The sequence below is a fragment of the Cajanus cajan genome, chromosome 9 (assembly GCF_000230855.2).
Source record: "Cajanus cajan strain Asha chromosome 9, NIPB_CcT2T_4, whole genome shotgun sequence".
NCBI classification, from domain to species: Eukaryota; Viridiplantae; Streptophyta; class Magnoliopsida; order Fabales; family Fabaceae; genus Cajanus; species Cajanus cajan.
Window position 1 is genome coordinate 17,604,380 of NC_138525.1, and position 72,089 is coordinate 17,676,468.

The 72,089-nt window shown below is 32.5% G+C and overlaps 5 protein-coding genes across 10 annotated transcripts in view; 1 reads left to right on the top strand and 4 right to left on the bottom strand.

Moving 5' to 3' along the window:
• Positions 1 to 14,223: 14,223 nt before the first annotated feature.
• On the top strand, positions 14,224 to 18,925 carry LOC109817484 (uncharacterized). 2 transcript variants are annotated; one of them, XM_020382739.3, is made up of 5 exons: positions 14,224 to 14,735; positions 14,849 to 14,989; positions 15,974 to 16,093; positions 17,909 to 18,004; positions 18,112 to 18,925. In XM_020382739.3, the coding sequence occupies exons 1-5, from the start codon at positions 14,514 to 14,516 to the stop codon at positions 18,265 to 18,267; spliced, it is 735 nt and encodes a 244-aa protein (XP_020238328.1). In that variant the 5' UTR covers positions 14,224 to 14,513; the 3' UTR covers positions 18,268 to 18,925. The 2 variants fall into 2 exon arrangements, with proteins under 2 accessions (XP_020238328.1, XP_020238329.1); XM_020382740.3 differs by having other exon boundaries at positions 14,598 to 14,735; positions 14,807 to 14,989.
• LOC109817477 (26S proteasome regulatory subunit 10B homolog A) lies at positions 18,783 to 22,054 on the bottom strand. Its single transcript, XM_020382722.3, has 10 exons — positions 21,846 to 22,054; positions 21,537 to 21,656; positions 21,129 to 21,265; positions 20,814 to 20,975; positions 20,562 to 20,648; positions 20,389 to 20,475; positions 20,168 to 20,305; positions 19,389 to 19,580; positions 19,216 to 19,314; positions 18,783 to 19,109 (listed from the first exon to the last, which is right to left on the bottom strand). Exons 1-10 carry the CDS (start codon positions 21,943 to 21,945, stop codon positions 19,035 to 19,037), a joined length of 1,197 nt encoding a protein of 398 aa, XP_020238311.1. The 5' UTR covers positions 21,946 to 22,054; the 3' UTR covers positions 18,783 to 19,034.
• A 1,594-nt stretch (positions 22,055 to 23,648) lies between these two features.
• On the bottom strand, positions 23,649 to 26,315 carry LOC109817473 (Peroxidase superfamily protein). Its single transcript, XM_020382720.3, has 4 exons — positions 25,968 to 26,315; positions 25,307 to 25,498; positions 24,599 to 24,764; positions 23,649 to 24,298 (listed from the first exon to the last, which is right to left on the bottom strand). Exons 1-4 carry the CDS (start codon positions 26,298 to 26,300, stop codon positions 23,886 to 23,888), a joined length of 1,104 nt encoding a protein of 367 aa, XP_020238309.2. The 5' UTR covers positions 26,301 to 26,315; the 3' UTR covers positions 23,649 to 23,885.
• Positions 26,316 to 30,993: 4,678 nt separating this feature from the next.
• On the bottom strand, positions 30,994 to 46,631 carry LOC109817472 (GTP-binding protein, HflX). The gene is made up of 13 exons (XM_020382719.3): positions 46,165 to 46,631; positions 45,942 to 46,081; positions 45,358 to 45,474; positions 35,745 to 35,859; positions 35,096 to 35,233; positions 34,774 to 34,869; positions 34,540 to 34,653; positions 33,919 to 33,987; positions 33,669 to 33,739; positions 33,461 to 33,554; positions 31,783 to 31,911; positions 31,603 to 31,692; positions 30,994 to 31,438 (listed from the first exon to the last, which is right to left on the bottom strand). The coding sequence occupies exons 1-13, from the start codon at positions 46,537 to 46,539 to the stop codon at positions 31,340 to 31,342; spliced, it is 1,647 nt and encodes a 548-aa protein (XP_020238308.2). The 5' UTR covers positions 46,540 to 46,631; the 3' UTR covers positions 30,994 to 31,339.
• Positions 46,632 to 70,252: 23,621 nt separating this feature from the next.
• Positions 70,253 to 72,089, bottom strand: part of LOC109817478 (BEL1-like homeodomain protein 7) — a 4,608-nt gene continuing 2,771 nt past the window's right edge. For all 5 annotated transcript variants that reach the window (XM_020382724.3, XM_020382726.3, XM_020382728.2 and 2 more), the window contains 3 exons: positions 71,769 to 72,089; positions 71,622 to 71,682; positions 70,253 to 71,191 (listed from right to left, as the gene is read on the bottom strand). The exon at positions 71,769 to 72,089 is cut by the window's right edge and continues 32 nt beyond it. In XM_020382724.3, coding sequence (XP_020238313.1) covers positions 70,583 to 71,191; positions 71,622 to 71,682; positions 71,769 to 72,089 — 991 coding nt within the window. In that variant the 3' untranslated portion in view covers positions 70,253 to 70,582. The remainder of the gene's footprint in view (positions 71,192 to 71,621; positions 71,683 to 71,768) is intronic.

The window sequence follows — 72,089 nt, forward strand, 5'->3', positions numbered from 1 at the left end:
AAGTCTCGCTTGGCGTCACCACCTTGACACCTAGAAAAATCCAAATAGAAAGCATTGGCTTGGCCATGCTGGGCGCCATTCAACTTTGGACCCAATGTCACCAAGTCAAAGAGTTCTCAAGGTTTTCACATCTAACATCATTCAACCACGTCCGGTGTCGTTCCAACCCAAGACAAGTCTTTCTACTCACGTTTGACACCACCAATCCTACGCTCAACGTGATTGAGACAAAGACCCTCAAGTTATAACAACATCCAACGCCTTGAAAGTGCGCCTAACACGGCATCAGAATTCTGCATATGCAAAACCTGATTTTGAACCACAACCTAAAGTAACAAGTTTCCAATGTGTAATGCCCTGAACCTTCTTTCTTTTTTCCCCTCTACTCTTGCATTTCTTAAACTTCTCCTTTTTATTCTCAACTAAACATTAGTAGAGGAAGGAAGACTCAAGCTCCGGGGCTGGGATTGTATCACTTTTTTCTCCTTCTTCTCTGTACTTCTCTTATTCCTCGAAACTTTGAATAAATGTTAGGGAAGCTTCACATTTATGTTTGTTTGGATTAAACTATTGTTAGTAGAAGCATGAAAGGTGGATGGTATGAACCATTTAAGAAGTTGTTCTATTTTGGAGTTTTCGGGCCAAATGGGGAATTTATGGGTTTTGATCTCGTTTTGGTTTGCATGTTGATGTTTTAGGTTGTTTTTGTTGCTTTACATTGTTGTAAATGCTTAGAGATGGTTGCATGTGTTTGGGTTTGCTGAAATTGTAGGTTTTGGTTTGAATTTTCAAACTTGAAGTGCCCATTTTTGAATTCACGTCAAACATGCCTTCATGGCGTCAGATTGGCCTTCATCAGAGGCCCAAGTATCACTATAACCTCGGGTGTGAGGTTGGTCGCGCCAAGCGTGAAGAGGGATTAAGGTCTCTAAATGAATGGCGTCGGGCATGCAAGATGTGACGTCGGACGCAATATTAGAATTGGGGATGGTTTGGCCTCTATTGACATAAGGCTGGGCACAAGGTAATCACACCAAGCGTGATTTACCATGAGTGCTCTCTGCTAGGCCTTAAAGTCAGGGGAGACACCCTATGTTGGGGGTGAGAAGGGCCTTGGTGCCCTCAGGGTATATTCTTCATGCGTGGAACTTACCACGCCAAGCAAAATTAAAGTTAAAGGTCTCTACCAGACCAATGCTCGGTGTGACACTTCCCACATCGGGCGAGATTCAAGAAAATCTCGACCAGACTGATGCCGGGTGTGACTTTCCCATGTCGGGCGTGAGAAAGCTTTAGAGTTCTCTGGTTGAGCTTAGCGTTGGGTGAAATAAGAATTTCGTCGGGCACGACCCTATTGCCTTAGAGACTAAATTGTTAAATTCTTAATGATGAGGTTGAGTTGTATAGTTGTTGGTTAAAGTTGTTTATATGTTGTGTATTGTTAATGACGTTATAATGATGTTGAGACGTATGAGTTGGAAGTAGTTTATGTTGTGAATTTGATTAAAGTTGCTAAGTTTCCTTAAACTTGTAAAAGATGTTTATGTAAGTTGTTTTGTTGTTAAAGTTGTTTAAAAGTTGTTAAGTTGCATGAAAATTGACTATAGTTGCTAAAGTTGTTTGTTGAAGTTGTATTATGATGCCTATTGTTGTAAAGTTGAATAAGATGTCTATTGTTGTAAAGTTGTTAAGTTGGGGACATATGGTGAAGATATATTTCCTATGTTGAGATATATAATACTAAGGTGATAAGTTAAAAGTTTTTTTTTAAAGTTGAATCCCTTAGTACTGTGTGGGCAACATGGAAGTAGTCAATCCATGTTATGGTTGAATGACCAAATGAGTAAGGTATCTAGTTAAAAATGTAGTATTTGACTAGGTACTGGAGGGTGCGTGGTATTTGGAGGGTAGTGGGTGGGCTAACTTCACATGTGGATTGGTGATGCAAGCCAAGGTCGTGGTAGACTTTTACCCAAACCCTTCTACCCTGATAGTAGTACTGGACCTTCGAGTCTAAGTGGCACACATAACCAATCAACTATTGTTGTTTATACCTGGTTCTTTTTGGAGTTCCTAATGTTGTCCTATACGTGACCTGACTGAGATAGGTCTAAAGTTGGATTTGGTAGGATTTATGTCACCTAGATTGTTCAACCTCAGTTGTTGGAGATCTTCTAAGTTGTATATGCGTGATGACGCATCAATTGTAGTTGTGTGTTGTGTATGTATATATATATATATATATATATATATATATATATATATATATATATATATATATATATATGATGTTGTTTAAAGTCAAAAGTTGAAAGATGAAATATTGTATTCCTTGGTTGCTTATTATATGATGTTGATGTTGTATGATGGTTGTTTCTATGAGCTTACCTTGACTATTTTCCTTGTGGTTGGAACTATGATGACCATACTTTGGTATACAAGTAGATCAGGAGTAGATGCTTGGTAGTGAGGGACAGGCAGGCTTTTAGCTGAGACTTAACCAAGGAGTTAATCCTTTTATTGTTCTTTTGAGATTGACTGCCTAGTTGTTTTGTATAGGATATTATATCATACTTTCAGTGGTATATATGTATATGGGATTTTTAGTTGTTTATTCTCATTATGAATATAGCTGTCTAGGTGTGATATTTTATTTTATGTATGTATATGGTATGGAATGTGTTATTGATACATTATTCGCTGACCCTATAGACTATGTGAGACCTACTGGGTCGTTACACTTTTATGGTATTAGAGCCAAGTCGGGCCATTAGGGACACTCTATGGGGGTGGACCTAATGTGCTTTTGTTGTGAAGTTGTTTGTTGTGATGAGATGTATATTGTACATTGTTATTAGCTTTAATTGCTATATGTTGAAAGTTGTGGGAGTTTTGGTGGATGGTTTGTCTGTGGTAGATATTCTAAGAAAATGTTTGCTTTGTGTAGAATGGTTAGACCACAGTACAATTAGATTTTTAGGGCCATGGAGATGATGGCCATTGCTATGCAGTAGTAGATTGCACATTTTGCTAGGGTGGATGCTGAGAGAGTTGTAGCTGGTGCAGTAAGATTGACTGGGTCACAGGAGAGTAAATATTTAGCTAAGTTCAAGAAGTGCAGTCCTCTTCAGTTCAAAGGTGATGCAGATTTAGAGGTGGTTGACCACTAGGTCTATGAGTTGGAGAAAATCTTCACGGTCTTGGGTTGTTTAGAGGAGCGGAGTCTCGCTTATGTTGTGTACATGTTGGCTGGAAAGGTTGAGTATTGGTAGAGGGGTACCGGTAAGATGTTGATAGACCCAGGGGTTGTTGTGGATTGAGCGTTCTTCAAGAGGGCATTCCTTGAGAAGTACTTCCCTAAGAGTATGAGGCATGCTCGAGAGACAGAATTTATGTGATTGTAGCATGGTGGATTATTTGTGACGGAGTACGCCATGAGATTTGAGCATTTGGCATGCTTCTACACCTAGGCCATTTCTGAGGCTTGGAAGTGTAGGAAGTTTGTTGAAGGCTTGAGATACAAGTTGAGGAGAATGGTGGTGTCTATGGCCATCACGGAGTTTCCTATCTTGGTGGAAAAGGTGAAGGTCGCTGAGCGACTTGAGAGCGTTGGCAAGTTGGCAAAGACTATTAGTGGGCCAACTAGGTCCAAGACTGGTGGTGGTTCTTAAAGGAAGCCTTATGACAGACCCCAACAACAAGTGGGTTCTATCACAAGGAAGTCTACTAAGGGAGCTAGAGACGGAGCTTAGGCTGTCAAATTCTATAGACGTGGTGGGCCACATGTTATCAAAGACTGCATTACTACAAAGTCCAGGTGTTTTAGATGCAGCAAGTTTGACCATTTGGCCAAGGGTTGCCTAGATGGGGCAGATCATCCTAGGAGTGCTCAAAGGGTGGAGCGACCGATGGCAATTGGGCAAGTATTTGCATGATCAAAAGCCGAGGCTTCCACTTCACTAGACTTGGTGAAAGGGAAGGGCAAAGTTGTAGGAACAAAGGTTTCTATCTTGTTTGATTTGGGTGCTACACACTCCTTTATTTCTTTGGACTCCATTTGTAGGTTGAGATTAGTTGTGGATCAATTAGGTGTTTGTTTGGTAGTGTCTACTCTGACATCGACTTTTATGACGACATTAGAGTGTTGTTTGAATTGCCCAATTGAGGTGTTTGGGCGGAGGTACCAGGTGACTCTCATTTGTTTGCTATTGGTGGGCCTGGATATGATTCTTGGTATGGATTGGCTGTTGGCTAATTGGGTTTTGATAAATTGTGCTCGAAAGGAGCTTATATTTTTTGACAAGGTTGATGATGGGTTGATATTTACAAGGCAAGTAGAGAGGTTGTTGTTAGATGCGGCAGAGCGTTTTCTTCTTTTGTCCTCTCTGAGTTTGAAGTCTAAACAGTTGTTTGATGTTATAGATGTGGTGAGAGATTTTTCGAAAGTGTTTCCGGATGAGGTGCCTAGATTACCTCCTTCTAGGGAGATAGAGTTCGATATTGATTTGATTCCGGGTGTAGGACCTATAGCTATTGCTCCCTATAGGATGACTCCAACTAAGCTAGTTGAGTTGAAGAAGCAATTGGAAGAGTTTTTGGAAAGGCAGATGGTGAGGCCAAGTGTGTCTCTGTGGGGTGCTCTTGTATTGGTTAAAAAAAAAGATGGAGGTAGCCGACTGTGTGTAGATTACAGACAGTTGAACAAGTTGACTATCAAGAACAAATATTCACTTCTTGGGATAGATGACTTGATGGATCAACTTAAAGGAGCATCGATGTTCTCTAAGATTGACTTGAGGTCAAGCTATCACCAGACCAGGTGAGAGATAGTAACATACCTAAGACCGCCTTCAAGACTGCGTATGGTCACTACGAGTATATTGTGATGCCATTTGGAGTGACCAATGCCCCAGCGGTGTTAATGAATTTGATGAACAGGATTTTCTAGTCGTTCTTGGATAAATTTGTGGTGGTATTTATTAACGATATCTTGATTTATTCAAGGACCTCAAAGTAACATGGAGAGCACTTGAGATTGGTGTTGGAGGTTTTGAAGGAGAAACAGTTGTTTGCTAAGTTTTCAAAGTGTGAATTTTGGTTGAAGGAGGTGAAGTTCTTAGGTCATGTTATTTCAGTAAAGGGAATTGCAGTGGATCCGACTAAGAAGGAGTCAGTGCTTCAGTGGGAACACCTAAGAACTGTCACGAATATTAGGAGTTTTGTGGGTTTAGTGAGTTACTATAGAAGGTTCATTGAGGAATTTTCTTAAATAGCAATGCCCGTAACCCAATTGAGGGGGAATCTAACTTTTGAGAGGTTGCTAGCATTTATTGTAGACCGCAAGGAGAAGTAGTTGAGAGGTAAGACCATCAACCTTGTAATATGATGCCTATTGTTGTAAAGTTGAATAAGATGTATATTGTAACGACCTGCCATGGTCGTCACACTACAGAACAACAACTGAAACTACTATAATATATACCAAATAGTATATCAAAAGAATATGTATATATATCTATAAGAAAATATATACATTTATCCAACCATAAAGGCTCAATATGCCAAATAAACATATACAATGCCAACAAAATGCTACTCCAAGGTAGCCTACAAAAAGATCATCTACTCTAACTCCTACCACCAAGTGGCCTCCAATTGCTCACAATAGCCTATCCTTGCCCTGCTCCCATACATAGTATGATCATCGCAGTCTACACCACATGGAAACATGCAAGGGTAAGCTAGTGAAAAGAATCAACATATATGTAAGCAACTTACAACACAACAACATTATCATCATCCTCAACAGTTCAACATACAACACATAACAACACACAACTCAACCACAAATTCACAACACAACAACATATATACAACTTACATCAACACAAAATCAACTCATCAACAACTTATGCATCTTCACGCATTACAACTCAGAGATCTTCTACAACATAAGTGAGCAGTCTAAGTGGCTAGATCCTACCGAACCGACAACACAGAACCTTTTTGGGCTTGCTAGGTAAACAACAAATTTGGATAAAAATCCACAACACGATAATGGTTTCTCAGACTTTGCCACTTAAATAAGGAAGTATAGTACTATGTCAGGATATGACAGTTGAGTTTAGGCCTACCACGACATTAGCTAACTTAACTAAGCCACCTATGAGATTAGCCTACTGACTATCCTCCAAATACTACAACCCTCCAATACTCGGTTAGGAACTAAGTTTCCGACTTCGTACTTTACTCGAATTGACCGCTTGTAATCGATATAGCTCGATCTGGCCCCTATATCGTGGTCACTTTATACACGTGTGCCTAGACCTTGCCCATACACGGGATCAACTAAGTCCTAGAGGAGAACAAAACATCACCCACTCCAAGGGACAACTTCCCAAGGAGGGTTTTTCAACAAATTGGGCTCTTAGAGCACCATAACTATCTCAATCCACATAATGGGATGAACAATTTCGAAAATATCTCCTATAGTCCTAGTGATCAACAACTCATCATCATAGCACGATCAACACAGTTTTCAACTCATCATCTCAATCAAATTTCAACTTGAACAACACAGTCAACTCACAACTTTAACAACACAATTTATTAGCACAACAACTCATCAACACAATTTAACAACACAACTCATTTCAACTTTAAACAACACAATTATCATCTCATCAGCTCAACTATCAGCTCATTTCAACTTTAAACAACACAGTCAACTCAACATCTCAATAGTTTAATTCACAATTTATAACTCAACCATCACAAATTAATATCTTTTCAACACATAATACAACATACAACTCTCATCTAACAACTTAGTAACACAGTCTACTAATAATTTTTGTATCGTCTCAACACCTCTACACACTTCACATCATACTTCCCACAACTCACAACATTATCATCATGTACTTCACAACTCTCAACTATATCATCTCATCATATTTCACAAAATATCAACAGTCAATACATAAAAAACAATTTTAACAACTTAATTTTAACATGCTTCAACAATATCATTTGTTCAACATATAATAGATCAACATACAACTCATAAACAACTTCACAACATATAACACATTCAACATATAATACAACTCGCCCATCATGTTTACCGCTCATCTATCTTGCCAACTTACACAACATATACAACATGAATTAACCTAAGCACCCAAAGAACTTTCAACTTAACCAAATCACTCCTTGTGAAATGACAACCTTCACATAAAACAACGTATCGGGAGTTATACTACTCTTATCATGCTCACCCTTATCTTGTATGAAATATAAGAAGATCTCCTACAACTCTTATGAAGACATAAAGTCCTAATTCCATTATCTACGTTGTTAAAAATTATAAAAACCGCAACAACTATAACTAGTGTTGATAGCTTAACCCCTGTTTACTAAAATAGCTATATTTGGAGTTATAGACCTCCTTTTTGGGTGATTTGAACGCCATTGGAAAGCTAAGATCCAAGGCTACAACTTTCATGAAGACCAAAAATTCAAATTATGAAAGAACAAAAGTGGTCAGCACTTCTCAAGCGCTTAGCCCTTTACCTCCAAGAACTCTCTCCTGGCACACTACCCCCAAAGAGCTCAGCCATTTCCCAAAGTGCTCAGCCGTTTCCAACGGCTCAGCCTTTTACCTCTAGGGAGTGCTCCCCTTGCACGTTGCCCCCAAAGGGTTGAGCCCTTTTATGAAAGAACCCATCTGTTCTTCACCATTTTCACCCAAAACCAGACATGCAAGCTTACCCAATTCATGTAAAACACCAATACAAGAAGTTCCAGCACAAGAAATCATCAATTTTCAACAAACAACACAACATGCAACTCATAAATCATCAAAAACACCACATGCAAATTGATTCACTAGCTTCCCTTACCTCAAAGAAGAAAAATCTAAGCTTCGGGGAAGAAAAGATGAAGAAGAAGAAAAAGATCTGTGTTTCCAGTCAGCAACTTAATGCTCTACTCATCACCTTCAGCAACAACAACACAAGGAGCTTAGCAAAATTGGGAACAAGAGAATGGAGAGTGAGAAGAAAGTGAAAATGGTGAGGAAAAGGGAAAGGAGAAGAATGAATTCCTGTGCAGGTCTTACATATATTATTGTAAAGTTGTAAAGTTAGGGACATATGGTGCATATATATGTCCTATGTTGAGATACATGGTACTAAGGTGATAAGTTGAAAGTTATTTTTTTAAAATTGAATCCCTTAGTACCATGTGGGCAACATGGAAGTAGTCAATTCATGTTATGGTTGAATGACCAAATGAGTAAGGTATCTAGTTAAAGATATAGTCTTTGATTAGGTACTGGAGGGTGCGTGGTACTTGGAGTGCAGTGGGTAGACTAACTCAACATGTGGATTGGTGGCAAGCCAAGGCCATGGTAGACTCATATCCAAACCTTTCTACCCTGATAGTAGTACTGGACTTCCAAGTCTAAGTGGCACACGTAAGCAATCAACTATTGTTGTCTATACCTGGTTCTCTTTGAAGTTCCTAACATTGTACTATACATGACTTAACTAAGATAGGTCTAAAGCTGGATTTGGTAGGGTTTATGTCACTTAGACTGCTCAACCTCAATTGTTGAAGATCTCTTAAGATGTATATGCATGACGACACATCAATTGTAGTTGTGTGTTGTGTATGTCTATATATATATATGATGTTGTTTAAAGTTGAAAGTTGAAAGATGAAATATTGTATTCCTTGGTTGCTTATTATATGATGTTGATGTTGTATAATGGTTGTTTCTGTGAGCTTACCCTGGTTGTTTTCCTTGTGGTTGGAACTGCGATGACCATACTTTGGTATGCGAGCAGATTAGGAGTTGATGCTTGGTAGTGAGGGACAAACATGCTTTTAGCTGAGACTCAACTGAGGAGTTGATCCTTTTGTTGTTCTTTTGAGATTGGTTACCTAGTTGTTTTGTATAGGATATTATATCATACTTGCAGTGGTATATATGTATATGGGATTTTTAGTTGTTTATTCTCATTATGTATAGAGTTGTCTAGATGTGATATTTTATTTTATGCATGTATTCGTATGGTATGAACTGTGTTACTGATACACTGTCCGTTGACGTTATAGATTGTATGAGACCTGTCAGGTCGTTACACAATACATGCAACACAAAACAACAACCATAAACATCACAATCAACTCAAAAATGCACACAAATTCAACATGCAAACAAGATTTATAAAAGAATCAATGATTATGGCCAACAACTCAAAAAAATCCCTTTTCAACTTGTTTCCCCCTCATAATTCATCAACACAACCCCAAATAATGTGATTCCACACTACACAAAACTTAGAAATGGTTTTCCGACCCTCAAATCATACATCACACTTAAATTTTCTAACTTCCCTTACCTTGCGTAACTCAGGTCTGAGGTAGAATAGAAAGGAAGATTGAGGCTTCGCAACAAAATCAATGGGTTGATTTGAGGTTTCCACTACTTGAATCATAAACAATACAACTTATAAAGGATTGAAACAAGAAGAGAAGAATATCGAAAGAAAAAGAACTCATGAACCTTATACACTCTTCCCTCAGATCTTTTTCTAAAGTAAGCAAGAGTTTGTTGAGGTTGTGTGGAACGACAAAGAAATAAATCATGGGAAGTAGTGTGTTGGTCCATGTTTAAGGCAATGTGTTAATCTATGTTTTGAGGAAAGGGTGAGGGTAAAGGATGATTAGAAATGATAGGCTTTGGAAGCACTATGGTAGGAAAGGGATCAAAAGATGATGAAGTAGAGGTGGTGTGATGAAAAGGAAAAACAGTCTCATGGAATTAGACATCATGAGAGATGAAAAATAAAGGAATACGATTACAAAACATAAATTATTAAAATTAAGGAGTCACTTATATATAGAAGAAATACTTAATAGAAAACATTTGAAAAGTTATATTAGGTAACTAATTACAAAACATAAATTATTAATGTAACGACCTGCCATGGTCCTACACTCCGTGGAATCACACTAAATACATTAATGAACTAAGAGGAGATATTAGCTGGATAACCAAAATACATACATATATATAAATAAAAATAATAATAATCTACGCTTCTATGTACAAAACATAATACTATATATATATATATATAGTAATCCAAAAGATATCAATACTCTCCTAGTGTCGGTCAAGTACAACAAACAATTACCCAAAATGGTAACTCTGATACTAGAACAAAACTCCACATCTCGGAGCGGTCACAACAACCAGCTCCAACCTAACCCTGACCTACTTCCATACACAGTATGATCATCGTAGTCCATCCACATGGAAACAGAAGGGTAAATTAGAGTTCAATAAACAACCATAATAGTATAGAACAATAATCTATATTACATATTCATCCAATCATATCCCAAGGGACTTTCATCTCACTCAATCATCAACTCACCAACCATGATGTCAAACATCATACACTTCATCATAATGGAAATCATGCAATAATAGCAAGTTATGATAGATATCAATGCATATCAATCATCTAATGCATCGTCACGCATTCACCTAGGAGATCTCCCTAATAACAAATCAATATAAGTGACATCCCATCCTACCGAAACCACCCCAACCATTTTTACGCCCAATGCGCCCGCTCGGTCATAACTAACCGAGATATAAATCTCCAGGTTTACTCGGATGATGTCACTTACACACTTTGAAGTCTGGTTCCACCGTTAAGTATAATACAGCTGGGTACAAGCTTACCACGACCTTGACATACATTATTAAGTCACTTGTGGAGTTCGTCCACCGACTATCCACAAGGAACCACGCACCTTCCCCAGTACTTGGTTAAAGGAATAACCCTCGACCTCATACCCCGCTCCACACTAGCTAAGGACTTAGAGGAGACTCACCCAAATCAGTGGCCTATCCAAACACCACTCTCACCCAAAACCAGTGGCCTATCTAAGCACCACTTTCATATAAATCAGTGACCTATCCAAGCACCACTCTCAAGAGACTCCATGTGAGCTCTTCTAGTTCGAAAACATTTTCCCTCTCCTCAAGTCCTAGGCTAGATACATGCCATAAGGCATCACATGCAATAATGCATCATACATCATACATGGTCAATCCACCATCATGATCAATATCATTCTCATATGAAAATACATACCAAATCATGTTAAACATTCATATATATCATTACCAAGCATACATATGAATCAATCATCACCATACATCATATATCATACATACATGATCCAACTTCAACTTTAAACATGCGAAAGCATCATTTTGAATCATAACACCAAGCATACTCACGCCCAGCGTAAGTCAGCTTGTGCCCGACCTAAACCCAACTCGAGAGCTCTAAGACTCTCCCATGCCCGGTGTAGAATTACCACGCCTGGCATCACTTAGACAGAGACTCACAAGGATCTCCACGCCTGGTGCACCCACCCTGCGCCCGACGCCATATCAGTAACATTCCATACAGGGCCACTATCTGATATCACGACCAACGTGGCTCTCCTCACGTCCGACGTGACTCATCTAGAGACTCCCATTTTAAATCGTGCTTGACGCACCCAACTCTGCGCCCGACACCATCTAGACAGAGACTCACAAGGATCTTTACGCCCGACGCACCCACCCTGCGTCTGGCGCCATATCAGTAACATGCCATACAAGGCCACTATCTGATATCATTCCTAGCGTGGCTCTCCTCACGCCCGACGTGACTCATCCATAGACTCTCATTTCAAATCGTGCCCGGCGCGATTAACGTCGCTCCTAGCGTGATTAGGCAATGGTTGCCCCTGATGAATGCACGCCTGGTGCCAAGAATATGCGTTTGATGCAGTTTCAAACAGTAGCCTCCAGCCACATGCAATCCATGAAATGAAATACATAGACTCCATACAATTCAAAAATGATTTCAAATTCAACATGCACCCACTTGATGCATCAAAATCATCAAAATCCCATTTTGCCCAAAAACCCTGAAATGAGCAAATCCTTCAGTTCAACCCTATTTCTCAAAATTCATGTACCAATTGAGTTCCTACACTCACATGCAACCAATCAACCTACATTCTAGCTTTCCTTACCTGAAGATTGGCTAAGAACAGCCAAGAAGAGGAAGAAGAAGAAGATTTCCCCCAAAGCTCAACCCACGGACTTTAATCCTCCAAAACAAGTTTCCTAGCCTGAATTTCAAGAAAAAGGAATTAGTGATCTAGAGAAGAAGAAGAATCAAACAGAGAAATTTGGGAGAGAAAGGAGCTCATGAACTTAGAGTCCTTCTCTCTAGATTTCTTTGAGAATGAGCTTATGGGGCTCCCTTCTCAGAGAAAATCTCATATATTCTTTTCTCTAGCATCCACTAAACTCTGAATCAACTTACTACGTTACAATTAATAAGTTGTAATACCTATTAGTATTTTTGGCACATGAATTCCACGAGTTAAATAATAAAATTTATTTTTAATTTTTTAAATTTAGTGTAATTTTATTTTTTATTTTTAAATTTAAAATTATTATTTTTAGTTATAGTAATTTTTTAAAATCTTGTTTTAATTTCTCAAGTTACCAATAATATATCAAAAATTGATAAATGAATTTAATGTGACGTTTTCTTTAATAGGGACACTCATAGATATATTTTATGTGACAATATTTGACAAATTTTCTAACAAAATTTGAGTATAAGAACTAAAATAAAATTTTTTGAAATTACAAAACTAACAAGACTAATTTTAAATTTGAGGAATGAAAAATAAATTTACTTTAAATTTTAGGGACTAAAAACATATTTAAACCAATATTTATTATATATAATTAAAATTTATAATAAATTATATATAAATATATAAATTATATCTAAAATTAATATAAATAAATATTTAAAATATATAAATTATATTCTGGATTTAAAATAATTAAATATATTAATTTAATTATTGATAATTTATTTTAAAATATTAAATTAAATTTATAAATAATTATTTAATAAAAAATTAAATTAGATAAAAAAATTTAAAAAAATCCTAAAAATGTTTTGATAGAAAAATAATTCCAAAAAACATTCTCATACAAAATAATCATTCGCATTTAATATGGAGAAATTATTATAAAAGTAAAACATCCTCATGGTATATTTTGTGATATTTTAAAGTGGTTATTTTTCATTTAATTGTTAATTTAAAATTTGTATTAAAACCTTTGTTTTAATGTTATCATTATTCAGTATTCAACTTGTCAAAAGAAAAATGTTATCAAATATTCGATTTTGAATAACTTCCAAAATTGAAAGGCTTTCATTACAATGTCAATTGTCTACGTTTCATATCATTAAATAACTTTTAATTATTTTAATTACTGTGTTTTAATGAACTTAATTGTGCAACTTGGTATGAATTCTTATGTCAAATGAATTTTATTGTGTAACTCAGCACGAATTCCTCTATCAAAGATATCGAAAAGTTTTAGAGAAAATTGCATAGGATTCCTCTTTTATGGTACCTTCATCTGCTTAATCGTGCTTACCAACTCATTTTTGGCTGCAATCTTAATCCTTCGTTGCGTGCTTACCTTACTTTGCCGCAATAAATGAGTGGAACCCGCCAAAGTACCGTGAGACAACTTACCAACTAAACTATAAAACCCTAAAAGTAGTAAACCTAACCACATGTTTCCCATTGCTTTCATACATCTTTGCAACCATGTACGGTCCCACCTTCGTTCAGTTTAACATTGATCTTTGGTCCACCCAAATTGTGTTAATTAGCTTTTATTTATTTTTATCTAGATCACTCTATCCTCTACTAGATCAATCTTACTCCAATAGGGTAGTCCCATTGTGAATGACAAGTTTCTGAGTATTTAATGCAACCTTATATTCAATATTGAAACTCAAGATCATTGATTAAAGTAGAATAACCCTTAGTTGAAAGATATATTTCTGTCCCACAATGGGATGAATTCTCACAATGTAACATTTTTTTTCTTCTTCTAATTTGTCCTTTTATAAATTATCCAACTAACACAATTAAAAGTAATATATAATGCATTCATTAAGGGTGTGTTATTTTAATAAAATTGTTTAAAAAATTATCCTAGACCTTAAGGTGCAGTCATTGTAGGATCACGGAGGGAGTATTTCACTTCATCTATCTGTCCATGCATACATATAATAAATGTGGTGGTTGAGTAATAACTTGCTGACAAGTCCACATTTTCTTTATCGACTTGGACATACTCCATTGATTCATCATATTCTGGTGGCAGTTGTGCTATGAAATGCAATTATGCAAGTTATTATTTCTTCGGATCCCCTCTCCAAGTGATCATTGACATATTTGAATTCTGAACCATATAATATTTTTAGGCATAAATGTATATATACATTTGTGTGTCAAGTTATTGGTGGATGCTTAAAAGTTAGTGCATTTGGTGAAATTTCATCAAATGTGAACACTGAACACATATTTTGCAGCGTAGAGAAATGGAAGACTATGTTATAAAGACAATTGTTGTTGGGGTAGTGTCATGGACATCAGCTTTTGTGATAGCGAGAAGAATAATATTTCCCAAACGCTCTTTTGATTTCTGCAACCGCGTTGTGTCCACTCTCCATGCAACTTTGGCAGTAACATTGGCTTGGCTCTCTGTTGAAGATTGGAGGTGTCCAATCTGTCCTGTGGGTTCAAAATCTTCACCCAAACAGGTACTCCATGCCCTTTTGATGAGGGAAACATCAATATTTATATGAATTTGGTGTTTCTTTTTTTAATTTAGATTTGGCACTAAAGTGGAATGCTTGAACTCTACTATGAGCAGATGCAAGTCCTAGCAGTGAGTCTTTCTTATCTCATTTATGATCTTGCTTGTTGTCACTTTGGTGAAAGAGTCACTCTAGATAACACAGTCCACCATTTGGTAAGCATTGTTGGTATTGGAGCAGGTCTTTCCTATCAGAAGGTAATCAATCAAACACTCAAATCATTTCTCAAAGGTTATACACTATTTTTAGGTTTTTAGTTCAGGAAAATAGAGTAATTTTTGTTTTAGAGCCTCAAAAATAAACATTCTTCTTTTGATCTATCATTTTTTAAAATGTGTTTTTGAAACATTCTTTGAGGCACGGGTTGACATGGACCGGCTGGGTCCTGGTATGAAGCCAATAAGGTCTTTTTGTTTTGGATTTTTTTCAAGACTCATAATTTAAAAGTTGTTTTTTATATCCTTAAAAAGTCATTCTAAAAAAGGATTTATCTTTAAAAGATATATAAATAATTGTTTTATCCATTCTTACAAAAGTAAAATAATATTTGACTCATAAAAGTGAGATTCCATTAATAAAAATTAGTTGTTAGTTGTAAAGTTTGAAATATTATGAAAGTCATATCTTAAAAAAAGTTAATGAAAATGTGTTATGATTGTTGTCCTTTACACAAAAGATCGTCTCCTTTTAGTTTACCATTTATCGAAATAAGGACAAAGTAAGACACATTTCAGTAAATTGAACTAAAAGGAGACAATTTTGTTTTCTAGGGAGTAAAGGCAAACATTACCGAATATGAGACTAGAAACATTCATTTAGATTGCCACTTGCCGCTATAATTTTGGACTAATTCTTACTGAATTTGTGAACATTTCCCATTTGCATCCATTTTAGGAAGGATTTTCTTAGAAGTATCATAGCATTTTTAGTGGGGTTGCTTATAAGTAATTTTTGTACCACATCATTATCACATTAACTTTTTTTTACTTTATAAATTATTTAAATTTTAGTAAAGTTGATTATAAAAACTCCAGTATTAAAATTTAAATAATTTATAAAATAAAAAAGAATTAATGTAACATAATATGATATAAAAAAATTATTTATAAGCAACTCACTGAAAATGCTCTTACGGGGGGATTTCATGATCAGTTAGTGACATTTTGCAATATCTTGTGCAGTGTGGCTCAGAAATGGTAGCAACAATATGGATAACAGAGATATCAAGCCCATTCTTGCATTTAAGGGAGCTTTTAAAAGAGCTTGGTTACAGAGATACCCTCCTTAATTTGGTTGCTGACGTAAGTAAAACTCTAGAATATAGACCATACCAAATTTTTCATGTCTGCTTTTATTGTTAGTAGGTTAAAAAAGTCGATTAAGTGTATGCATTTATCTTATTCTCGGAATTTTTGTTTTATACGACATGCTTGTACTGGTTGTTTCCTGCAAGAAGTAATGTTTCACTAAAGTTAAAAAAATGATTGTAGTTCTGAAAGTATAAGCACATTTCAATAAAAGCGAAAAAAACACAACTGTTGATAATATATTAACACTAAATGTTTTTGGCACTCAGGATTGATCCACGCTTAAGCAAGGTTAGGGGTTCGAATCTTGTCTTATGTATGTAGTCGTGTTAAATTTTGAGGTCAGCTATCTTATTCTTTAAGGTGCCTTCAACATAGCGAGAAGATTAGTCACTGTTATTGGTAATAGATATTCCAGGAAAAAAAAAATTGAATAATTATTTATGGTATTTATTACCAAATATCACTTATTATTGTGTTTGTGTTATTTTTGTGGTGAGCTGTACACACACACTTGTCCTGCATTTTTACTGCTGCTCTGTTCATGTCTTCCAATTGGTTGTTACAGTTTTTCTTATATATTCAAACATTTTGAAACCATAATTAAATTATAAGAAATTATATATAATTAATTAACTTAAATATATTTTTAATCTCTAAACTTATTTTTAGTTTTTTAAATTTAAAATTAATCTTTTTAGTCTCTATAATTTTAAAATATTTTATTTTAATCCTTATACTTAAATTTTGTAAAGTATTTGTCAAATATTATTGTATAAAATTTTGTTAGTGAAAATATTACATTAAACTCAGTTGATATTATATAACAATTTTAATCTCTCACTTTTAACTATATTATTAATAATTTAAGAAATTAAAATAAGATTTTTAAAAATTACAGGACTAAAAATATTAATTTTAAATATAAAAATTTAAAAATAAATTTATCCTAAATTAAAAGAACTAAAAACATATTTAAATAATTATTTTATATAAAATCTATAAAAAAAATAAGAATCTATTAGGAGCGGATAACTTGAGAACAAAAGGAAGTTTAATAAATAAAATATACTTGTTTAATCAAATTGTGAGGTGAAATCAATGTTATTTGTGTATATATTATTATTTAAACGAAATACCTCTTTCAATAATTGTTTGTCTTATTTTTTTATATTAACCATTTTACCTTTTTTACTTTACTCATAAATTTCAATTACTTTTTTTTTCTTTTAATTTATTTTTTTATTCTTCTCAATTTCTTATCTTCCTTAAATAATTACTCATATAACTATCTATTATATGATTTTTTTTATTTTAATTTATTTTAAAAATAAAGAGATACGGAATTTTTTTTCTAGTGCAATATAAAGTAAATAGATTAGATTTTAATTGAAGACTAATAATTAAAATCAAATAGATTAATGTTAAACCTATTTAAATTTTATAATTTTAGTTTAATTATCCTTTTGGTCTTATAATTTAACCAACTTTACATTTTTCTATAATTAAAAATGTTTTGTTTTAATTCTTATACATATTCGTTTAATTTTTTTAATCCCTACAGAGAGATAAGATTTACCTTTTAGCCAATGTAAAAATAGATCATAGACACAAAAGAAACAAAAATGATATATATATATATATATATATATATATATATATATATATATATATCAAAATAAAATATTTTTAATTATAGAAACTAAAATGTAAAGTTGATAAAAACATAGAAAATAAAAAGATACATATAATATTTTAATTAAGCATTGATATAAAATGTTAAAAGCTGAGTTTCCCGTAATGGCACAGATTCTATTTGCTGCCATATTTACATTTGCTAGGATGGTGGTCGGACCGTGTATCACATACGTAACTTTATCAGCCAACTATCCACTTCTCATAAAGGTATATATTTTTTTTCTTTTCTAAGAGAACCCATTTTCTTTTCCTGAAATATACTCTGTTTTTTCAAGTAACCACTCACCTTTGTTTAATTCCTTTCGTCATTACAGGCTATGGGATTGGGTTTGCAGCTGGTAAGTGCATTCTGGTTCTTCAAAATTGTAAGAATGATAAAACACAAATTAACCAAGAGAACAACAAAAAAAGAGGTGAACCACGCCAACAACGCGACGGAGACTGCCAACTCAAAGTTGCACCGAAGTTAGCAATCCTCGCTCAAGAATTTGACATTATGTTCCGATGAGCGAGACGTGGGACAAAAGGATACTTCAATCAGTTAAATGTAAACAATATATGTATTTTTGCAGTAGCTCAGCAGCTGAATTTGATTGATTTGTGTACCTGGGCCACATCCATTTCGTACATTAATTTTACACGATTCTGATAGACAAAGTTGATTGTAAATTTTTTTTCATAAGTTAGACTTCACATAACCACAATGTTACAACATTTCAGATGGCTGAAGGCCACACAGCTATAATAGCTTAGCTAGCTGGATTGAGTCTTGGTTAATTAAATGAAATGATGAAACTAAAATTCAAACTCAATATTAGATTGTTGCTAGCTATAATCAATATAACGGCAATAAGATCACGTGTAACCCTTCCCCCTTCCAATGAATAAAAAATGACATTGCTTAGATTAAACACCAAATCAGATTTATAAATGAAGATTGCAACGCAAATTCACATAAATGGGGAGATGCACGAAATCCAAAAGATAACAAAAAATAACAATAACACCATTAGTTTAGACGAATAATTCAACTGCACATGTTCCCTTTACCTTCCATTTACGATAGTTTGATATATTCTCTATGGAACTAAACTAGACAGAAAAAAAAAAAATAGCCCGAAGAAAGAACTTCAATCTTAGGAGAGACCGTCTGAGTTGACCTAATTACGTTAAATATTTCTGGCTCAAAAGATGCACTAAATAGACACTCATGGGTCAGAGAATTCTATAATAACTTTTAGTCTTTGCCAAAATCGGCACTGTAGTGAGCACTGGATTCAAGTTTCTTGGCATCATTCAGTTTTCTAACAGCCTGCAAACCACAGAAAGTCAAATTATTGTTACTATGAGTGAAATGGAGTGAATCCCTTTACATGATTAAGATATAGAAAAATAGCTTCCTCAAAGAACCAACTCACCTTCATAAAATCTTCATGGATCACATAATCACGTTCTGCACGAATTGCTGCCATTCCAGCTTCCGTGCACACATTTCGAAGATCAGCTCCATTAAAGCCCTGAACAATTTGTAACAGAAAACAAATTAAACATGCACCAATTGGCTAACAAAACTAGCACAAGCAGGACTCACCTCAGCAAGCTTTACAACAGCTTCATAATCTATTTCACCATGCTTAGCAATGCCAGCAGCATGAATCTTAAGAATTTCCATCCTTGATTGTTCATTTGGCAATGGAATTTCAATTTTTCTATCCAATCTTCCAGGACGCAGGAGAGCAGGATCCAGTACATCAGGCCGGTTTGTTGCCATTATCATTTTAACCTACAGCATCCATTCATACAACAGTGTTGTTAATTTTTATCAACCCACCATTAGAATTTTCTTGAACAATCATATTAGGAGAGAATCAAATCACAATATCCAGAAGACACATCAATCAGAAATTCAGAAGGTTCTAATGCTTTACATTTTATGTGAATTATATCACACATATATGACAGAAGTCTGCACTAAATATGTTGTACCATAAATGCTACAGAGAGTTGATAGAGATAAAATTCATCACAAATTTCAGCTCAACTAAATTTTTGTTGTTACTACTGGAAAAAGGCCACTCATTCTTTGTTTAAGAAATGGTCAGAGAAGAATTTATATGTTAACATAATCATTCACGTTTGCAATTGCATCTTAAGTTCAACATATCAGGAAAAATTGCAAACCTGGACACTAAAAAATAATAAATACCGGAAATTAAGACACATGAAATGCATTTATTATTTTTATTTTGCAAGCTTACTATTGGTCCACTATCATTCAAAGTTGTTTAGAAAGAGAGCGGATGTTTCTAAAAGCAAAGGGTGATTCTGGTTTTAAAAATGAACTAAATGTGTTTATGAAGAAAGATATACCTTCCCAAGTTGATCAAACCCATCAAGTTGATTAAGCAACTCCATAAGCGTTCTCTGAATCTCACGATCAGCACTTGTTCCCTCACTGAAACGACGACCACCAATGGCATCGATCTCATCCATAAAAATGATGCAAGGCTAAACAAACAAAGTGGAGATTCAGAACTACATGCCATTTAAATATATAAACAAATAGGAAGAAACTTCACACTAGAACCTACCTGGTGATCACGTGCATACCCAAACATTTCTCGAATTAACCTGGCACTTTCTCCAATGTACTTATCAATTATTGCACTAGAAACAACCTACTCCAGCATGTAGTGTAAGGCACATTACAAGATTAAAGGAAATCTCAAAACACAACAGAATTCAGAAAAGAAATAATTCTGACCTTCAAGAAATTAGCATCTATGTTACTGGCAATTGCTCTAGCTAACAATGTTTTACCAGTACCAGGAGGACCATAAAGTAGAACACCCTGCACGATGAGAATTGAGAAGATTCTAATCAGGTTCAAAATTATAAATCATGGACCCTCAAAACACACTTCCACCAAAAGAAATTGTGGATGCTTATGTGACAATGCTGCCAAAACACATCCAATAGAGGTCAAAGACCAAGCAGTACAGTGAAAAAGAATCACCTTAGGAGGTTTAATTCCAACCCGAATGAAGAGCTCGGGATTCATCAAAGGTAATTCAATTGATTCCCTCAGCTCCCTTATCTGATCAGATAAACCACCAACGGCAGCATAACTGACATTACCTGGATCTTCATGAAGCATATTGTAAACTACCGGATCAACCTGTCAATTCACAATAGATAATGTCAACATTCAGGTACAAAAAACTAGCCGAAAAACTTCAAAAAGAAACCGAATCAGATAACCCAACAGGAAACAAACATCACAAGCATCAAACCAAATAAGTATCAGAATGAATAAACCACAAGAACATACTTCTCGTGGAAGAGCTCGCATTATGGTGAGTGTCGTCATATCAAGAACCACTCTAGTACCAGCAGTCAGCTTTTCCTTATCCACTTTACTGCGGCAGCCAACCACATACCTAGGTCCGCTACTTGCTTTTACAATCACTGAGAGATAACAGAAACCAAAACATACACTAACCATTGGCATAAGCTTTATTTCACATCAACATGCAATAAAACAAAGTAAATAGTTCATCAAGTAGCTAGATCATCTAATTATATTATATTTTACAATTCAGAATCAATAAACACACATTCATCACATTAAAAATGAAACAGAAGTCTTGGGTGCTTAATCACAATACACTATGAAATTGTATAGCAATACATAATTCAAAACTTCAAAATACGAAATGAAAAAGGACAGAATCATTACAGCGTTCATTGTCGAGAGGTCTAAGCACTTCGCCAATGATCTGTCCAACGCTTTGAAGAGACTTCAAATCGTCTTCTGTTTTGTTGAACTCCTTCTTCGAGGCACGCAAATTCTCTCTGACTGCAATTCGCAGTTGGAAAGCAAAACTCGTCAAAATTCATAACAAAACCCTAATCGATCGCAATAATGATAACAATAATAGTAAACAAACAAACAAAAAAAAGTAGTGAAAATAAAATAGCGAATTGTAGACGGTATTGGTATGACAGGGGAAGGAAAGTATGAAGTGAGATTGAGGAATGAACGAACCTAATCGTACTCTGGATTCGAGTTCCTTGTGTTGAAGAAGCTTCTTACGGTACTCGGCGACCGCATTACGACGTCGTGTAGCGTCTTCAGCGTCCGTCATTGTTGTTAGGTTTAGTTTGAAATCGGAGAATAGATTGCAGTTGACAGAGTATAAGGATTGAGTTGAATTGCGTGCGCGAAGACGGTGGAGCGAAGCCTTTCAAATATCCTTAATATATGCCCTAAATTCTTATATACTTATGTATACTTTTTAAATAAATATATAAAATAACAAAATCTCAAATATACTAAGCACAATTACGTTACTTTTTTATTTTATTTTGCAATATAATTGCGTTACTTAATTTAACAAAAAAAAATATGTATCATTCCTAATTACCTTAATTATTAATTAATATAATCATGTATTTTTATCAAGGTTAAATTATACTTTTGATATTTTATTTTATTTTTAAAATTTATTTTAATTTTTTATTTATTAAAATGTTTATTTTGATTATTTATATTTTATATTTGGATCAACTTAATCATTTTAAAACAATAATCATTTTAAATTTTGAAACATGATTTTTAATCAATTTTTTTTACTGATTCAAGATATGAAAATTATACCATTAGATTCACCTATATAAAAAACATGAAATGCAATTAAAAGTTCAATAATTAGATTATTAAAATTTAATATACAATTCAAAAATCAAAATGTGAAAATTGCAATATTAGATTTAACCATTGAATTAAAAGTTTTTAATACTATAATTTTTTAAAAATTTTGAAAATTATTTTATATTTCATTTCATTAATTCAAATTAACGTATAAAATACTTTTATGATTATTCATCAATTTTAATAAATAAAATAAAATATCAAGTGATTTTCAAAAAAAATTTATCAATTTGCAGACTTAATCTAGGCATTAAAAAAAATTAGTTCAATGGTGAAATTATTGAAATTTAATGTAAAACATAAATTATTAAATAAAGTAAGATTAAGTAAACTCATTCTTAAAGTAAATAAATTATTTTAGAGTTATATTAGGCAAGAAGAATCCAAAGCTAGGAAAATAAATGATTAAGTTCTTCTAAATGAGTAATTTACTTTAGTTAAAGGATAAAACAAGGAATATCAATTATTAATGATTGCTATTATGTGCACATAAATCATGAATATATTCAAATATCAACGGTTAAATTTATCAACTAAGATTACTTCACCATTACTTTACTCACTTTTGAAGACTAAAATCCAAAAGTAATCATATAACATCTATACATCGGCCAATTTCTTACGGCATATGATACACATGATATTAGTAAATCGAGTGTTAACAATTTTACAGCGTATTTTATTTAATATTTTATAAATTTATTTATAAAATTTATTGCTTTTTTTTCACAAAAAAAAAAAAAAAAGAAAAAGAAATTGTATTAATCCCTTAAAAAATTAATTTTTAAATCATGTAATCTTAACAATTGTTGGCCTAAGAATGAAAGATTGAAGATAAATATAAGAGAATTTAATGTCATTATATATATACAAATAAAAAAATATATATACATTACACTCATACCTTCCCTAATTTGTAAAAGATAACATCAAAGAATCATATGTTAAAGACTATTCAGTTTGAGTTGGGCAAGACCACTATTGTATATATGAATTTAAGATCATTGATTTAATAAGAATAACTTTGTACCAGTTGGTTCGTATACTCAGCAGTAAGGTTCATGCTTTTATTTAACATTAGGCAAAACAAACTATGAATTTATTAAAATTTATTTCTTTACTTTTCCATGGTTATCATGTTTCAAAGAGTTAAATTCCTTAACATTAATATTTGCAAATCCTTTCATTGGACAAATGCCTTTCAACACTAAGCATATATCAAATTAACATAGAAGCAACACAACTCAAACCCTCTTTAACAAATAACTACTAAAGGTTAAACACTTTCATGTTTCAAATTCTTTCCTTCTTTTTTAGGTAGTTAAAACTATAACACTTATTAATGAGTCATAAAAATATAGCTATGCTGCTTAATTAATTAACTCGGCGACAATTCTTCCTAACTTCACCATTAAATCCAGTGAGAGGACGAAGGTTCCCCATCTTGATCATGGACATGGCAAATTGCTCAAAGAAGAGGCTCTCATCTTGTGCATATTTTTTGACCAATTCACGAGTTTCCTTAACATTTCCCACAAGAAGCACTTCATCTGAATTGAGCAGTCCTTTTCCCCTAAGTAAGAGTTTGAAATATGTATTATCAAACATTCTTGGGGAGCCAAAGTCCAAGGGAGAAATCAAGTTGTCACCTCCTGATTTTGGGCACATTGTCTTCAAACCAAAGTAAAATGATTTTTCTAGATTCTCATCTGGTTGGTTGTTTCCTTTTTGGTTGTATAGTCTCTGCTTGAATGTGGCACATCTTGCCACCCCAATGGTATGTGCACCTACATTATAATAATATGTTCAAATATGTGACTCATTCAATTCTTTATTAGGAAGATAAACATTAGCGATACTTTCTAAAATTCTCTTGCCAACACCTTCTACTAAAAATCATAAATTTTGGTGGATATCAGAATAGATGCTTATTAAATTAAATGCAAAACTCATAAAATTTGTAATTTTTAATAAGTTTCAGTCAATAATATAATGTTTAAAAAAAATGTTAAAGAGAGTGTCATTAAAACTTCCCTTGGTAGCATTAAGCATATATAGCATGGTATGATGAGAAGTTGAAGTTCAACCTGAGAGGGCAACAAGGTCCACTTCATCAAGGCCTTGACGCTTGAAAAATGTTAGGAGATTTTCAATGGTTGCATTTGGTGGGGGAATGTTTCTGTTTGACCCCCTTAGGCTTGCTGTTTTTGAGTCTCTTCTTCCTAATGGGAGCTCCCAGTTCGGTCCTCCACTCTGTTTTAAAAGAAGCAAATAAGGCTCAAAACTTAACATGGCTCATGCGAAAAAATGCTAATAATCCATTGTGTGACACTTTTTTTTTCTTTTCAATACACTATTATTAGTTGAAATTTACTAGGATTTACAACTTAACATATGATTTATTTATTTATTTTGATCTCCATGTCATTGGTGTGAAACACTCTGTAGCATTAGTATAAAATATTTATCAACTTTGAATAAGTAATCTATACCGACTTTGAATAAGTAATCTGTACCGAAAACCTAATTGATCATTTTTAGTTAGATATTCTTTTTTGAACACATTCTCTTGTTTACAAGACTTGAATTCTGATTTTAGTATTATTTGAACCAACAACTTATTTGTAACATATTTCTTATTTCTTATTTAACAAATATTTTTCATGATGTTGATATCTTTATAAAATTTAGTCAATAATAAATAGTGTTAAATAAAGTGTATTTAAGTGTGTCACACAAAATGCAAAGTGAATAATACTGTTTTGTCACAATTTGAATGAAGAGTGTTCACTTACAAGAACAGTGGAGCCCCTGGCAGCAAGGGCAAGAATGTCAGCACATGAGACAGTATGAGGACATGCCTTTTCCAACTTAGACTTGATCTCATCAATCACTTCGAAACCTCGAACGGAGTTTTTGTTAGGTCCAGAATTTTTTTCACTGACTATTGTTGCACTATCATCCAACAAAATCGATCCATCGCAGCCCTGCCATGCATGGAAATTGGAAAATAAAAGAACAAGAAAATTTAGACCATCGAACTACGAATAGAAAAGAACCTGAAACTGTTTAATAAAGATAGTAGTTAATGCTATTCATAGTACTATATACAATTTCTACACAAAAGAAAGATAAGAAAAGAAGAAAGAAAAGTGTGGAATGAGGCAAATAATGTGATATGAGAGAAAAAGAAAAAGAAAAGTACAAAACTTAGATATGACACCTATTCTAATACACATTCACATTAAATGAAATCTTTTATTAAGTATATTATTGAAGTGAAACTTCAATTCTGATGAGAGAATAATTCCAATAACACTTGCAATACTGCATGTAAGTTGTGCTAACAATTAAGAGTTTTCTCAACAGGTTTTGGTAAAGAATTTGATTTTGTTTTTATGATTATGGTTATTCGTTTTCATGTGGGGTTTGTCATGACAAGTGTAATGAATTCACCTGCACGAAGCAATCGTGAAAGTGAAGTCTAAGTAGAGAAGCAGCCATTCTCATGTCCCTTGCAATGGCCTTGTCCAACACTGACATGACAATGTCATTAGCTTGAGGGCATGAAAACTGATAGAATTGAGGTGAAAGACCAAAAGATATCCCCCCATGATGACCACCCCAGCCAAAATGAAAGCCAGGGTTCGCATGGGAGAGTTTAACTGAGAGGAAAGTTATCATTACAAGAGTGACTTTGATGAAATGCATGATGACAAGTGTGGCAACTGAGTTGGGGAGAGAGGTTGTTAATTTTGGTGATTGTATATATGTCCATTGGATTGGCATGTTTGATATATATACTGCTCAAGATATCAAACCACCCACTCTCTTTATCAAATCACATTGTGTGGGAACTGGGAACCAAGACTTTGACTGTTTCAACAAAGTAACATGGTGTGTGCTTGCACTGCTTCTGATGATGTGTTGTTTGGTTTTGACAGTGCATGGTTCTGGTATTACTATTACCTGCTCCTGGACCAGATCAAAACAGTGAAGAATTTATTTTATTTTGATATACAATTATGACGTTAATAATAAGCTACATCTGGACCTCCACATTGTTATGTGTCTTACGGGTAAATTGACTATAGTAACTTGACGAACATTTAATTAATGACCCGAAAGTTTCTTTATAACTCACGATGAATCATAGAATAATCGAGTTACCAACGGCTAGTTATTCAAGTGTTTTTTACATAATTTATGTATGAAAAATATCAGAAAGTGGATTATCACTTTCAGCCTGAAAAATAAGAATTATGAAATGGGTTGATGGTATTTTTCGTCTCTTCAAAATTGCAACATTTTGGAAGCTTTCGCCTTTTGTCATTGCATTTCTTAAGTACTCTCAAACAGTTACTGTTGATAAGCTATGGTACACACGGATTTCGCACCAGATCTTCAAGAAAATTATACAGTAACTTAACATTGTTAGACTAGAAGACCAAAAGTCTAAGTATTTAGAAAATATAGAAACGAAAATAAGTGTTTTAAAACTTGGGGGCAAAAACCAAAAATTGACAATTTTATATGGGGGAAAAAATATCATTAACTCATTAAGAAATAATGGAATTGGATTTTATTTATTTATTTTCTTGAGCATTATTATTGAAGCTGAAGAAGAAGCAGAGTCTCCTTTCTTGCTGGCGCATGCATAATGGAAATGATATGAGAGTCTTTGTACGCGTTGAAAAACTGAAACATCGTGACAACGTCTTCATCTATTATTGAAAAGATACAATCACAGACACCGCGTTATGGTTAGATAGTTGCTTTCCGTTTTTTTTTTTTTTTTTTTAATCTTTTTCTTCTTCGGATACAACTGAATATGATTCCAAGCATAGAAGAAGCGGATATGGATCCAGTGCAGTTGAGAGAATTGCACTGCATGAAGTTTTTCATCCATTGGATGCAATTTTTTCTACGGCATTTATATTTAATACTGTAAATTTCCAAAGGCTAACATCATATATCCTCAGCAGTTTAGGTAGAAGATCTTCATAAGGGGTGTCATGACAGATGAGATATTCTTACCACTCTCGGTTATGATTTGATTGATTTCATACGCGCATTGCTTAACTGAATATCACATACACTTCTTTAGTTCGTTAGAACTCCAGGTCAACGGGAGACTAATATTCAAAACGGAACTAATTTAATATAATCATTGGGTTCTAGGTAGAAATGTGTATATATATTAAAAAAAAAAAAAAAAAACCTAGTTTTTCCCATTTCTTTTGTCAATACTCAAATTTCTTCAACTACAGTACACATAATTACTTTGTAATTTGTATTGAAGGCATCAACTTCCTCTTAATTACTTTTTAGTTTATACTGTTATAGTTTACTGTATTTATAAATACACATGAAGTGAATAAACTAAATAAAGGAATATAAATGTGTTCAGACCATTCATAAAAAAGGAAAATCACTATACTAAAGATAACAATGGGATAAAACATATGCAAGATGCAAGTTTTAACATCATGTCGCTATCCTCATGTTCATACCCTATACTCATTCTCATATTCATTTCATATTCAATGGATATAAAATTTGCATCCTCATATTTATTCCTGTCGAGTATCAAATATATTCATATCCACCCTATACTTGTCTAGAAATTCATTAAATATTTTCTTGTTTGAAAAATATATATATAAAAAATCAACATAATATAAAAATTACAAAATTATATTAATTAAATTTAATTTAACATAAATTTAAAATAGAACAAGAATTACATTATTAGTAAATTTCTAAAATTTTAAAGTGGAGTACAAGTACAAGATGTGTAAATATATACTTATCTCATTCCATATCTAATTTAATAAATCGGTTATAATTTATACTCATAAAGTTGGGCCCGGTTTAAACATTACTAGAGGATACAAATTTATTTGTCTTCGTTACATTTTTTTAGAGTTTTCAAAACAGATTATTCAGCCCGTTTAACCCAACCTACCTCAACCCACTTTTTAAGTGGGTTAACCTGACCCAGCCCACCAATTTTAAGGTCCAAAATTTTTTAACCCGACCCAACCCACCACAGGTTGGTGGACTAAACAAGTTAACCCATCAACCCACCTATTTTTTTTTAAAAAAATCTAAGTTAAAATAAATTTTAATATAAAATAATCTCTAATCTAAAATAAAAATTATCAAACTAAGTATCATGTATACAACATTAAACTTAAATTAAAAGGTGTACAACTTTAAATAATCAAAAATAAAAAATAAAAATCTTTTCATAAGAGTGATTATTCATCAATATTAAATTTTATTAGAGACTTGAGGAGATAAATTTATAACAATTTCATATTATTTAACATTGAGTTTATCTTTATATACAAAAAATAATGATATCTTGTTAAAATAATACATATATAGTAATAATTAATTAAGTGAGTTGTTAGTAAGTTAGGTTTATGGAGGTGTAAGTAGTTTAGGTGGGCCGGGTCGAAAGTGGAGCAGGTTACATTTTGTTGACCCATTATGAATTTTTTCATTTTTTTCTCAGCCTGACCCATTTTCAAGGTGGGCGGATTGACCTGGGGTCAAAACCCACTTTGATGGCTCAACATTTTTCCCAAAATCACAGATATTTTGGCTAGGATGGGCGTTAGTTCAGAGTAGGGGTGGACAAAAAAAACTGAACTGGTGGTGAACTGAACTGTACTATAAAAAACTGAACTGTTTGTAAAAAAACTGAACTAAACTGTTTAAAAAAAAACTGAACTGAACTGTTGAAAAGTTAACTGTACTGAACTATAAAATTGAACTAAATTACAAAAATTAAACTATTTTTATAAAAGGATAAAAATTAAATGTGTCTAACATGTTATGTCTTAATGGATTAACTCGATAGTCTAATAACCAAAACTTTAGAGAGAAAAAAGTGATTCAAAAAAAATTGTATCTTTTGTCGAATCTAACGGATCAATTGAGCTATGTTAGACTACTTGTTTTTAGGCTTAAAATTCACTGATTTTGTTTGACTTAATTTTATATTTTTTTCTTTGAAAAATTTAAATAAAATAGAAAATAAAGTAATGTTGGCAAATGTGTCCTATTTTGATAGATCAATGAATCAAAATTGTTCAATTCAAAATATCATAACAGTTCAGTGCAGTTTAAATTGCAATTCAGTTCAATGACACAAAAAAATAGTTCAGTTCAGTTCGTTTGAACTAATATTTAGTTTAATTCAGGAAAACTATTTTTAAATTCAATATAATTTTTATAAGTTCAGTTGAGTTCATATTCGTTTGAACTTATGGGGATTTTACAATTAGGTAGAAGATCTTCATAAGGGGTGTCATGACAGATGAAATATTCTTTACCACTCTCGGTTATGATTTGATTGATTTCATACGCGCATTGCTTAACTGAATATCACATACACTTCTTTAGTTCGTTTGAACTCCAGGTCAACTGGAGACTAATATTCAAAACGGAACTAATTTAATATAATCATTGGGTTCTACGTAGAAATGTGTATATATATTTATAAATAAATAAATAAATAAATAAATAAATAAAAAACCTAGTTTTTTCCCCTTTCTTTTGTCAATACTCAAATTTCTTCATCTACAGTACACATAATTACTTTGTAATTTGTATTGATGGCATCAATTTCCTCTTAATTTTACTTTTTAATTTATATTATTATAGCTTACTGTATTTATAAATACACATGAAGTGAATAAACTAAATAAAGAAATATAGATGTGTTCAAACCATTCATAAAAGAAAAATCATTATGCTAAGATAAAAATGAAAAATGGGATGTAACGGTTTAACATATGCAAGTTTTAATATCCCATTTCTATCTTCATGTCCATACCCTATACTCATTCTCATCTTCATTTCATACTCAATGGATATGAATTTTGCATCCTCATCTCTATCCCCGCCGAATATCAAATATATCCATATCCACCCTATACTTGTCTAGAAATTCATTAAATATTTTCTTTTTTGAAAAATATATAAAAAAATCAACATAATATAATTACAAAATTAAATTAGTTTAGCATAAATTTAAAATAGAACAAGAATTACATAATCAAGTAAATTCCTAAAAAATTAAAGTAAAGATGTGTAAATATATACTTATCCCATTCCCATAACTGATTTAATAAATTGACTATGATCTATACCCATAAAATTAGGAAAGGTTTAAACATTACTAGAGGATACGAATTTCTCTGTCTTCCTTACATTTTTCCCAGAATCACAGATATTTTGGCTAGGATGGGCGTTAGTTCAGAGGACAGACAGTATGGGGATTTTACATACGGCCCCCGCGGGCATGGGTTCTTTGTTGCTGACTAATGCCGTGAGATCTTTCTCTTTTGTTTTTCGCTTTTTCTTTGTAACAAAAAGAAAAAACAAATTGAATAATCTTTGCTGGTAAGTAATTATCTTAGGGATTTTACAGAGTAATGCTGTCTTAATGATTAAACAATATTTAAAATTGAAACAAAAATCAGATGGATTTGAATTCCCTCATGTTGGGTATCATGATATGATCACGTTAAAGAAAGATACATTTTTTTTTATCAAACAAGGACTCACTATGATTGGCTATAAGATCCATTTGTCTTTCTTTTTCAACATAACCCTGTCATGTTTATCAATACATGAAAGAATCCAAATCTGAATTGGATATGCAATTATGCATTGCTACTAACTGTGAATGCAAACAAATTTTGCATTGCCATCCCACTGCGTCAGTGCATCTCCATCAAGGGCTTGCGGACATGATTTCAATAATTACACACATATGTACATGCTATGCTGCAAAATTAGATATATTGAACTCAAGGTCGGGATACGCACAGTTGCCTCATGGGTGTAAGCATTCTTGCAAAACGCAGGGGCACATGTGCCTTGATATATGTCCCTTGCTCTGTATATTCCTATATAAGAATTCAAAGTAAAAATATAAGGAAATCCAACAATAACAATTGGAAAATCATGATATGATAAACACCGTAAATCTACCAGCTTAAAAGGGAAAGGAAAAACCAGTTCCATGATTGGTTAATTAGTAAAGATTTGATGGGCATCGGTATATACTTACAGTTTTCTCAACCATTCCAACCTGGTGTATGGTGCTGAGAAGGTCCCCATTTTCAAATGGGACCAGAGCTTCAACCCAAACCATAGAATCCTGTTAATGAATAATAGAATTTTGATTAGCAAATGTAGATAGTAAAATGGTACATTTTCAATTATATTTAGATTGGTCCCAAGTTTGTACCTTTAGCCTGTCTTGAACTGCATTACAAAATTCTTGTAAGCCATCACCACTTAAAGCAGATATGCATACAACATCTTCTCTTTTTTCAGCTTCTAGCCTGAGTTTCAGGGGATCGCTAACGTTATCAACCTGCAATAAGAAGTCAGATACACCAAATGTTTAACCTGGAGTTCATGCTGTACTAAGTTCAATTTTGGGTGCACAGTAAAGCTTGTTGATGACAGGAAAAATCGACCTCAGTCCTCTTAAATAGCATACTTGAGCCAATTTTAAGAGAAGAATTTTATTGCTGTAAATTAAGCAATTTTTTTAAAAAGACAACCAATTTTGTACCAAAGCAAGCCATTAAATCCTGGAATTGATTTAAAGCATTCTGGTTATACATGACACTTACGTCCCAGTATCTGATGTTGCTATGCTGATAAAAAAAATTAAAAAAAAAAAAAACTAAGATAATTTATACGACACATTCCCCTAGTTGTTATAATGAATCAACTATCCTAAAAACTTAAGTTGTTAGGTACAGACACATGAATAGTTTTATTACTTGTAGTTATAATAACATGCCCCCAAGAGCCTTTTGGGAGAAGAAGCATAGACATCGCACTGACCCACACCCACATACTTACCTTGTGCTCATATTCAACCTTTTGTCCACTTGATCTTTGGTCATACAGGCATGGATACCATATCATAAATCAACTATACCAAAAGCTAAAATTATTGAGTAAAGGCACATATATGAATGGTTTTATAATTATAACAATTTCATTAAAATGTTAGTAAACTCCTCTGCTTTCAATTGTTTAAAATTTCAAGTTAGTCCTCCACATAAATAAGTTCAATTACATCCCAAATTATATGGTTGTTGGAACAATTTTAAATTTTAATATTCTGTAGGGAACATAAATAATTCAGAATTAACTAGGATATAATCAGGCCTTTTGATTAAACACAATAATACATCAATAAGGAAATAAAATAAAGAACTTATTTAGGTAAGTTTAAAGATTAAATTACAATAATTAAAATCCAGGGGCTGAAATTGAGCTTAGAAATTTGAAGAGTAAATTGAACAATAGAAAGTTTAAGGACAACAATGAATCTACTCAAATTAGAGGGATCGAGTGATTGTGATTCGCAATCATTGCTCCAAATTATAGCAAACACTGAATTTGGTGACAGCCTGTAACCTTCGTCACATGATTAAGCTATATTGACCTGACTGCTATTTATGCTACAGGGAACTAGAGAAGCCATAATGAAAATGCATGGCGTCTGATCTTTTATTATTTAAAATGAGTACCTTAAACCCAAAAACATTACAATACAAACAATCAAACAGAGTGCCATGAAGTATCAGAATGGTAAGTTGTACTTATATAAGGTTAAAGCAAATGAGTTCTACCCTTGTCATTCCACATAGACCTGACAACAGGTTTGAAAAGGACTCACACTCTTGCCATATCAATAATGTGTAACCAATAAAGTAAATCTAGAATAGGCTAAGGTCTTGAAAAACGTATAACCAAATTCCTAACCAACCAATAAATGAAAGGACAGCAGAGGTCCAAGCCAATACCTTAATGTCTTTACAAATTAACAAAGATAAAGGGAAATGGACCAACTCAATAGACTATTTCAGAACAAGAAAAGAAACAAAAATGTTCATCAATACCTTGTTCCAGACCATCAATCTTGGAATTGATGATACATCTAGTTCTGACAAGACTTTGTCCACAGCATTTATCTGCTGCTCAGCCAGGGGGTGACTGCAATTCAAAAATATAATTAACGAAATCCAAAGTCAACACCACTAATTTCACTAACTTTCTTTTCTCTAAAAATAAAGTTCCTCACAGCAGTTTCACTTGTATGTATATAACCTGATGTCAACCACATGCACCAAGAGTGATGACTCTGCTATCTCCTCCAGTGTAGCTCTGAAGGCAGCAACCTACAGAAATCAGAAGGTGGTTTTCAGTGATTACTTCATAATTTGGGCTCTTGGGCTCAACTTATTCAACATGTTAAGTTGATAGTAAACCATGTTTTAAAAAAATAGAAAATTTCAAAAGCATAATTTTTGTCAGACATCAAGGGAAAAATTGATTGTAAGAGAGTTATCTTTCTTACTAGTGTAGTAGGTAACTTCTGAATAAAACCAACAGTGTCAGTTAGGAGGAACTCCTTTCCATTCTTCATCTGGATGAAAGAAAAGGAGCAAAGCACAGCATGTTACAATAATCATAATTTAAACCACACAAGATTTATTTTACTGCAGAAATTAGCTCCTTGTAATAGGGAGGGCTGTAAAGTGAGAAAGTAAGGGTCTAATAACTGTTAATTTGAAGTGATTTAAATTTACAAGATACTTTAATATAAATCAATGATGTGAATAGACCTCACCTTACTTTACATATACCCTCACTTTAGAGGTGCCAAATATTTTCTTTCGGATTAAATTTTGATAAAAAAATTTTATCAAAAAATCATAATCGATGAATTTAGTCATCCCACAGCCATTATCCACTGTAAAAATAGGAAATGGCTATGCTGCAAGGAAAAGGAAAATTATAAGCTCTTAGCTAGTTCTTTAGTTAGTAATTAGTAATTAGTAAAATAGTTGAAGATGGCACCTGAATCTCACTACAAATAAGAAGGGCACGCACAATAGTTGAAAGAAATAAACAATTTATAAAAAAAAATAGTTTGCATATAAAAAATAGGAAATTCTCCAAGTGTGTTTAGACTGACCTGTACCCTCCTAGTAGTTGGATCTAAAGTTGCAAATAATTTATCCTCAGCAAGAACATCTGCTCCAGTTAGTTGATTCAAAAGTGTACTCTTACCAGCATTTGTGTAACCAACCTGCAATGTTGTCAAAAGCATTATCAAATTGTCATTTATATGGCATACATTACCATGATGTCTAAGCTGCAAAGGTCACCCAAACATTAAATGGCCACAATAGAATTGTAAAAAACTAACCAAGGATACCACCGGCACAGGTACTGAGAAACGCCTATTACGATACTGCTTTCGGTGTTTCCTAACAGATTCTAGCTCTTTTTTAAGAATACCAATCTGCCAAAACCCAGGCATTAGACATTTGATGGAAAAATTAAGATTCCAGAGGTAAAGCAGATAAAACTGTGAACTATGCATAATGTATGTAACAGGTAGGTTACAACTCAGATAGTGTCTATTCTTGCCAGTATTACACTAGTACAAAGCACAATGATTCAACCAAATAGAATATTTTCACAGAAAGGCTGATAAATTTGACCATTGTATAAGACTGCTAGCTTACTTGGTTACGCAAAATACGCTTGTCGACTTCTATTTGTTTTTCACCCATTCCCTTCACCTTTCCTCCTGCTTGACGCTCAAGATGAGTCCACATTTTTGTTAGACGAGGTAGTTGATATTCCATTTGTGCTAATGAAACCTAGGGTTAGAAAGGCCTTAAGATAGTCAGAAGAAGGATTTAAGATTCTCATCCCTGCCAAAGCTGGTTATGGTAATAACAAGTACTTATAATTTGGAGATTTTGATGGTTTCTTTTGCTTTCTAAGGGTACCAGTACCTCCAGCAAAATTAGTGGCTAGTATCATACAAAATGTCTCAATTGAGATATACAGTACATCAATTTTTCTCCATAGACTTTTATATATTATCATCTTAATAATGAATTGATGATATAAAATACTTTTTGTACATGATATTTAAAACAAAAATACTTATCATGTAATTATTAGGGTAAACGATCAATAAATAATTATTTTTGTATTATGATCTTGTGATGGTTAAAATTAAAGATTTGAGATTAACAAAAATATAAAACATGAAACTCACAGAAAAGTCCACGTTGCATTTATATTTCAACTGAGTGGATCAGGCAATGATACTCTAATATAAGCAAAGAATACTGGAGAAAGCTCTTTCTAATTTATAATTGCCTGTAAAGACGCTTCATGTGTTGCTGCTCGTTGATTAAATATATCAAGGATGAGAGCGGTTCGATCACAAACTCTCACATCTCCACCAAAAATCTTTTCCAAGTTGCGCAATTGCCTAAAATTAGCAGGACCAGCAATTTTATGTGAGATGCAGGGTGACATTCCTTGTGCAGCAATGTAACAATAAAAAATTAATGAATGTTGGAGCAGTTGTCTGAGAATCAAAGCAAGGAAAACAAAAAACAAGAAAAAGAGTACAATTATAACAAGGTTTAATACATCAATATATTCCTAAAGCTTTTTAGGTTTATTTAAATAGGTTCCTAGACTATAAAAAATTGTAATTGAGTCCTTAATCTTTTCCAAATTTTGTAATTAAGTCCATGGGGTTAATGGTCTATTTACAAACTGTTAACTTTGACAGAATATTCTTTATTACATTGTGATCCTAGGGACCTAATTACAAAAATTGGAAGAAAACAAATTAACTGAATAACAAATTTTATAATTTCAAAACCCATTTAAGAAAACTCAAAATGTTCAAGAAAATAAAACTTAGTAATGTGAGACATGCCCTATAATTTGCACACTGTTGTAATTAGAGAAAAAATCTTCCTAATTAGAGAAAATATCTATAGAATCTTCTAGGATATTTTTCAGAATATTTTTCCTTATTTCCTTATTTAAGAAGATTAGATTGTTACAAATAGGTATAAGGAAAATGTAATATGTATGAATAATAATAATAAAATTATTCTCCTTTTCAAGTTGGTATCAGAGCTCCCGATCTTGGGAGCTCCGTTTCCGCTGCAAACAGTAGCCACCGCCGCCGCTGTCCGGCCACTACGGCTGCCACCGTAGCCGTTGGGGTCGTTGATAGGGCAGAAAGGTGCGCCCAACTTCGGCGAACACAACGCCAGAATTCACTCCGGGAAATACGCCGCCACGCGCCACCACCGTCGCCGGTGCGTGTAGCCCACGCGCCTAGCTCCGGCAAGACCCACTCGACAACGCCGCCGCCACAGAAAGAGTCGCCAGAGCCTCCTGAGTCCATTCCACGGGTCGGTGACGTCACATTTGGCGCAGATTTGAGTAGATCTGAGTTTTTGAGTTTTGTTCCTTTTCCGATGACGTCCCACGCGCCTAGCTCCGACGAGACCCACTCGCCGCTGCTGCCACAGAACTGGTCGCTGGAGCCTCCTAAGTCCGTTCCACGGCCCACTCATCGTTGTCGCCACAGACAGAGTCGCCGAATCAATCCATTAAGTTACCACCATCAAATTTTTTGAGATGAAAGCTTTTAAAGAGGAACTAGATCGTTTGAAAGGAATGATTGAATCAATAAGTAAGCCCATGAAAGGTAAGAGTTCTCTCCATACTGTGGGTCATGTGTCACAAGGTATTTGGATTCTTGATTCAGGAGCAACTGATCATATGACACCTTTTCGTATGATCTTCAAATCATATATTCAAAGGAATAGAGAACAACTTATTACAGTTGCGAATGGTCAAGGTGTACCCATATGCGGCTTTGGGAATATAATTTTGGAATCATCTATTGTATTAAAGGATGTTTTACATGTTCCACAATTAGCCAATAATCTTATCTCTGTGCAAAAGCTCACAAAAGATTTAAATTGTTCAGTAACATTTTTCTCAACTCATTGTGTTTTTCAGGACCTTGCTACGGGGAAGACAATTTTAACTGCTAAAGAGCAGAGTGGGTTGTATTTGTTGGAATCTGATGATCAAAACAAAACAAAAATCATGAGTCAACAAGCTACATCTGAAACGTGGGCAAATTCCCAAATATGGCTACATCATAAAAGGCTTGGGCATCCTTCATTCAACCTTCTTAAATCCTTATTTCCTCATTTGTTTACTAAGGAGTCTATTGAGTCTTTTAATTGTGATATTTTTCAATTGTCAAAACACCATCGTGCATCCTATCCTATTAGTAATAAAAAGAGTACTTCTCCATTTGATTTAATTCACTCTGATGTTTGGGGACCTGTCGTAGAATCTATTTCCGGAACTAGATGGTTTGTTACCTTTATTGACGATTGTACCCGTGTCACATGGACATACCTTATGAAAAATAAATCAGAAGTTTTCCAAATCTTTGTTAATTTTTTCCGTCTGGTCCAAAATCAATTTGGAAAAAATATCAAAAGAATCAGGTCTGATAATGGTACTGAATATGTGAATCATGAATTTCTTAATTTTTTGTCTCATAATGGTATTGTTCATGAACTAACATGTGTAAACACCCTCAACAAAACGGGGTTGCAGAAAGAAAGAATCGTCATCTTCTAGAAGTAACTAGAGCTCTTCTTTTTCAAATGTCTGTTCCAAAAAATTACTGGGGAGAAGCTGTGTTAACCGCCACATATCTCATCAACAGGTTATCCACCCGTATCTTAAATGGCATTAGTCCTATAGAGTCTCTATTGTCTTTTGTTCCCTCTTGCCCTCTAATATCGAGTCTACCTAGTCGAGTCTTTGGATGTACTGTTTTTGTTCACTCTCATCATCCTAATCGTAGTAAATTAGATCCCAAAGCTCTTAAATGTGTCTTTATTGGGTATCCTTCTAATAAAAAAGGGTACAAATGTTATCATCCTCAGAGTCGTCGCGTCTTTATCACCATGGATGTCACCTTTCAAGAAACACAATCCTTTTATGCCAGTCCACCACTTCAGGGGGAGAAAGCACTTGAAGTGGAGGAGCTTTCCTTCTTGTCATTACCATATTTGTCTTTGCAAGATGCCCAAGATCTAAGCAATGAAACTACCATGGTTCACAATGAGGAAGAAGCGGAAGAAGAGGAAGACAAATTTTTTGGCAAAAAATATGAAAGAAGAAAACAACCCACTTCGACTCTCGAGCAAGAAAAATTGTCTAATCCAGAGGTGAGGATCCCTGAAGATAACAGTGAGGAGGTAAGTATTACTGAGGACTTACCCATTGCATTGAGAAAGGAAAGAAGATCATGTGCTAAATATCCTATTTCTCAGTATGTTTGCACTAACAATCTCTCTGATAAGCACAGAAGCTTTATTGTTGCCATTGATGCCACAGAAATTCCTACCTCAATCCAAGAGGCCATGAAACTTGAACATTGGACTCAAGCCATGAAAGAAGAGATGAATGCATTAGAAAAAAATTCAACTTGGGAGATTGTTGATAAGCCAAGAGACAAGAAGGCAGTAGGGTGTAGATGGATATTCACAGTGAAACATAAGGCAGATGGGACAATAGAAAGATATAAAGCTAGATTGGTGGAAAAAGGCTATACCCAAACTTATGGGATTGACTATGAGGAGACGTTTGCCCCAGTGGCAAAGATGAATACAGTTCGAGTTGTTCTCGCTTTGGCTGCTCATTTTGGTTGGGACTTACACCAGTTGGATGTGAAGAATGCCTTTCTTCATGGAAATCTAGAAGAGGAAGTGTACATGGAGATTCCCCCAGGTTTTGAAGTGAAAAATGAAAGAAACAAGGTATGCCTCCTAAAGAAAGCATTGTATGGTCTTAAGCAATCCCCTAGAGCATGGTTTGGAAGATTTACAAAAGTAATGGTTTCCTTGGGATATAGACAAAGCCAAGGAGATCATACTCTATTCATAAAACACTCTTCTACAGGTAAACTCACTCTATTGCTTGTCTATGTGGATGATATGATTATTGCAGGAGATGATGAAACAGAAAAATTGGCATTAAAAGAAAAATTGGCAGCCCAATTTGAAATGAAAGACCTAGGAAAACTCAAGTATTTTCTTGGAATAGAGGTTGCTTATTCCAAAAATGGAATTTTCATCTCCCAAAGGAAATATGTACTTGATCTCCTCAAAGAAACAGGGAAGCTGGGATGTAGAACCTCAACAGTTCCTATAGAACAAAATCACAGAATTGGAAGTGAAGAAAGTGCTCCTGTAGAGAAGGCCCAATATCAGAGATTGGTAGGGAAATTGATTTATCTATCACACACAAGACCAGATATTGCTTATGCAGTTAGTGTTGTGAGCCAATTTATGCATGATCCAAGAGAGAGACACATGCAAGCAGTTGACAAAATTCTCCAGTACTTGAAGTCAAGTCCAGGAAAGGGGTTATTGTTCAAAAGGGAAGATACATTGACTATGAAAATATATACTGATGCTGACTATGCAGGTTCTATTACTGACAGAAAATCTATTTCTGGGTATTGTATGTTTCTTGGAGATAGTCTCGTAACGTGGAGGAGCAAAAAGCAAGATAGAGATAGAGTATCTCGTTCTAGTGCAGAAGCTGAATTCCGAGCCCTTGCTCAAGGAATGTGTGAAGGACTCTGGATGAAAATCATTTTGGATGACCTTAAAATCAAGGTGGACAACCCCGTGCAACTATACTGTGACAATAAGTCTGCCATGAGCATTGCTCATAATCCAGTACAACATGATAGGACCAAACATATTGAGATTGACAGACATTTCATCAAAGATAATCTAGACAGAGGCTTTGTAATTACAACTCATGTTCCTACAGAACTTCAGATACTAGATATTTTTACAAAAGGGCTCCCTCCGGGTAGATTTCAAGATCTTGTAGGCAAGTTGGGAATGATTGATATTCATTTACCAACTTGAGGGGGAGTGTTGTAATTAGAGAAAAAATCTTCCTAATTAGAGAAAATATCTATAGAATCTTCTAGGATATTTTTCAGAATATTTTTCCTTATTTCCTTATTTTAGAAGATTAGATTGTTACAAATAGGTATAAGGAAAATGTAATATGTATGAATAATAATAATAAAATTAGTCCTTAATCTTTTCCAAATTTTGTAATTAAGTCCATGGGGTTAATGGTCTATTTACAAACTGTTAACTTTGACAGAATATTCTTTATTACATTGTGATCCTAGGGACCTAATTACAAAAATTGGAAGAAAACAAATTAACTGAATAACAAATTTTATAATTTCAAAACCCATTTAAGAAAACTCAAAATGTTCAAGAAAATAAAACTTAGTAATGTGAGACATGCCCTATAATTTGCACACCTTATAAATCTCCTTCCAAGATTCTTCTCTGTCCTAGAACTTAAAAGAACCATTAGGTCACTCGATACAATAATGCATATATATAACAAATTATATAAGAAATATTCAAGGACAGAGTTGTATTTTTAGTAGTGTTGTCAAAATGAGCCGCTTAACCCCCAAACTGGTTTGACATGCCAAAGTTTGAAAAGTAGATCAAGCCAATTTTTATATAGGGTACAAATATTTTGGCCCGTATGGCTTGAAAGCCATGACCAATTTAACACATTTTATTTTTTCTTTTGCATAACTTTATATACTTATTATATAAAAAAATATAAAAAAAAAATAATATATATGTATCAAGCCAAATAGGCTTGGTAACTTTTAACTACCAGCTTTTTCACGACCCAAATTGACCTGTTTTGAACTAACCCACCAAGCCAATGGATCAGGCCAACTTTGACAGCTAATAATTGCCAAACATATGTCAAATTGTCAATATGTTTTACTCAATTTAGACAATTATCAAGCATATCTTATGCTTTACAGCCTTGTCTCTATAAAAAAAAAAAAAAGTATTTTAATTTAGTCCTATTTAATCAATAGATTTATTTAAGTTTTAGGTGTTTTTTTATGCATTTTGTTAAAGGTGTCAAAGTGAGCCAACCCAACTCACACGGTTGACTTCCCACTAGTTGGTGTTTTAAATGGATCAGCCCAACCCAACTCACTTTCTATTGAGTTAGGAAAATCCTAACCCGGCTCAACCCACAACATGTTGGATTAGGTGGGTTGGCTCACCAATTTTTTTAAAATAAAAAACAAAAAACAAAAAAAAAATTACATGTTCCTGATTTTAATAAGGAAAATAAAGAGTTACAACTTTTAATGTCAAGTAATCAAGTCTATCATTGATTTTGTACCCTCCTCGATCTGGATCCGACCTGGCTTATGGGATCTACTAAGTAAGTATCCAAGTGCCAGACTGAGATGTCTCTTCATACTCATAGCTCGATAACCTAAACCCTAATAAGTTGTAGAGGTCAGAGTTTGAACTCGATAGTCTTTATGCCTCGTTAAGCTTAAGACTAAGGGGTCCCGGGGTTGTATACCCTCCTCGGCCTAGATCCAACCTGGCTTATGAGTTCTACTTAAAAAGTATCTAACTGTCAGACTAAGATATTCCTTCATAACTCGACAATCGAGCTCGTTTAACATTCCCTGGGGCCCATACCGATTTAACAAGCTACAAGAATTCAGAACCTCTTCTAGAGTAGATCTAGGTTTTGGGACGAGCTTATCACCTTTAAGGGTTGTTAAGAAATCCCAGCCGAGCTCATAATGGTTTGAAACCGAGTTGCTCTTTAGCTTATTCGTCTTAGTAGATCACCTCAGAACTGAGATTTATACAGATACGCGATCTACTTAGATTGCGATAAAAAGGATTATCTTGGATAAAAAGATAAGACAAAAATACGAGATATCAAGCATACAAGATGCACGTTGATACGATCCTAAAAGGATATGCCGCAAATACAGGAAAAAAGGATATCAAAGATAACAGTGAAAAATTAGGTTAAATAGGCAGGCAAAAACCCTAGAAAGACACACAATTTATCAGAGCAACAACACCAGAGAGAGAGAGAGAGAGAGAGAAATTTTGTACGTTAGTGCTCTAGTCACGAGAAACTTTTTGCGGCCTGAACAGATTCAAATGCAAATATAAAAGAAAGTATCAATCAAAATTTCCAATGACAACTACATTAGCAAAAAGAATTATTTTTTAATTGAAATGGGTTAAACGGGCCAACCTGACTTACTTTAAATCAAACCCATTTGGCTCGCAGGTTAAGTGAGCCGGGTTGGAATTTAGCCAAAATCAATATAAAATTTTTCTATCCCGGCCCAAGCCGGACCATGGTGAGCTGGGTTAACCTACAAGGTTTGGCTTATTTTGACATCTTTACCTTTTTGTTAGTTTTTGAGATACAGGGAAGAAGGAAGGAGCTAAGGCCAGCAAGAGCGTGAAATAAGCTGAGCATGACAAGCTCACTTAAGCAAACCAACTTGGTTGCTTAAGCGAGACAAGATTGAGCATAAGGAGCCTTTGCTTAAAACAGATGGAAATTATTTTGGAAAATTTTATTCTCCCATTATTTCAAAATAAAAAAGAATTTTAACACATTTTTTATATTGAATAATTTTAAAGTTTTTTAACTAGGCCCTAATCTTTTTCAATTTTGTAATTAGGTCTCAGGACATAAGTTAATGGTCTGTAAACGAGGTAATGAACCATTAACTCCAGGAACCTAATTACAAAAATTTTAAAAATTAAGACTCAACTATAATTTTTTATAGTTTAGGGAGTTATTTAAAAAAAAAAAACCCAAAAAGTTCAAGGACAACAGACATATTAAACCTTATATCAATTATCTGCGTTAGTTTAAGCATGCAGGATGTACTAGTAACAATAAATCATAAGCTTCAACATCAAAATGTCAGTTTTATGGGCATAGTTTTGATTTTGGGGCTTTTCTTAGTATTTCAAACATTTTACTAGATCATAATTAATTAAGGTTGTTAACTAGTAAGAAGTTACTTTCATAAATCAGTATTTCCATACCTAGCAGTAGTACGTTGTATTGTAAGTTATTTTTTTCAAATTATGGGTTGTAATTGAGCTTGGGTTTATGCAAGAGATAGAGTTTTTCACTTTTATTTAATTTTCAAATTTCCTTCATGGTTTTAGTAGAAGAAGTCTCAAACCTTATAATATCAGAATTCTATCATGCAAATAATTGTAGGAAAAAGGAGGTATACTTAAACCCTAGTAATGATCTCTTTTAGGAGATTGCATATTTATGATTAATAGCAGCAAATAGCTCTGTTCTTAGTTGTATGAGTATGATGCAATCAAGAAGATGCCTAGGGGACTCAAAGCGTGTTGTCCAGATTTCTGATGCAGAATAATATTTATTATTTGCTAATTAAGTGGATTAATAGTCATAGTCTAGATATTAACAAAGTCAATTGATTAATTTCTGTCTAGGAAAAATAAATCTCATAATTATGGGCCAGTATAGTTGAAAATAGTAAAAAAAATCGGTATAAAGTCATTAACAGCAATTAGCAAGACAAGAACACTAGAGGAAAAGTTTGAGAGTTTAGAGAAGTACAAGGAAAATAATCAAAAGAGAACAAAGAGGAATAGGAAGGAAGAGATTGGGAGGTTATGTAATAAGTTTCCTTCCATTGTCTGGATTTTTAAAATCCACCAAATTGGTGAAGTTCAAACAATAACAAAAGCCTTATCCTACTAGGTCAGGTTGTCGATATGGATCACAAAAGGCATTGGGCTCAATTAAATGGTAAACATCAAAATGTTCATAAAAAAATGAATGAGGTTTTGAAGTCTTACAATGCCTTGTTTTCCTCCACTCATTTTAGGAATCTCTCAAATAAGACCTTCGCATTCCCTCCCTCCCTTCATTTACTTGCATGAAAACAAATGCTAAGGAATCCTGTCTCTTCACGGGGAGGTCCGTGTACTTCATAGAGATTATGAATTGCTCTATCTTTTATTTTTTCTAATTTCCTACTAGAGAGTGGGCCTATCTCCTTCAACGAAAGGCCAGATATTGGAATCATTCAGAATCGTTTGCCCAAGTTTTGCTTTATCCTTAGTAGTGTGCACCCACCATATAATCTTTAATTACCACTTCCATAACCTTTAATCTAATCAAGGTTTCTTAGATTGAATCATTTTTTTTCTTTTTTCCAGCTACTTTTTTGTTTCTTGATTTTCTATGCCGACCTAACAACTAAAATTAACCTTACACTGTCAAAACCTAGTATTCCTTGATTGATGTTACCCAAGAACTAATCAATCCCCAAATCCTAATTTTGCAGGTAAACTCACTGCCCCAAACGGCCACAATTGACTGCTTTATACCTTTTCACCAGCCTGCAAAATTGATATTCCCTACCACAAGGCAATCTATTAAATTGACTCCAACCCTTAATTCACTAATGAAAAGATCTAATCTTAACCTATTAAATATTAGCCCTTCCACTGTCATTTATCAAAAGATAATAAGGCAATGTAGAGCAGAACAGTTTGGACCTATAAAAGAATAAATGACAAAACAAGAAATCTACAGGTTAGTTTAAGCTAGCTAACTATCATCCTAAAAATCAAAAAGGTTCCAAATCATCGTAGTCACTTCAAATAGAAACCAAGTTTTCAAACTAACCTCAACAGCAACCTTGGTCTAACGGGAAAGAACAGAATGATTTTAATTCCAAACAGCTCCAATTAAAGCCAGAAAGAACATCATACTTAGAGTCTATTTGGATACAAGCTTAGAAGAGATTTTGAGAGTTTCTCTACTGAAAATAAAGAGTTTTTTTTTCCAGTAGAGAAGTTCTCAAAAGCTCTTCTAAGTTTCTCTACCTTTTATGGTCGGTTATCAAGACGAAGCACCCACAGAATAAATGAAAACTAAATGGTGGCATGGCCAAAAATTAGTCTTAATGGGAAACACACATATGGATGGCATAAATGTCAAACAAAGGAAAAAGGACCCTTACCCAGCTGACAGCTCATCATCAAAGATAACAGTCTCAACATCCAATGCATGAATTGCACTCTTAATTTCAGAAACCTTGCCAGAGCCAATGTATGTCCTAGGGTTTGGGGAAGTAAGCCTGTACCATTTATAGTAATTAAGAAATTGAGTCAACTACCAACATTTCATCTCAAAAGAAAAGAAAAGAAACAATACAATAAGAAAGTGGATTTTGACTAACTTAATCCTACAAAACCACCTTGTGAGGTGAAAATTGTCCTCCACTTACATATACTATTTTGACTATATCACTAGTTGATGTGGAATCTCCAACTTGCAAATTACTATATATAATCAATCACTATAAAGAATTACTACATATTGTTTATCGTGGAGGTCACAGGCGTGGAAATAAGGCTGCACAAATATAATCAGATGCAAGTTTTGACTACATCAAGACTCGAGAGTAATGCAGTCAATAATCAGAAGCACCAATAACATAACTGTTTTTTTATTTTCCTCTTTTTTTTTTTAAACTATGCCATATTGTAAAATGAAGTTAGAGTAACTACAAAACCACGTTTAATAAAATTAGAAGCGGTTTACTTCTGGTAAGTAGAGCCAACAACCAATAATCCAGCAGTGTCAGCCAACTGCGCCAATTCGCTGAGAGATTCTTCTATTCCGAAGTCCTGAACCTCGTTCTTGCGCTCAACGCCAACGAGGTACGCTTTCTCTTCGAAAACCTGAAAGCATCAAATACTCATAGAATCGGAGAAACCAAACCAGAGAAACAGAAAATAAGGAGCGAAGAGTAAAGAGGAGAAACCTCTCTTCCGTTCCGGAGCTTGTAGCGGTTATCGGAAACGACGTCGTCTTCTTTCTTCTTCCGAAGTCTCGGTCCTTTGTCTTCGGCAGGGAGCGGCGGAACCGCTTCTTCGACGCGCGGCTCTGTATCCAACCGAACCGCTCCGTTTGGCGACGAAACGGCGTCGTCGGAGTCGGCGGAGGAGGAGGCGAGTTCAGGCGCGGAATCGCGGTGGAGGACGGAGGTGGTGGTGGTGACGGTTGAGGAAACAAGTGTGGTGGTGAGAGGGGAAAGGCGAAAGGGGCGAATAGGGATTGGTGGAGATGGATAGTGGAAGCGTTGTTGAATCGCTGGTGATGGGTGAATAACCGAACCGTAGAGGAATGCTGCACTCATCTCTTTCTTCAACCTCCGATTATATGCTTACTCTTCTCTACTTGGGAGAATGGTTTGCTTGGATTTTTTGAAGAATGGATTGCGTTCCGTTTTTCTTTTTCCAATTATTAATTTATTATTATGGGTTAAGTTGAGACATGTGGCATTGTCACGTGTCCTAAATCTTGCTTAGTAGGAGTATACGTTAGGCCTGAGCACGGGGCGGATTCGGACGGATTCGGGTTGAAATTATTAAGCCCAATCCAAATCGATCCAAAAAAAAAAACCCATTTTTGATCGTGAACAGTGTTTCGGGTTTGTCGGATTCGAGTTTTCGGGTCTCGGATTAATTGGATCGGGTTAGTCGGATTGGGCCATATTGGGCCCAATATTTTTATTTTTTATTTTTTTCTTCTCTCCCACAATTCCTTCATCCATATTCATGTCCTCCTCCATCGCTACCCTTTTCGATTTCTTCAACTATTCGATTAAGGGTAAGTGCTTTTCATTCAAAGTTCCTTCCTTTTGCTTCAAAACTTGACTTGAAGGTGTTTGTTGATGGAACCCAAAGGAATGTTCTCTGCCTTGGTAGGAGTTGAAAACCCTCACAATTTGCCACACCATCCCCAAATGGTACCCTATGCCACCCATCATGACATTGATCCGCACCATCCACACCTTCAGCACCAATCGATCAAACATGGCTACCCTAACTATTCTTCATCCAAGACCAAACAACCCCAACAACAACAACAACAAAGCACTCTCAATGATGAGGATGAAGGGCGCTTAGGGTTTTCCTCTTGTCTCGCGGTGCTACTGCTACCTTTAAAAGAATAAATATTATATCTTTTAAGTGTTTTGGGTCGGTCGGGTATGGATACCCACGGTTCAAATTTTTTAACCCGAACCCGACCAACAAAACCCATTACAAACCGACTCTAACAACCCGAAAAACCGGAAAAAACCGTCAAAAACTGGCCGCACTCAAAAAACTCACCTACGGAGACTTCGAATTCGGTTGGGGCCGAAATTTCTGCTCACGCCTAGTATACGTTATCCAGCTTCGATTATAATTCTTATTAAGCGTATGTGTTTTTTTTAAAAGAGATTTAGCTTCTTCTTTTTTTAAAAGAGAGAATTAGCTTTGTACAAATTTCAAGTGTGCTAAACATTCAGGTTAAATTACAGTATAGTTTGATTAAGAATTGAATTTGGAGGGTGTGTAAATAATACATTAATTATTTATACGGAGTTACTACGGTACCCTCAAAGATCGGGAAGTTTCAATACATTTTTTATGTAAATTTATAAAAAGATTTTAAAAAAAATTAATTTAATTATAAAATGAATAATCTAAATTATATTTATAAAATAAAAAGTAAGATAAAATTATAGAGATTAAAATTATAAAATTTCAATAATGTTATAAAACATTAAAAAAGAAAAGAATTAATAAATAGTAGAAATAAAATTATTAAAATTACAATATAAAAATTTAAAAATTTAAGACAAAAAGACAAAAATATACTTAAAAAATAATTCAAATTAAAATATAGAAATTCAAATATTTTAAGTGAAAATACAAAAATATACTTAAAAAATTATTAAAATTAAACTATTTAAATATATAATAATATTATTACAAATAAAATTAGAATATATAAAATAAAAATAAAATGAATAAATAATTTAAAAATTAAAAAGAATAAAATATTATAAATATTATTTAAATAAATTATTAAAAATATAAAATATAAAATAAAATTATAATTACAACTGTACCGGTACCCTCTCAAACAATGTAGGTACCATAGAATTTCTCTTATTTATATTTAACTCATTAGTTTTTTTATTTCGTTGTTTGATAAATGGAAGTTAAATTTTTATAAATATTTTTATTTAAAATAATAAATAAAATTTATTATTATTATAGACATAAACATGGTGACATTAACAATATCAAAAACTTGATAGTTCATATTTAGATAATATTTTTTGAGATTATTCCTCCAAAAATCAACTTCGTGGTGCACCTACCAACAATTTTTGTTTTTGCATGAAGTAGGGCTAGATGTCATGTAATTTATCTTTCTTTTAATGTTTTTTTCGATTTCACACATTACTAAAAAAATAATGTATTGTTTAATCAAGCTTAAATGAGTCAAGTTAGGCACAAGCTTGCCTATATTAGGCCCTTCAGCCCATTGACATTACAAGACAAAACCCCAAGTATCCCAACCCAACATGTTGCAAGAATACATCTATCTTCACTCAATGACCAATATATATCTTCAAGATATAATACAAAATTGTTCTCGATTTTTCAAAATCAATGATCACATTATCAAAAATAATATCTCTACTTATTAACAAAAATATCTCCTAAAAATCAGGCAACACATTATCTTTAAATCTAAAGATAAGAACAATCACTTATATATAGAGTATTAGGTATCACATTAACCATAATCTCATTCTTAATCTAAACTTCTCGTCATTAGAGCGTTGGTAGATTTTGGTAAAAATAATTAAAAAATATATTTAAAAATTGTAAATAAAAATATTTTTATTATCACTATATTTATTTATTATTATTAAAATAAATAAACAAATATAATTTTTATAATTAATTTATTTAAAATATTAAATAAAAAAAATATTTTTGTGATTATATTTATTTATTGTTATTATTAAAATATTTATATATATATATATGAAGAGGGTTCAAACGACACTGGTGTAATTTTTACTAAGTATTATACCGCTCAATAACTTAATAACTTTATATTAAATGTGAATTTTATAAATTCAACTATTAGATTAAAAGTTTTTTACTTTTAGATTATATATACAAAATTTTATATTAATCCAAGATGATTTGATACTTCACTCTTATAAAATAAAATTGACGTAATATATATATTTCAAAATATAATAAAATATAAATATTTTGATTACCCACAAGTTATTGTTCAATTTTAATAAAATTTGATATAAACATATAAAGTGATATGAAATTATAATTTAACGGTTAGATTTACAAAATTTATATTTAATATAAAGATATTAAGCAGTATAATACTTAATAAAAGTTACACCAGTGTCGTTTGAACCCTCCTGATATATATGAAGAGAGTTCAAACGATGTAACTTTTACTTAATATTACACCGCTCAACAACTTTATATGAAATATGAATTAGATTGAAATGTTTTGAGGAAAATACTAAATTAACCTTGTTTGTTATGCACATCTTTAATTTTCATTTTTAGTTTGACTTCAAATTTAAAATCATTCTTATTTCCATTTAAAAATAATAAAAACACATAAAACAAATGTTGAGTATTATAATAAGTAAATCACTGTTTTAGTTCCGAAATATTGGCCTAATTTGAGGCGTCATTCTCCTAGCTAATAATCTTTCCAATTTAAAATCTACAGCATATTCATAGCTAGTCACATTTAATAGTTGGTACATTAACCGAAGGCATTTATGTAACTATAAAGACTTTCTCCCATTTGTATTTTGAATCTATACAATTCAATGTTCAAGTATGGTCAATTGATTGACAAGTTTGGGATGTAGATATTGGTTATTATTAAGTTTCTCCTATAAAGATTTTAATGCGAACTCCTTCAACACATTCATTATCTTAATAGCCCGAATAACTAAATTGTGCTTACAAAATTCTTTTTGATTTTAGTCTAGTCACTTATAGTTGTAGTACAACTTTTTGTTCTTTAAAAATTGATCGAGATATTTACAAAATAATAAATCTTGATTAGTATTTTATTAAATCGATTTCCTATATAACAGTGAGACTTTAAACCTAATTATTTGTATTCCTTGCATAACCAAAGTTTTGATACAAATGACAACAAAAACTTCACTCACATACAATATTGATAACAAAAACACAAGCCTCCAAAAACAAAGTAATAATATGCAGAATATTTTATGTGATTCCACATTGTTAGTCTATGTCTATATCAATGCTTTAACAAATGTTTGTTATTTTAAATTAGGGTACATATTTTGTGAACCTAAACCCTAGTTACATAAAATATTTAATAATTATCTTGTTCATCTCCAGAAACTGTAGCTTATCCATGTGCATACACAAAGAGAATATTTTTCTTCTAATATTTAATAATTATCATTTTTGTATTATTTAATTAATTTAATCGTTTAAAATTAAATTATTATTCTCAATTAATACTAATACTATTCTATATTTCTATTTATAATACTCAAATTAAACCAATTATCTATTTTTTATATAAAATCTAATTCATATTGTCTCATATATTAATTATTTTAAAATAAAAATATTCCTAATTAAAGTGTATTATCTTAATTTAATAAAATAATTTAATCATAATTTAAAAAAAAATATTCACTCTAAATGGTTGAAGAAAAGATGAGTATTAATTAAAAAAGAAAAATAGTATATGATATATACTCTTAAAAAAGAGAAGTAATATAAGAATAAGTTTAATATATATATATATATAACAAATTTATTATTATTAACTAAATTAATTATTTTGTTAATTTTGATGAATTTGGCAATAACTCACGGTACTATAATACTATAATTCAAAGTTGAATGCCAGAATCATCCTGTACAATTGTTAGCCTGTGTCGAAGTTAGATGAAACATGTGTTTGGTTCTATCCAAGATATACACGTTTTCTAATGAAATTACCTTGAGTAAAGATAAAAGATCCCAAGCTTAGAAATTATAGTTTCTGTGAACACATGCACGTCCGACAGCCCAAAATGCAGAACCAGAGATGTACTATGTTAAATTGGGAAAGTTGGCCGCATTATCACTGTGTCTGGTAGAAGAGAGTTAGCCAACAAAAAGAAGGGAAATAGATGAGATGGTTTATTTCGAAAATAAATTTGTTAGAAGAGAATTTTGCAAATGTGAGTCCCATATCAATAAATTTCTCCAAAAAGTATGGATTTTCTCCATATGCATTCACTTTTACAATTTTATTTCTAAATTAACTCTCATACTTTCATTTATCACATCGACACTCAACTTTCGAATACATGACACAATAGACACATTCAACTAACTCTCTCTTCTACTTTATTCTCATTTCTACGAAGGTGTTTGCCTTACTCATTTGTTCGAACCTCTTTGCCTTGAGCCGGACAAGCTTTATTCTACATTTATTTTTCTTCATTTTTTTGGTTATGTTGATTTGAATGGTTTGAAGGATCTATTTATAAAGTTTTAAATATGTTAGTTTTATGTTGTAACTAGCTATATAATCAATTGTTTTGGGATCAATTGAGCTTGGGTGTTTTAGATCTACTTCGTTTTTAATCTTTTTGGCTGATTTGAAAGATTTAATTTAAATACAAACTTGTTTTATTTGAATAGAGTTTTTTTTATTCAAATGGAATAACCCTCCTTTTATTTGAATGGGAGGTACATTTATTTGAATAATAACTTATTCAAATGTAGGATGTGCTTTTGTGGTGCTTTTATTTGAATAAAAGCAAGTTTATTTGAACAAGGGTCATGGTGCTTTTATTTGAATAAAAGCGAGTTTATTTGAATGCAAGGTCTTGGCGATTTTATTCGAATAAAAGCAAGATTATTTTTATTCGAATGTTGGTGACTTTATTCGAATAGTATTGGTTTATTCGAATGTCTATGACTTTATTTGAATGGCACAAGGTTTTTCTTTGTATGCATGCCCTTTGAATGTAGCTCTCCATTGGAATGATCTCCTTTGAATGCATGTTGGTATTCGAATGCATGTTCATGCCTTTTTTTTTATTCGAATACATCATCAACTTGGAGACATTTTATTTGAATAAAAGGTCACTTTATTGGAATACGACTTATTTTATTCAAATAGGATTTTTGTTATTTGAAATAAAACCATGGTTCCATTAACATGAGAGTAGAGAATTCACATTCGTAAATATACTCATAATTCACTTGCAAAAATTACAAAAGAAATAAAGTTAAAGGTTTTTCCAAAACAAAAGAAAGAAACTGAATTTCCAAACTGAGCCTAACTATGTCCGATGTCACATATCCTATCAGAGCATGCCCAACTGAAGCCTAAGCCTCATCACCAATATCCTCATGCTGATGATCACCTGCAACACGATTTAAACACATACAAAAAACAACAAGGGAGTGAGAAACATCTCACTCAAGTTCAGGTGTAAAAATAACTGTCAGGCAACACACACAAAATACACGTTAATCAAGCACAACTCAAGTCATACACACATTAGTAGCACATACATAGTCACTCATTATGCAATGATGTCATGGGCTCGACTCACAAATGCATGCATGTGGCGCCAGTCACATATCACATGGTACATTGCCGCTAGCAATACACGTAGAGTAGTCTAGGTGTATATGTCGGCTCAACCGTGCACTCTCAACTAGAAGGATGTATTACTAGGGTCTCGTCGGGATAGTGAAGTCGTGCAAGATACGTCCCATGCACACAAACGGGCAAAATTGGGCCTTCCAAACCGCACTATCCCCTAGGACTCCTCCAAGATGTTTCACACTCGGAGGGCCTTCCCTGACAGTGTACTCCATATCGTACCCCGTCACATAAATGCATATGATGCATGTCACACATTCACATACTCATCACTACAAGAAAATTCGGTATTTCAGACGGCAAAAATCCGTGGGAAATGCCCAAAATCCGTGGGTAATGAGGCATTTCCGACGGATTACCGACGGACACTAATCCGTCGGTAAATTGGTCGTCTGAAATTTTCCCACGGATTTTAATCCGTGGGTAACTTTCCCACGGATTTATCCGTGGGTAATTTCCCACGGATTTATCCGTGGGTAATTTCCCACGGATTTATCCGTGGGTAACTTTCCCACGGATTTTCCCACGGATTTATCCGTCGGTAATTTCCCACGGATAAATCCGTGGGAAATTACCCGAAAATTATAATTTATTTTAATTTTAATAAATTTATTAATGTAACAACCCTCATATTTGGCCTCTCAAGGGTTCTATTTCACGATATTTCATTGTTTAGTGTGTTTTATCCTTACTTGTGCAATTTCTGGGAAACTTCCCAGAAGGTCACCCATCCATGTACTACTCCAGGTCAAGCACGCTTAACTGTGAAGTTCTTATGAGTAAGCTACCGAAATGTATATGTATGTTGTCAGTATAACTTGTACAAATTAATTCATTTAAGTCATTCTCAAATATACAATCTCATATTTGTACTATAATAATAATATATAATAATTTTATATTACAAATAATAATAATTAATAATAATAATATATTTAATTATTATTTATTTATATGTACTTACTTTTATAATTAACGTCTACTTATTTTTATTTAAAATTATAATTTAAATTATTTTATTTTATAATTTATAATGATAATATAATTTAAAAAATTATAAATATTTATTTAATACATACTTATAAATTAAATTTTAATATTTTAAATAAATTATTAATTAATTTAATATATTTATTTACCTTAAATCAAACATATAAAATTCAAAAAATGTATTTATCCTTGTTGTTTTTTTTCTTCTAATTATTAACTATTAATAAAATACTAACTTAAAATCTTATCTAATTATATATAATATTCCCATATCAAATTTAAAATCAGATATTAGTTATACAAAAATATTAAGATCATATAGTAAAACCAGATATTAATTATACAAAAATATTAAGATCATATAGTAAATTTTCAATAAGATTTTATTAAATAATTTAAAATAATTAATGTTTCAATTATATTGTTAATTCACAAATAATTTATTCCAAAACTAATTAATTTTTTATATTAATTATTAGTAAAATTTAGTAACTTTTAATTTAACAATTAATTAGATCGATAAATTTCAACACACGCCATGAGTTACTGAGCGGAATAACTTTACCAAAGAGTTATTTTATAAGTTATCTTAAATCAAACATATAAAATTCAAAAAATGTATTTATCCTTGTTTTATTTTTTAATTATCAACTATTAATAAAATACTAACTTAAAATCTTATCTAATAATATCATAATATTTTCATATCAAATTTAAAACCAGTTCTTACATTTTCGACAAATATAAATTTGTCTGAAATATTTCATCAATAATATAGCTTTTCCTACAAAAAATTTTCTCATCGAAAATATAAATTTTTCAACAGATTTAATTTTGTTTTATAAGAAATCATCTTTGATTAATATAAAATTTTGTATATATGATTTAAGAGTAAAATATTTTTAATTTAACAGTTGAATTTACAAAATTCACATTTAATATAAAGTTATACGTCATCTTGTAACTGATTTTGTCTAAAAAATAATAGATAATCATACCCTTAACTGATTTTTATTTTATATATTCTAATTTTATTTGTAATAATATGATTATATATTTAAATAATTTAATTTTAGTAATTTTTTAAGTATATTTTTGTCTTTTCACTTAAAATATTTGAATTTCCATATTTTAATTTGAATTATTTTTTAAGTATATTTTTGTCTTTTTGTCTTAAATTTTTGAATTTCTATATTGTAATTTAAATAATTTTTTATTTCTATTATTTATTAATTCTTTTCTTTTTTAATGTTTTATAACATTATTAAAATTTTATAATTTTAATCTCTCTAATTTTATCTTACTTTTTATTTTATAAATATAATTTAGATTATTCATTTTATAATTAAATTAATTTTTTTAAATTTTTTATGAGTTTACATTCTAAGAATGTATTGAAACTCCTCAATTTTGAATTTTAAAAAAAATTATTTTTCACAGAATTTCCCACGGATTTATCCGTGGGTAATTTCCCACGGACTAATCCGTGGGTAATTTCCCACGGACTTGTCCGTGGGAACCGTGGGTAATTTCCCACAGATTTTCCCACGGATTTGTCCGTGGGTAATTTCCCACGGATTTATCCGTGGGAAATTACCCACGGATTAGTCCGTGGGAAATTACCCACGGATAAATCCGTGGGAAATCCGTGGGAAATTCTGTGAAAAATTATTTTTTTTTAAATTCAAAATTTTATTAAATAATTATCCTATTTAAAGATATTAAATCAATCATAATTATGTAAATCAAAACAAATTCATTCATACAAAATAAAATATCATACATAACAAATAAAGTTTAGGAGTTCAAAATTAAAAATAACATATAGTACGATCAGTAGTAGAATTATAACATAATGTCTAATAATCAGAATATCTATATTGTTGCTATCTAATAATCAAATATTGAGGAATTTCAATACATTCTTAGAATGTAAACTCATAAAAAAATTTAAAAAATTTAATTTAATTATAAAATGAATAATCCAAATTATATTTATAAAATAAAAAGTAAGATAAAATTAGAGAGATTAAAATTATAAAATTTTATTAATGTTATAAAATATTTAAAATGAAAAGAATTAATAAATAATAGAAATAAAAATTATTAAAATTAAAATATAGAAATTGAAAAATTTAAGACAAAAAGACAAAAATATACTTAAAAAATAATTCAAATTAAAATATAGAAATTCAAATATTTTAAGTGAAAGACAAAAATATACTTAAAAAATTATTAAAATTAAACTATTTAAATATATAATCATATTATTACAAATAAAATTAGACAAAATCAGTTACAAGATGACGTATATTACCCTTTATCTATTACTATAGATAATCAAACAACTATATATTTAACTATTTTTCTTCTATTCATTTTCTCTGTCTTTATCTCTACTTTCTATATATAGATTCATTGAAGTTTTAAATACTCATATTTATACTCATATTTATACTCGTTACTTTGTATTTTACTGATTTACTTAAATATAAAATTCAGAAATCAAATAAAATGTAAATTTAAGAAATTACTACAACTTAAAGAGATTTTTAAATCAATCAGTTATTAGGAACAAAAATAATTATTTAGTGTAATTATTTTAACTTTAATGTTTTAAGTTTTAAATAAAGAAGATTTAATCCAGAAAAAATTTCATTAACCCCTACTTGAAGTTTTTCTCAATAACGTCATACATATATCTCTTCTCAAATTTTTAAGTGAGTATTAATTTTCTTATTTATTTATTTAAGAGGCACATACAACTACTTATATAAGATAATACTGTTTATATACTATTAAGAGAAAATAATTTATTAATACAAATATCAATAATTAAATGAGATTTGATCTCTTATTTCATTATTTCAACTTTTTTGAAATTTATTTTAAATATCATGCACACTGTGATTTAAAAAAATATATTAAATTTAAGTAATAATTTTAAAAATGAATTGAAAAAAATCTTATTTTCTAAATTGAAGATCAATGAAAGTTTTCATCAAAATGACATAGTATTGAATGTAATTTAGAAATAAATGATAGATACATATATATGATTTGCAGAACATAATTTAACTTTTTCCCCCTTATTTAATTAATAACGTTATTTTCAAAGAGATGAGTGATTTTTAAAAATTAAAGAAAAGATGTGTGTTATTCTTAAATTTGAACATCATGTGTTGGTATTTTTCAAGATAAGTAACAAAAAACACATTTACGCTAATTAGTTTATAATTTATAATAACCTAAACATATAATTATATATAGGTAATATAAGTCATACCTCACACACTTTGATTTATATTTATCTTATTTATATTTTGAAAACACCCATATAATAATGAAAACATTATATAGTGCATTGTTGTGTGTATTGATGCGATTAGGATTGGTTGCATTTGAAAAATAATTGGCTTAAATTTTATTTAATAATTTCAGACGTGGGAAACTCCGTCAGAAATTTCAGATGGATTTTAATCCGTGGGAAATTTCGTCAAAAATTTTAGACGGATTTAAATCCGTGGGAAATTCTGTCGGAAATTTCAGACGGATATAAATCCGTGGGAAATTCCGTCGGAAATTTCCCACGGATTTAAATCCGTCGGAAATTCCGCCGGAAATTCCTTCATGTAAAAATCCGTGGGAAATTCCGTCGGAAATTTTCCACGGATCTAAATCCGTGGGAAATTTCCGACGGATTTTGGTCCGTGGGAAATAATCCGTGGGAAATTTGACTTTTTCTTGTAGTGCATGGACTCATCGCTTTACTTGTCATGAAATTTCATGTCTTATCTCATTTCATCACGTTTCACATTCTCATAGTCATAGTGCTCACAATAGCATGTCATTCACATCATGTCTCATGTCATTTTATCTCATAATATCATATCACAGATCATATGTTCACTTTTCATATTTTCTCGTCATATTCACATAGTCTTGTACAAGGAACTTCTCATAGTCATATATAAAATAACACATACCTAGAATTATCCAAAACATGAATCCATCATCAATTTTACACATAATGCCTCAAAATTCATCCAAAGATCATATCCCTAATTTTACTTCATAGGGTTTCCCACAAGAACCCACAGAGCACTATAATTCATATAAAAACTTATCTATTTTCAAGATTAATCACATATTCATACATCACATCCAACAAGGAACACAACAGAACAATCAAAAAGCAAAATAAAAAACTTTCATAAGGTGTCTGTTCCTATAGGCATACCTCAAGCAAGGGATTGAGGGCCAATCCTACTACCCAACAATTATTCCCAAACCCCCGAGCGAGGTTGCTCACTCTCCCCTTACCTGGATAAGTAGAAGATGAGGCTAGAGCAGAATCTGGTTGATCTCCTTCTCTTGGTTCTCCTTGGTCTTCAAAGAGTGTGTCCAGGAGTAATGTCAGAGTCTGCTATTTATAGATGTCAGAAGTGGCTAGAACGGCCCGTTTTGGATCCGGAACAGCCTGTTCTAGATCCTTTCATCATGTGTTAAATTCACATCTAGAACGAACCATTCTGAAATTGAGTTTTAACTCATAACGACCATGTTTGGAATGACCCATTCTTAAACTAGAATGGCCCGTTTCCAACTAGGGTTATATGCATTTTTTGTGCTTTGGAATGTCTCGTTCCTAACTAGGGTTTATAGACCTTTTTAGTAATTTAGAACGACCAGTTCTAGGCTACTAAATCACCCTTATTGGGCTTTGGACCTTCATATAATTTGTGAAAATTGAGGTGTTACATAGTGTATTATTGAAGTGTCGTTAATTAAATATGAAATTCACATTAATTAATTGATAATTCATTAAGTAAAATTTAATAATTATGTAATTTAAATATTTATATTTTGTGATGTTATTTAAATTAACAACTCAATATTAACTTGTTTATTTTTTCTTAGTTTTGTATGGTAATTATTGATTTAATTTAATTTGTTAAACGGTTATGAATTGAGGTAAAATTAAAATAGATTTTTTTTCTATTTTCTTCTAGATTAATTCAAAGTTAAATAAATTGAAACAACAAAGTTGAGAAGTAATAATGATGGAATCATGCCTAGGAAGACAAGGGGTGACACATTGAAAGAGTCAAGAGGAATGGGCTAGACATGAAGATTTGGGCCAATCAAGGCCCAATGGACCCGATGGGCTTGAAAGGCCCAAGATGAGCTTCTCATGGGCCATATTTGGTTTTAGCTATTTTCCTTATATCTTGTATATATCATGTTAGTATAGGTTTCCTCTATTTTGGGTCTTGTATTTTGGACCATCTAGGATAGCATTATAGGCTATAGGCTTATTGGGCCTAGTTTTGGGCTTCATGGGCCTTTAGGCTTTTGGTACCCAATATTGGGCTCATTTCAATTCTTGTCATTTTTCCTTTTCATTGTATTTTCTTGGCCATTGTATTTAGGCCATTAGATTAGGATTATTGAGGGATTACTTAAATAGGTTCATTAGGCTAAACTAAATTTAATTTAGAAGGCATTTAAGTTGAATTTGGGATCACATGGATGGTGCCACTTGTGGCTGACCATGTGCTTAGCCAAATCAACCCTAAATGCTACCTAAATCAAATTAAGATGCATAAGGACACCTAGATTCACGGACTTGCACATAGGAGTGAAGATTTGAATTCAAATTTCAAATTTGAATTCAAACCTTGGCGCCACATGTGGTGTTTGAATTTTGGCGCCAAATGCTTCCCTAGCCGAGCCTATATATGCATGATCCTTCATAACTTGTAGACACTTTTTGATATATAGAATTTCTGAAATCTTCTTCAGCCAAATTCTTCAAAGAGTCACCGAGAGAGAGAGTGCCTTCAATCCCTAGGAACCTTGCTTAGTTTCCTACCATTGAAGTGAGCAATCCCTTGAGCCTTAAGCTAGGATACTTCCATCCTTAGTTTAGGCTTCTTCAATCCGAGTTCTGTCTTCAAACAAGCTTCATTCATTCGGTTCTTCCTCTCCAAAGAAGAGATCCTACACGAGGTGAAGACAAGGAGGAAATTCATCATTCATTTCTCCTAGCTCCACCATCAATTTTGGTATCTAGAGCTCGGTTCCTCTTTGGAAATAAGTTTTACTTAAACTTGACCGATTGTTTTGTGTCTTGTGTTCTTATTGTCACAAATTGAGTTTATATTTTGGATCTATAATTTGTTTGAAATCAATTTCTCCATAGATCCAATGGTGATTGCACTTTGAGTTTCAATCCGCAATTATTGAATTTAGGATTCAACTTGTGCTTGAATTTTTGTTTGTTTGAGTCATTCTTATTTGCTTGTTTTGATTCGGCTATCTTTTTGTGTATGCATGTGTTTTGATTTTGATTTTTGAATCTTAGTTTGTCATGTCATGTTAGTCCTTTAAAATGTCAAAAATATTCAAGATATGCTTGTATTCATATGCTAAACACTTTTGAGTTCTTTATAGTTTTTGGCCGAGACTTGTTTGTTTTTAATTGAGCCTTGCTTGTTTGCTTTTCCATTTACATATTTGAGTTCATGTTCATCACTAGATCATTGGTGAACTCTTAGTGTTAGGTTTCCATTATGTACTTGAGTTTTCAAATTCACTTTCCATATTATTCTTGAATCAATCTTTTGTATCTTGAAATTTAAGTGAAATATTCTACTTCTAGTGCACTAATTGTTTTGGACTCAATTTCTAAAAGTTTGCTTGCTGGAAAACAGAGAAAATATAGAGCATCACAAATCAAATTAGTTATAAAAAAAAAAGAGAACAAAAGAATACAACAAAGTTTCAATTATAGTGCACTAGTTCATCATTTTTCACTTGAAATTGACTTTTCTAGTAGATCCGGTTTCTATACTTTGGAATTGTGAAATTTTTGAAATCAAAAGGCAAGTATCTTCTCTGGAAAAGAAATTTGAATTCAGAAAAGCAACAGAATTATAAAAAAAAGTAAAGAAAATATAGCAAGGAAAAGCCGAGAAGAGCAAATGAAAGAAAATACACCTTATTCTACAAAGTAATTGGACTACTAGTTTACTATTACTTGTTTAATTTCTTTCAAATTTTTTTGGTTTTGTTAATCTACTCTAGTGCCTATCTAGGAACATTCCTAATTGTGTGCTAGCCTTCTTTGGAATCTTAATTTTCAGCTTTCATTTTTGGCTATCCTTGAGTCTTGTCTTAAACACCTTATTCTTCAACTTTTGGTATAAGCTTTCTAAATTGTGCATTTGTTGCTTGTCTAGTTTTCTTTGACTAAAAATTCTGTGCTATAAGTGGCCTCAAATCCTTGCTTAAGGACCAAACATTGACTCAACAATAGTAGGAAAAGAACTGGACATAAAAGACTTGAAATCTTGACCTAATTTAGTGACCGAAAATTCCTAAACCTACCTTCACAAGAGTGATCTTTCCATCTACCTTGTGAGCAGCCTACATTCATCTCTTGTTTGTGTTATTTGTGCAGGGTCCAGGAGCAACAACAAGTAAAGGTTATTGGCAGAGTAGGGCACTTAAACAAGTGCTGGAAAACTTGGACAAGAAATCCGTCACTAATTGGTCACTAAAGCCGCCACAAAATTTGTTTTAGTGTAGTTTAAATTTTTGCAATTTCTCTTGTAATTTCAATCAAATTGTAAAGCTTGGAGGGAGTATTAAGAAGCTGGTCAGGTATATATAATCCCTTATAGTCACTCACGTGTAGTACTAGTGGAAGTGGCTTGGAAATTTCATATGTTTCAAGCTTCCACTTAGGAAAAATCTGACTAGTTGATTAGTATTGTTTCCTTTGGTTTGTTTGTTCTTAGTTTGTTTACCTTGCTTTATCAATTCGACTAGCATGTGTAGAATTTAAATTGTTCACGTCTAGTTGTAATCAAAAACATTTGTGAAAATCATCACTCATTAAAAATTTTGTGAAAATTTTTGTGGAATTGAGAATACCACAAGGAAGTTTAGTGATTTCCACTTGAAAAGGCTTGGTTATTAAGTGGCTCTTAGTAGCTCACCTCCCTTGATAGTGCAATTTGTACACTTAGACTTCCAAGTGTTAGTCTTGTTCCTAGAAAAGACCAAAAATATTTTCTTTTTGTATAGCATATAAAAATCTTTTTGTTTAATCATGAGAAAACATTCCTTAGGTACTAGTGAATCAAGCTCTTCAAAATATTTTTCACAGCCTACTCAAGAGCTTAAGCCACTAACACCTTGGACAAAGCAAGAAGTGTTAAAAAGAGAAAAAGAAAAACTTGAAAGAGAAGAACAACTTGCAATTTTGGAGGAAGAAATTCTCATTCTTAAACAAAAGTAAGAAAAACTTTTAGCAAAAGAAAAATTGAGAAAAACAAGAGAAAAAGAAAGAAAAAAGACATTTCTCTTAGGGAAGAGTAAGGAGGAAAATATATCCTCTAAAGGACTTGTGAGTGAAGAAAGTTGTTCTATCACTCAAAACCATTTGCAAAATACTCTCTTCATACATAAAGACCTTAACTTTTACCCTTATACTACCACTAGTCATGAAGTAGAGATTTTAGAACAAAATATTTTAAAGAAAAATGAATTTCAACTTCAAGATGTAGTGAAGAAGGAGTGGACTACACTTAGTTCTACTTCTTGTGCTACTTCCTTGGAGGTGCCCAAGGAAGATAGCCTTCCTCTCTTTAGGACTACTTCTACCATAGTTGTTCTAATAAAGCACCCAAATTTTGGAATATATTGTTTGATAGATACATCTTGTCATATTTCATATTCTATTTTTGATCTTATGGGAAGTTCATCTTTATTTGAACTTAATTTGCACCCTTCCCTACAAGACAAAAATAGTTTATATGAGTGTTCAGGATTTCACAAGACATTATCTTTTTATCTACCAAACAATATGATTCAAAATTGTTTAGGATTTCCTTCTAGGTTATGCTTAGAAGAGGATATTATTTCCACTTGTAGTGATTTTAATTTCAAAAGTTTAGTTTTCTTTGTTAGGATAGATGGAAGGATTCTTCTTAGGATCCACGGTCCATTTTCTTCACATTTCACCTCTTACACATGGTATGGTATGCATGTAGGTGATGATTCTTATTCCATGGATCCTCATGATTTGAGGACAAATCATTTTGAAGAGGGAGGGAATGATGGAATCATGCCTAGGAAGGCAAGGGGTGACACATTGAAAGAGCCAAGAGGAATGGGCTAGACATGAAATTTAGGCCAGTCAAGGCCCAATGGGCCCAATGGGCTTGAAAGGCCCAAGATGAGCTTCTCATGGGCCATATTTGGTTTTAGCTATTTTCCTTATATCTTGTATATATCATGTTAGTATAGGTTTCCTCTATTTTAGGTCTTGTATTTTGGACCATCTAGGATAGCATTATAGACTATAGGCTTATTGGGCCTAATTTTGGGTTTCATGGGCCTTTGGGCTTTTGGTACCCAATATTGGGCTCATTTCAATTCTTGTCATTTTTCCTTTTCATTGTATTTTCTTGGCCATTGTATTTAGGCCATTAGATTAGGATTATTGAGGGATTACTTAAATAGGTTCATTAGGCTAAACTAGATTTAATTTAAAAGGCATTTAAGTTGAATTTGGGATCACATGGATGGTGCCACTTGTGGCTGACCATGTGCTTAGCCAAATCAACCCTAAATGCTACCTAAATCAAATTAAGATGCATAAGGACACCTAGATTCACGGACTTGCACATGGGAGTGAGGATTTGAATTCAAATTTCAAATTTGAATTCAAATTTCAAATTTGAATTCAAACCTTGGCACCACATGTGGTGTTTGAATTTTGGCGCCAAATGCTTCCCTAGCCGAGCCTATATATGCATGATCCTTCATAACCCTTAGACACTTTTTGATATATAGAATTTCTGAAATCTTCTTCAGCCAAATTCTTCAAAGAGTCACCGAGAGAGAGAGTGCCTTCAATCCCTAGGAACCTTGCTTAGTTTCCTACCATTGAAGTGAGCAATCCCTTGAGCCTTAAGCTAGGATACTTCCATCCTTAGTTTAGGCTTCTTCAATCCGAGTTCTATCTTCAAACAAGCTTCATTCATTCGGTTCTTCCTCTCCAAAGAAGAGATCCTACACGAGGTGAAGACAAGAAGGAAATTCATCATCCATTTCTCCTAGCTCCACCATCAAATAATTTAGAAAATATTGGTCTACATGATAAACGTATTTTAAGTATAGATTGAGACAAGTTAAATGAAGAGGAAATGGTCAATAATGAGATTGGATTCTAGAACCAAGTATTGGGTCATGTTCAACAACAATTATAAATAAGGATGCAAATTGCTACAATTATATTATTGTGTTATATTTATGGATGGCAATGGGGCCCTATGGGGGCACGTAGTAGGGTACTCGTACCTATCCTGTTAAATAAAAATTTGTCTCGTACCTGTCTCATATTCCCGCGGATATCTGTTATAAATACTTATGCGTATCCATATTTTTTTAAAAAATTAAAAAATATTATAAATAACTTTAAGCTTATATTTCATGTTAAGTATATTAAAATATTAAAGATATACAATTGATATTAATTTTTAAATTTACAATTAATGATAATTTCTTTGAAAGATTAAAAATAATATAAAAAATGTAAGATAAAAATATGAATATTTAAGTAATATTATTTAGCAGGTACTCACAGGTATGAATATTACCATACTCGCTCCTGTCCCATTTATAAACTGATAAAAATATAGTCATACTTGTTACCCACAAATATCTATTTAAGCTACCCATTTATTATTCATGACAGATTAAATTGTAGTCCTAGATGTTAGCTATTAAATATTGTTGAATCATTTAATAAGAAGGTCTAGAAATCAAGTTATGATAAAATTGAAGAGCGAATGTTAGATTGTCAAATTTAGGTTAAAATATTGCAATTTTGTATTTTTAAAAAATAATAGATGGCATAATTAACTCTTGACATTAGCATAAAAGTTGAAGATAATTATCTTATCTTTATAATAAAATTAAGATCAACTTCATAGCATATATTTTGTTTTAGACAAGGTGTTTGAACTACACGATGTCTTAGAAGATTAAGTTGTGAAAATGTAGTTTGTGAATGACTTTATCCTTTAAGTATTTAATCTTACAAATAATTTAAGGTACCTATATTAATGTTTAGGAAGGAGAAATCATGATAGAAAACCATTGGTAATAAGTTATGATGTAAGTTGATGGTTAACAACTTGAGATGTTTTAGTAATAACAATGTCTAAGAACTTAATGTGTGATACAGATAAGGTTACTAGACTAGTTAAGCTATTGATTTAAATGCTTAGTAATGTTGATCTCTTAGTGATTATGATCAAGATGTTAACATATAATTAGATGATCTCATAATGATTCTATCTTGAGGTTTATTAGATCGATGATGTTGTGTAATTGTTGAGTTGAACTACGAACATTTGTATTAATTAATGTTGATAACTAGTTGTGGTATGTGAATATGTTATTGACATGATTATGAGCTATGTATGAATTGATTGATGTGTTTCGACATTAATATAGTTGATGTATATGGATCTTGTGAGGGTCATATGATGAGAAGTTTAAGAGAAACTTAGCCATGATATGATATTATATGATATTCTAATGTAATATCATAGTGCATTGAGTCCTGACTGACACACATCATATGCATAAATGATTTTTGAAAGGTACATTATGGAATGCACAACTAGGGAGGGTCCCCTTGTGTAAAAGCTTGTGGATTAATACTTGGGGATGGCTTAGTTTGGAAGTTGTAGTCTCTCCCTTTCTACGCATGGGATGTATCTTGCACAACTCAACTATCCTGACCAGACTTAGTAGTATGTCCTCCCAATGAGAGTACATTGAGGGTGTGACCGAACATGTACTCCTAAGATACTATGTGTTGCTAGTGATAATACACCACATGATGTTTTTACTAGCGTCACATGCATGATAATATGTAATCTATGTCCATTGCATATGCATCTTAATGTTATGTGTGTTTTTTAATTATTATGTCATGAATGAGTGAATATGTTATTGTTGCGAATCTTCCATTGTTGTGTGTGTGTATATATATATCTTGTTTGTGTTTGACTATTCAACTGCATTATATACCGTAAGTTAAAGTGAGATGTTTCTCACTCCCCTTGTTTTGTGTTGTTCTTTTTGTATGTTGTTATAGGTGATCTTCAACATGATATTGAGGATACGGGCGACGAGACTTAGTCCTCATGGATGAGTTATACTCTAATAGGATGTGACATCAAAGTTTAGTTAGGATTTATTTTTTTTTTGTTATGCTTTACGACAGTTATTACTTTAATGTATTAGAGTTCAATTAACTTTTTTTAAGTTAAAATATAATACTTTCTATGTTGAACATTGGAGATTTATTTATGATAAAAAAATTATTTAGTTTTATTTATTTATATATTATGATATGGTCACAACAACAACAATAATAATAATAATATGAAAGTAATTGAGAGAGAGAGAACACATATGAAAGAGACAATAAGAAAAAAGAAAGAAGAAAGAGAGAGAAAATATAATAATATGAAAGAGAGAAAGAGAGAGAATATACAAAAGAGATGATAAAAAAAGAAGAAAGAGAAAAAGGTGTGTAACATAATTTTACTTTATTATTCAATCACAATTTACATAATTAAATTTGCTACTTTTATAATCATTAATTAAAAAATTATACAAATCATGATTTATAATTAATTGATAATATAAAAAACATTTATACTAACAATGTCTCATCATTAAACCAAATGATAATATGAAAGAAAAAACAAAAGATAAAACATATGCAAGGAGAGAGAAAGATAAACCAAAGATAAAAGATAAAGGAAGGAGAAAAAAATATATGAAATTAAGTTGTACATTAAAAATTATGTTTCCTCGTCATTTTTTCAACATACGAAAATTTTCATTTTTTTTTTCACAATTTAAGAAATGTTACTCCACTACCAATCTTATACGTTAATTATTTAATTTAATTATATAACGGCTAATTAGAACTCATGCACTGGGAGTGATATGATTATATCACACACATCAACCTTCGTCAATAAACTCATTAGGTACAAAGTGCAAACACTTTTGCTAGAAGAAGAAAGTTAAAGAAAAAACGTAAAAAGTAAAATAATTTTATGTTATTTTATTGTGTAAAAAGTGAAATGAAAAAAAATTATATACAAAGAAAGAATAAGACGATGAGATCTACATATTTTCTTTCTCTCTTTCTCTATATCATACCAATAAATGGAAGAAGAAAAAACATCTTTTAAATTTTTTCCCTCTCCTTTTCACCTAAAAGTGTATTGATATAATTTGTCTAAAAAAATTAGTGTAACTTTTTTACTCTTTAAGAGTTATTATACACATACATAAAGCATATTTAGATTTACATCAATTTTAATTGAATGCTAATAAGTGAAAGTAATAATTATTTACTTTTTTCTATTAATTTTGAAGTGATTCCTATTTAAATATGATTTTGTCTAAATGTAAATCATGAATTTGAAACCAAACACACCATCTCTATTAGTAAAGTATTCTATCTGAGTTTGTATTTTTTAGTACACGAATTTGACATTTCTTATAACTATTAAATTCTACTTTGGTAAATACATCTATTCAAAGAGATTTTTGAGTGTCAAAATAACATTTCTAGTTCCACAAGTAAAATTTTGAATTAAAATAAATACTTTGTCTAATTATTAAGAAAATAGTAATATTTGGTATAAGAATATTGGACATGTGATTGACTTTTTATTCGATAATGATGGGATATCATGTCCTATCTACAATTTTTTTACGACAAAAAAATAAATCACGTCTTATATTCTCTGGAAAACTTGCCCATTGTATTTGTTCATTATTTTCACAGAGAAGTTCCGTTAACAGGGAAGTATTGTAGCCATAAATTTTTTGGCACTAGTTCAACAAGATGCTGACATGCCTTAAATAATTCTAAGATAGCAATAGGGGTCCTCTCTCTCTCAGCTACGTTTCAGACCTATTATAATGTAGTGTTCTGTTCTGTTCTGCCTATCTTAGAAGCCAAGTAAATTGGCATTGGCAACGTAGAAAATGACAGAAAAAAAAAACACAACATGGTCCCCAACTTCCCCTGACCACAAAACAACAAGTGAGAGCATCGACCTTCCACCTTTTCGAGACTGAAAAGTAGATCGGAACAGAGTAAATCTGTGCTTATGTTCATTTGATCTCTGTGCCATGCAAAAAGCAGAGCAAAAGTTAGCTACCCTTCTGCACACTCCACCAGCTTCTAGGATTCTGAATCTTTCAGCCTTCACAAATAATGTGGATACACAAAACGAAATGCTTTCTTTACTTCCATAAAAACTACCTTTAGTTTGTTTTTGAATTACGGAAATTACTTTCATTTGTATGTACACATTTACACATTAATTGAACCTTGCTTAAAATCCCCATTCTTTCCAAATATCATAGCACCACATCATTGTAGCACTTAGGAATGCATTGATTCTTCACCAAGGGGTTGATTGGTTCCATGTAAGATTGGCTGGTTGAAGCAAAATATACTTGTTTATGCATGTTTTTTAAGTTTTGATGTGGATTTATTGAAAAACCAACATCCTAGACCCACTTCCTATTGAGAAAAACTCAAGCCCCACATCGACTAGAGATTAGGCAATTGAATAGTATATAAGTGGAAAACAACCATCACCTTACAAGCTAGTTTTGTAGGGTTGAGTTAGGCTTAAATCCACTATTCTAAAATAGTATCAGAGCCATTTAGATCCACTTTAAATAAGCCACCCACCATTGATGCATGCTTCATGAGGCATGAGGGAATGTATTGAGAAAAATTCAAGTCCTACCAATCCTAGATCATTAAAAAGGGTACCATGGAAAGTAACCCTCACCTTACAAGCTGGTTTTGTAAGGTTGAGTTAGGCTTAAATCCACTATTCTAAAACTTCCAAACACTCCCGGTGTGTATTTGATTTTCTGTTGGGATAGAGTCTAATGGGCATTTGTGTCAATGCAAAAGAAATTGGCTTTAAACAAGGCTGAGGGAGGGGATGACCCTTGGGCCATGGCTCCCTATATTTTAGAAGTTTACTGGTTAAATATATTTTTTTTTTGTCCCCCTCACTTTAACTTCTAAAATAAAAAAGAAATATTTAATATTTTTTTCTTTTTGACAAAAGAAATATTTAATTGTTAATATTGATACTCATGTTGCAAAAATTATCGGTATCGAGAATTATATCTAAGGATAGAGTGTTCAATTTCTCGTGATGTTATGCATATAGAAAAGTAATTTTTTTTATTGATTTGTAAGTTCTGAGATTTATTTAAAAGATTAATCTCCCACCAAATATTCTTTATATACACTAATTGAGGAATAGGAGTCGAACTCTGACCACATATTTAATGGACAATATTATCTACTAATCATATCACACCTTGTTGATTTTTAAATATTTTGTTATTATATTTGAAGCTTTGTTTTCTCCTAAATTAAAAATTAACCATTTTAGTCCATGTAATTTCTTTTTAAAAAAAATGCTTGTTAAAACCACTTACATCATTACTAATAAGGCACATTGAGTCAACTATGTAACATGAGCTGGGATTGATATAATATTTTCACTTCATATTTGAAAGGTTAAACAAATTTAACATAAGTTTTATTATTAAATTTTTAAATAAATTTCATAAACACCCTTTTAGATTCTGAGATTGTTAAAACACTCGTTACTTTTCCTAGCCATACAATAATTCTTTAATTGTTTAAAAAAAATATTACAATGTCATCCTAAAAAAATAATGTAAATCTTAAAAAAGCAGATGATTTCAGTGCAATTTTACAAAGTATCATATGTGTCAGTAGCATTTACTTTTATATATATATATACATATATAATCTCATAACACATTCAATAAGATTTCATAATCAGGTTATAACCGAATATTAATTGATAACCAGGTAAGAAACTTTTTAAGCTTTACTTTTTGAACGTAGCAGAGCTTCTGACATCCGTAATCACTTTCACACTGCCACACTAGTTCAATTCAAAATGCACGTTTAAAATTAGTTTAGAGACACCTGTCAACCACATTCAGCATTTAAAATTAATTCTATTAAAACCAATTACCATTTCAAAATCAAAATCATATTGTACACACTTATGACTTAACTATTGAACCACGAGGCAAATAATAATAGTAATTATTGCGTTTGTACTCCTAGTTCACGATGTAAATTATGAAGCATCATCATTCATTCACGAAAGACACGAACTACAATAATAATGTGTGTGCACAAGAGTCAATGCATTCATTCATTCAGATCGTACTCCTTTTTACGTTCTTGACAAGATTCCTTATTCATCGTGATGCACAAGATACGTCGTTCCTTGTCCTTACAAAATTTGTCTGCATGATACAATACAATACAACCAAATGAACCAATCATCCATCCACAACAGAATATCTACACATACCTACGTGTAATGTAGTATATTTTTGTACGATTCATGATTTACATCGCTTTTATGAACTGTGGACAAGAAGAATGAGCAACCATGTAAGTAGTAATAACAGCATAGGCTTTTGTTTTGTCTATCTATATCTACTTTGGTGGTACACATTTTTTCCTTAGAAGCATTACATTTTCGCCAACCCTTTATTCACACAACAAACTCATGCAATAGATGAGGGTTGCCAAACTTGTTTTGTTGCTTTCCTGTGTCTGTGAAATGGTAATCTAGCAAATCAGCCTCAGGGGTAGATGCCACTGTGGTCTTCTTACGTCTTTTATGCATGTCATCATTGTTGGTGCCAAATCCTTCACTTTCACAGTTCCTCAACTCCAATGCAAGTGACACGTGGCCACCTACGCCAATGTTTCCCAACTCTGATAAATCATAGGTGGCAGCAGTAGAAGTCATTATGCAACCATCACCATAATAAGGGTTAGTGTTGTTCATGTTGAACCTTTGGTCACATTGCAATTTCCCAATTCTAGGATCCATGGCATTTTCCCCATGATCACCACTTTGGATCCCTCTGTCCAACTCTGAGGCATGGTGCTGAACACTATCAAGTGTTACTAAATTGTCCTGAGACTCTTCTCTTTTGTTGTCTGAAGCTTGAACATCGTCTCTTGGAGCTTTCAGTGCGTTCTCTGATGATAATAGGTTGCTGCTCATCTCAGAATCACCAAATTCTTCTTTGTACATTTCTTCAACCATTGGCTTCCAAAGACGCACCCTTGCATTAATGAACCAATTTGCCACCTGACATGAATCAAACAATGATTAGCAAACATGGCACAGGACTAAAACTTCAGGTGGTCACTTGTTTTTACCGTTTGATCCCCATCAGAAACAAATGTTCAGGGAACAATACATTTAAACACTATTAATGTGTTTGACTTGGCTTATTTTATAGAACTAATTATATTTTAGTTTAATCTCTATACACTACATGAGCAAAATAATGCTCGTTAGTCAATCGGGTATCATTGTTGATATGACATTTAAAATAATTATTATAGAAATCAACAAGCTTATCATATATGATGATTTATGATATAGATTATATACTCTCTTTTTTATCAGCTTTATAAGGGAGTTTTGGAAAAAGTTATTATTTCTCCGCAATTAATCATTCCCAAACATGCACTTAAATGATGTTCTCCAATTTAGAAAACATTAATTATAGTACCTGGTTTCTTGTTAAGCCTGTTTGCCTTGCCAGCATAACTTTTTCTGAATCCTTGGGATAACTGGTACCAAATGAAATTTGGAAAACAATTTTTAGATGTAATAACATAAGTGAGAAATAAAATAAGTACATGGGAGGGGAACCTACGGATGAAGGAAATGCTCAAAGAGCCATGCACGGAGTATTGAAACAGAGGTTTCAGGAAGTCCCCTTTGAGGCCTCCAAGCTTGTCGCATTACACCAAGTTGCTGAAGGGCCTTCTGTTGACGAAGCTGCTGATCAACATAGCGGAGACGAGGTATTCCCTCTTGTTCTCCAAGGCTCCTTTGAGTCGCTTGAATCTGGCCACTAATGGCATCGCGCAAGCACCGAAAGTGGCGTGATATTGTGCGCAATGCAAGTTCAGTGTATGGTTCAGCTGCTCCACACCCAGCAACCATATCAAAAGATGACACCACAATCTGCATC

Excerpts from the sequence above, each read along its gene's own strand:
- LOC109817473 (XM_020382720.3), bottom strand. The coding sequence starts at position 26,300 with ATGCCAATCCAATGGACATATATACAATCACCAAAATTAACAACCTCT. Across the intron at positions 24,765-25,306 it reads CCAGGGGCTCCACTGTTCTT|AGTGGAGGACCGAACTGGGA; the intron begins GTAAGTGAACAC and ends CTTTTAAAACAG. Across the intron at positions 24,299-24,598 it reads GGACCTTGTTGCCCTCTCAG|GTGCACATACCATTGGGGTG; the intron begins GTTGAACTTCAA and ends ATTATAATGTAG.
- LOC109817477 (XM_020382722.3), bottom strand. The coding sequence starts at position 21,945 with ATGACGGACGCTGAAGACGCTACACGACGTCGTAATGCGGTCGCCGAG. Across the intron at positions 20,649-20,813 it reads TTGGAATTAAACCTCCTAAG|GGTGTTCTACTTTATGGTCC; the intron begins GTGATTCTTTTT and ends CTCATCGTGCAG. Across the intron at positions 20,476-20,561 it reads TAGATGCTAATTTCTTGAAG|GTTGTTTCTAGTGCAATAAT; the intron begins GTCAGAATTATT and ends ATGCTGGAGTAG.
- LOC109817484 (XM_020382739.3), top strand. The coding sequence starts at position 14,514 with ATGGAAGACTATGTTATAAAGACAATTGTTGTTGGGGTAGTGTCATGG. Across the intron at positions 16,094-17,908 it reads TCCTTAATTTGGTTGCTGAC|ATTCTATTTGCTGCCATATT; the intron begins GTAAGTAAAACT and ends GTAATGGCACAG. Across the intron at positions 18,005-18,111 it reads ACTATCCACTTCTCATAAAG|GCTATGGGATTGGGTTTGCA; the intron begins GTATATATTTTT and ends TCGTCATTACAG.
- LOC109817472 (XM_020382719.3), bottom strand. The coding sequence starts at position 46,539 with ATGAGTGCAGCATTCCTCTACGGTTCGGTTATTCACCCATCACCAGCG. Across the intron at positions 34,870-35,095 it reads AGCGTATTTTGCGTAACCAA|ATTGGTATTCTTAAAAAAGA; the intron begins GTAAGCTAGCAG and ends GGGTTTTGGCAG. Across the intron at positions 31,693-31,782 it reads CAGTTCAAGACAGGCTAAAG|GATTCTATGGTTTGGGTTGA; the intron begins GTACAAACTTGG and ends ATTCATTAACAG.